Raw genomic sequence first — 72,089 nt, 5'->3', positions numbered from 1 at the left:
TGAACTACCATAACCATAAGATGAACACGAAGTACTCAACCAGGTTAGGCTTGGTGGGAGTGGGACAAGAGTAGTGGGCCGTAGACTTGGTGGTCCAATCAGCTGAAAGTCCATCCATCAGATATCAAAGGTAAAGGTGGGATTAAATCGTGAGAAATTAATACTGTATTTGGTTTGAAGGTAAAAAGTAGGGAAAGGAAGAAAAATGTAATCTTTATAAAAGTTGTACAGGTTTTTTTACATTTTCCTTCCTTTCCTTACCTTTTTTCCTTCAAATCAAACATAATATGGGGACAATGTGCTCGGGTTTCTCCGTTCATTTGCAACAAAGACCAAAAACCCCTTAAGCTTTTTCTCCTCGCTAAAATACCCATATAAATTTTCTTTGTTTCTTTTCCTCACCCATTTTCTCTAAACCCTAACTGACCCAAAAATACCTCTTTCATTGTTGCGCCTCTATTGCTTCTCTCTTGGACCATCTGCCAACAGATCATAGAATGGAATACGGAATACCCAATTCAATTGTGTTTGGGAGGGATTCAGCATTGATTGAGCTGCACTGTTGGCTGAGCCATTTTGAAGAAGCTACTAAAACTAATTCGCAACTCCAAAAGCCAAACATAGTTTCATGGCTTTCTCTGTGGGTCTTAATTTGCAAATTGCAACTCCAAAAGCCACTGCATGAAAACCTCCCAAATGGCACTAAATAGTATACCTTTTTTATGTTGATAAGCAAGTGTTTTAACCAAAATTATCATATCCATTGTCTACGAAATTTATCCAATTAAACATAAAATCTAACAAAATTACAAGAAAAACTAAGACACATTTATTAACCATATAATTTCTTTGAGTCTTGGGTTCAAAACAAGAATTGGTCCCTAAGGCTGTGTATGGAAACGATGCAAATGAGTGTCAATGAAAATATGTAGTGTAAAACTGTTCATATAAATTGTAAAATTGGGTTACTTTTGCATTATCAAATTTACCTTCTTACTAAATAGACTTTTAGTTGTAGTGGATGCAAACATAAATTCCAATAAAGCATATGCTTTTTTTTTATCAAAAACCCACTTGAATGCAAATTTACTTCTTTTTTATTGATGTACTTTTACATCTTATTATCAATATAAATATGCACTGGTCTGTCATTTGTTTAAGCATAAATGTAATGTTGCCAAATACAAACAAAAGTGAACCAAAATGCAAATTTACCCTGAACCGGGGTTTACATTCCATTTGCATAATTTCCAAACGCAGCCTAAGAAATTATGAATTGGGACATAAATCACAAACCCATGAGGTAGACCCGACACACTGAACATATGGTAGATCCATCTAGCATATCAGGACTCCACTCCAAATGGAATCCAAATCTGGTGTAAACACAAGTGTGCGAACATGGATGGAACCCTTTTTTTTTTCCTGAGCCGTGTTATGTTTGTTGTGAAAATTTACTTTAGTGCCCTCACTTTCATGTGTGGCTTGACCGCATGTGTTTATTATTTTAACAAGTAAATGATTTTTTTTCCACTTTTGAGAAATGGACATCGAGCCTTACTCTTTCTTTTTTTTTTTTAATTTAGAATAGAATCCTGATTTTGAAAAAGGCTGTTACAAAATGGCACTCTTATTTGAAGAATGGCAAGAATCACCAGAAATAATTCTTTGGAGTGATACCAAATAGAGAGTTCATATCAGCATACAAGGCTCAACAGGGCTATCAATGGGCTAGGTCTACTTAATACAACTGAAGCAATTGAACCGATTTTTCCAAACCAATTTAGACCCGAACCAATTATATAGTTGATAATATGGAAATTTCTTTTTTTTCGTAATTTTGTTATATTTATATCTAAAAGAGTAAATCTCATAAAACATACACAATTATATTATCAAAACAAAGTTCTAAATTGTTATTATTATTAATAATTATAAGTGCCCAAGTATAATCGGGTAATTGTCTCTGGTTACTAATTTGTTCGATTCTGGGTCCCTCGAATGTTGTCCGAATCAGTAATTGGAACGGGACTGGGACACTCTGTACCGACCCATTGACAGCCATCTCAACATCTTAATTGAACTCAACACTCGAAAAGTCAAAACAGTGTAATTTGGAATTTGCCTGGACCACACTATGATAGAGGCTCTCTGAATTCTGAAATCCTACGCTTGTTCACGAGTCAATAGAAACCAAATACTACACATTTTTTTGGTCATCGGTCGTGGACCCGGCCGTAAATCGTAAGCCTGTGAACGCCAGCTTGCATCAAAAGAGTTGAACAATCTTATTCTGCTAATTTTGGAATCAGGGTAGAAACAAAATCTGAAACGGAAACACCTTCTATATGATCTTTTATCTAACTAGCTGGAGCTTTTAGCTATGGTTATCTCACTCCCTATTAATTGTGTCTGTAAGAGAGAGAGAGTCGAGGGAGTAATAATTGGTGGAAAAACCTAGACTGTCGAGAATGAAGAATCAACATCAAATAAAAAGCCGAAAAACACCAAATTTGAAGTTGTGACTTGTGAAACGGTGAGGGGTGGAGTCAAATTTTCTGATCCAAAACTCTGAGCCTTTGACCTATTCTAGGACAGACACGAGACATGCACCCACTCATGACTCAGCGTTGAAAACAGTGTTACTACTTGCATTTTGGTCCTTATTGGGTTCGATCCGGTTGGATTGCCGACGGATTTGTCTCTTCTCTTGTCCATTCTAGTGACAACCTTGAACCATGCGGCAGTTCCGTTCTAAAATGCTGGAGAGCCGGAGTCCGGATAGGCCATTGTTAGTAAAGTAAACATTTGTTGTTTGTTTCAAAATTTTTTCTTGCAAAGTAAAACTACATTTTCGATTATCTGAGATGCGTTTAATGTGATTCTGCTAGCAGAGACCAGCCTTGAACCATGCGGCAATTCCGAGCTTTACGTCTGTTGAATCCCTTCATGGATATCCACGAATCTCACCTGGTTTACTTCAAACGGAACAACACCACCAAATACAAGCCTCCCTAGAAATCAACAATCCCAAAACTTCCCTCCAAGACCCTGAAACCCAAATATTGGAAAGATCTAACAACTCTTAATGAGGGATAAGTAGCAAAGGAAAAGTTGCTATCTTTTCTTATTTTAAACGGTCGAAGAATGTGTTGCATGGAAGTTCCCTCCTGTCAATTAGAAAGTGGAGATTTTGAAAGAGAAAACAAGGATTTTGAGGGAGGAAACATGAAAGATAGAAAATTGACGAGTCTCATTTCATTTCATTTGGATATAAGAAGAAAGGAAGCATTTGAGGCAAAAGGAAAGGGAAGTGTCATCAAGTATTTTATTGGGTCTCGGTTTCTAATTATTTTGTGTTTGTGTTTGCCTTTTGCGCTTGTTTGTTTAGGTCCTTTGAACGCCTCATTCATTTTTGGTAGACGGGGTGGATGAGTTGATCAGTGCAAGGAATGGTCAATTCACCCATGTTCGTGTAACGGTCGGTATTAGTGAGTCCCAAGAAAAAGAACTATTGTAGAGCGGTTTAGTTGCTGGGGAAGTATTACCCTCCGCCCACTTGGGTAATAACTTCTCGTCCACGGGGAAAATTGCACATGATGAGACAACATTGCCCCTTTAATAATGAAACTTTTGTGAATAGAACAATCAATGTTTAACTTTACCTGAGAAACAAAATAACACTATAAAGTTCATTTACTCAAGTCAATGACTTCCCAAAATATGAATTAGGCCAAAATAAAAGAAAAGGAAATTGATGGAGAGTTCTTAAGGCTCAATGTATTTGTAGTCTTAATTTTATTTATAGTGTAAATATATAAAGGGCAGCCCATTGCAAGAGACTCCCACCAATTTGGGATCTAGGAAGGTATAGATGTACCTAGCCTTATCCCTGCACATATTGGAGTGAAAATGGATTGGATCAATTTGAATTCGATCCTAATTTGCCAGATTCAAATACCCCCTTTTGGATTTTCGGATTGGATAAGATCAAATTGGGATGACCCCCATCAAATTCGATATATATTGTTTTGGAGCAGCTACAGTAGTCCGAACCAATGAAGAAGGAAGAAGAAGATGAGGAAGAAGACAAGAGAAAGAGAGAACAGGAGGGTTTAGTCGAACTGATTAGTCTTCCATTCAGTCGACCCCCTTGTGTTTATTAGGTTCTAATTACACTTACAAAGACTAAACTGCCCTCACTTAAGTGTGGGGCAGAATACTCTAATAAAACAGCCACATAAGCAAAGTACTTAACTGACATAAGATTACTAAATTACCCTTATTCGGCTCACTCTAACACTCCCCCTCAAGCTGGAGAATATATGTCATATAATCCCAGCTTGTTACATAGATGATTCACTTTCCCTGAGTTTAGAGCTTTTGTAAACAAATCTGCCCATTGATCATTCGAGCCCACATGTTCTGTGTTTATCTCTCCAGCAAGGACCTTCTCCCTCACAAAGTGGCAATTAACCTCTACGTGCTTTGTTCTCTCATGAAATACAGGATTGGATGAGATATGGAGTGCAGCTTGGTTGTCACAATACAGTCTCATAGGTTTATCTATGTGAAACCCAATTTCTTGTAGAAGATTCCTCAACCACACTAACTCACAGGTAGTATGTGCCATGGCCCTATACTCAGCTTCAGCACTACTTCTGGCCACAACCGTCTGCTTTTTACTCTTCCACGTCACAAGATTTCCTCCAAGAAATGTGCAATAGCCCGTAGTAGATCTTCTATCATTCACTGAGCCTGCCCAGTCTGCATCTGTATACCCCACTACTTCAAGTTTTCCTCCTGGTTTATACAATAGTCCACGGCCTGGAGCTCCTTTCAGATACCTCACAATTCTAAGAATTGCATCCCAGTGAGGTATACGAGGATCCTGCATGAATTGGCTCACCACACTGACTGCAAAGGATATGTCGGGTCTCGTGATATTAGATAGTTCAGCTTCCCCACTAGTCGTCTATACCTTCCAGGATCTTCAAATATTTCTCCTGTATCACTGCTCAACTTAACATTTGGTTCCATAGGGGTCTCAGCCGGTTTTGCACCTAACAGTCCTGTTTCTTCCAATAGATCAAGAACATATTTTCTTTGGCACAGATTTACACCTTGTTTTGACCTGGCAACCTCTATTCCCAAGAAATATTTCAATGTTCCAAGATCTTTTGTTTGGAAATGGTTTTGCAAAAATACCTTTAATTTGCCAATCCCCAATTTATCACTACCAATAATGACAATATCATCCACATAGACCACTAATAGAATCTTCCCAGCTTCTGAGTCATAGCTGAACACTGAGTGATCTACCTGGCACTGCTTCATTCCAAAACTCTTCACCACTTCACTGAACTTCCCAAACCAAGCACGCGGCGATTGTTTCAACCCATAAATTGCCTTTTTCAATCTGCATACCTTACCATCCTCCCCCTGAGCAACAAACCCAGGTGGTTGCTCCATATATACCTCCTCCACAAGATCACCATGGAGAAAGGCATTCTTGATATCAAGCTGAAACAGAGGCCAATCATACATAACTGCCAGGGAAATTAGTACACGAACAGAACCAATCTTAGCCACCGGAGAGAATGTCTCCATGTAGTCTACTCCATACAACTGGGAGTAACCTTTAGCAACAAGTATGGCCTTCAGACGCTCTACACTACCATCTGGCAAGTATTTCACAGTATACACCCATTTACATCCCACAGCATGCTTACCAGGTGGGAGAGTAGTAAGTTCCCACGTTTGAGTATGTTGAAGAGCAGAAAGTTCCTCCTCCATTGCCTGCCGCCAATCAGGTGAACTGAGAGCTTCTTGGACATTGTTAGGTATGGAAATAGAGGATAAAAAGGAAACAAACTGGCGATGTGATGTAGAAAGACGAAATAATGAAACGAAATTGGAAATGGGATGGAGGGTAGAACTGCGTTTACCTTTCCGTAAGGCAATGGGTAGATCAAGGTTTGAGGGTTCAACAATAGGAGCCATGAGAGGATCCGCAGATGAGGTAGAAGCTGAAGGAGGGGCCGGTGCCGTTCGACGTGTATACACTTGCCGGATTGGTGGACGTTCGGTGGTGATCTGCATGGGATGAGGTGATGAGTCTACTCCAACAACAACATCTGGAACTGGATCACTGACAGGGAGAGGAAGAGGAAGTGCGGGTGGAGACGAGGGTGCTTCAGGACTTGAGAAGAAGGGGACTGACTCAAAAAATGTGACATCAGGACAGACATAGCACTTCCGGGTAATGGGATTATAACACTTGTACCCTTTCTGAGTCCGTGAGTAGCCAAGGAAGACACATTTAATTGAGCGTGCATCTAGCTTGTCTATTCCAGGGCTCAGATTGTGGACAAAGCACACACAACCAAAGACACGAGGAATTAATGGGAATGGAGATAAAGTGGGAAACAAGATAGAGAAGGGGGACCGACCATGAAGAATGAAGGAGGGCATCCGATTAATGAGAAAACATGCAGTGAGTACAGCATCACTCCAAAAACGTTTAGGAACATTCATGTGGTGAAGAATAGACCGAGCAGTTTCAAGAAGCTGACGGTTCTTCCGTTCAGCTACCCCATTTTGTTGAGGGGTGTATGCACATGATGTCTGATGAATAATGCCATGTTGTTCTAAATACTGTTGAAATGAAGTAAGAAAGTATTCACGACCATTATCTGAACGGAGAATTTTGATTGGAACACCAAATTGTGTGTGTATTTCAGCATGGAATTTTTGAAAAATAGAAAACAATTCACTTCTTTCTTTCATTAAGTAAATCCATGTCATTCTTGAACAATCATCAATAAAGGAGACAAAATACTTGTACCCATTATAAGACTCTATTTTGATTGGACCCCAAACATCTGAATGAACCAAAGAAAAAGGACTCAACATACGACTCTCAACTCTTGGACTGAAGGACACACGACGATGTTTCCCAAACTGACATGACTCACATTACAAAACTGACAAATGACTCAATGACGGGACCAAAATCTTGAGAGCCTTGAGAGATGGATGTCCCAGTCGGCAATGCCACTGTAGAGGAGTAAGCGAAGTCTGAAGAGCAATTGAAGATCCACCACCGTCAAGATAGTACAGTCCACCAGCTTCATGCCCCCCACCAATCTTCTTCCCCGTCTTGAGATCCTGAAAAACACAGGTGGAAGGAAAGAAGGTAACAGAACAGTTAAGAGCTTTGGTTATTTTACTAACAGACATAAGATTGAATGGAAACTTAGGGACATATAAAACAGATGATAAGGGCACAGGAGCCATGTCAATATTACCAACACCACATATGGGAGATGAGGACCCATTGGCAAGTGTAACAGTTTGTGATGTGGAGGTTTCAGAGAGAGAAGAGAACACACCTGGAGTCCCGGTCATATGATCTGAGGCTCCAGAGTCAATAATCCAGGGAGAGGTTTTAGATGACATGCAAGCAATACCTGATTGGGCAAGTGTGGCAGTGGTATGCTGTGAAGTAGTTCGAAGGAACCGTTCATACTCATCACGTGGTACGCTCACCATTTCCCTCCCAGAGGTAGATGTAGATGTGGGATGAGTTCGGTCTGCCGGTTTACTGTCACTGATATCAACCTCACCCGCTACAGCATGATTAGCCCATTTAGAGGGAGGGCCATGTAGATCATAACAGAAATTCACTGTGTCCCTCTCTACCACAATGAGTGGTAGAGAGGGACACAGTGGAAAAAAAAAAAAAAGTCACGACCACCCCGACTAATCATGGAACTGCCACGGCCTCCTCGGGGAGCAAGACCTCCCCCTCTTGTACTATATCCAACCCCTCGAGCTGTCACAAGTGCTGATCTATCAGACTGTGTGGAGTTCTTTGTCTGTCCCAAAGAGATTCTACGAAGCCTTGAGAATACTTCCTCAAGAGTAGGAAGAGTAGAGCCCCCCAATATTTGGGCTCTAACTGGTTCATATTCCGACTTCAGCCCCACCAAAAATCTTGTAACATCTAGTTGCTCCCTTTGCTGTTGCTGAACTTTAATATATGGAGTAAGGGGGTGATAGACATTGAGTTCATTCCTTATATTCTTCATGTTGGCATAGTACTCTTCTAGTGTTTTGGTTCCTTGTTGTAAATCAAAATACTCCTGATAAAGCTGATACACTCTTGTTGTGTTATCTTGTCCAGAATATAGCTTCTTAGCATGCTCCCATATATCCTTAGCCGTATCAAGAAACATGAAGTTGGCACTAATTTTAGGTTCCATACTATTCCACAGCCAAGTCATGATTTGAGCATCTTCTTGCTCCCAATCATCAAACCCTGGAGAGTCCTCCGATGGCTTTTCATCTCTTACATGCTTTACTTTCTTCTTTGCCTTGAGAAACACTTCCACTGATTTGGCCCATAGAACATAGTTCTCCCCATTCAGCTTAATTGATGTCATTTGTACCCCTAGGTAGTCGGAGGAAATTACCACATTAGGTTTCTGATCATTGTAGCCATCTCCTATTGCTGCCATTGTACTCTTTCACAGTTGCCTCTAACCTTACTTCTCAGCTACAAGCTGATTGATGTTGTTCACAGTTTGATACTTCAGCACCTATTGCAGCCCCTAAACACAACAGTGGGAGCACACACTTGTTCTTCTTTACACTACTGCTGACTTCACACACCTACGACCCACATAAGCATCACAAGCACCACAACACAACAGTAGGCCCTCTTACAACCACTCAATAAAAAAAAATTGCGCATCACAAACACCACAACACAGTCAAACTGCTACACCCAGTTCAGATTTGTTTAACACACTTAAGAGGGCATTACACGACCACAAGGAGCTTGGCAAGGTCACTGCATTCCACCTTACACCACTCGGCCACCTACAGCAGCCCTAACACCACTCAACAACTCACAGCAGCCCTACACCATTCGGCTACTGCACACACAGCCCTTTTTAGGGCAACAATGAACCTAGTTCTCTAGGTTCTAATCAGTACTAACTGATTCTTGAAGGGTTCCTACCCAGAAATACCAGCAACACAAGAGGACTAAATAACCAACCTTCCTTTGAGAGTATCAGCCAACCATTCACTGCTGAAATCACCTTCCTTGATGAAGAAAACTGTGCGCAGCAGAGAGCAACGAACTGTGATGTCTCAGACCTAGGGCGAACCAGCTCTCTCCATTAACCAACTAGAAACGAAGAGGAGGGTGTCACGAACACAGCTGAGATGCTTTGCAAGCGGAAGCAGGTCAGAAACCTTGCTCTGATACCATGTTTTGGAGCAGCTACAGTAGTCCGAACCAGTGAAGAAGGAAGAAGAAGATGAGGAAGAAGACAAGAGAAAGAGAGAACAAGAGGGTTTAGTCGAACTGATTAGTCTTCCATTCAGTCGACCCCCTTGTGTTTATTAGGTTCTAATTACACTTACAAAGACTAAACTGCCCTCACTTAAGTGTGGGGCAGAATACTCTAATAAAACAGCCACATAAGCAAAGTACTTAACTGACATAAGATTACTAAATTACCCTTATTCGGCTCACTCTAACATATATATAGACTATTATTGTTGTGTGTGTAACCTAGTGGTTTGAGAGGCATTATTGTAATGTGTCTTTAGTTATCAAGGGGCTTGAATGTAATTTTTTGTAGTCCAATATAAATACTAATGAAAGGGGGATATACCACAATTTTTCTTGGCTCAAAAACCTTTCTCTTTGAACCTTCTTCTCTTCTCTCTTCTTCTCCTCTCTCATTCCTCCTTATGAAGGTAAGAAGGAGCCCTGGTGCTGTTAAGATTTTTTGAGCTGGTGACTCCTATGTTAGTTGAACCGTATGATATTTTTGAACATACCAAAGGTGGTCTCACTTGATTTGGTGATGTTTTGAACTTCCCGTAACTTATTTTCTTCCACGTCTGTTGTCCAAGCCTCTATTTGTGTTTTTATCTGCTACTACAGATTGGTGGTGGTTGTTGGAAGCCACAGTTGGTGTTTGTGTGGTGCGTATGTTGTTGGGAAGACTCAATGGTAAATACAGAGGAGCACAAAAGTAGTGACAGTTCTAAAGAAATGCCCAGAAACTTGTTCAAACTCGATGACAACCCTAATCTTCAACTTACCTCAGTGAAACTTGATGGAAGCAATTTTTTAGAATGGTCTCAATTCACAAAAAACATATATTGGTATTCGTGGGAAGATGGGTCACGGGTAATCTAACTGGAGATGAGAAGAAGCCTTCTCCCAAAGATTCCAAGTTCCATAGATGGAAGCAAGAGTAGGGGTGCAAGTCGGGCGGGTTGGTCCAAGTTTATGGTCAACCCAGGCCCGGCCATAAAATTTGGGCTTAAGGTCCAAGCCCGAGGTCAAGCCCGATTTTCCCAACCCAAGCCCAGCCCGCCCTGCAATTTGATGCATTCGGGTTGGGCTCGGGCCTAGACTGGGCTCGGGTTGGTCAATGAACCCACTCTAAAATTATACATATATAAATGTATTTATGCATATATATATACATATATTTATGTATGTATGTAAATATGTATGCAAAATATTTATACAAATGTTATATATACAAATATATACGTATATATATATATATATATATATATGTAAATATGTATGCAACATTTACATATATACACATGTATAAATGTATATAATTGGGCCGGGCTTGAGCCGGGTTCGGACTACCCAAGGGGAGCCCGGCCCAAAAAATAGAAAAGCCTGACTTCTTGGGCTAGAGACCAGTCCGAGGACCGAAAATCCAAGCCCAGCCCGTGTAAAATTCCGGGTTGGGCCGGTTTGGGCTTGGGCTGGGCCCGCCCAAGTTGCACCCCTAAGTAAGAGGACCTTACCATCAAGACTTGGTTGGTTGGATCTATGCAGCCTCACATTGCTAGGAACTACATGTTCCTTTAAACATCAAATGAATATGGGATAGAGTGTCTACTACTTACTCCCATGTTCACAATTCTGCTAGAGCATATCAACTTCGTCGAGAGGGGGAGAAATCAATGGCATTATATTCTCCACTCTCTAGTCACTATGGGAGGAAATTGATCATCTTGAGAAACTTGAGTGGAGAGATTCCTTTCGTGGAGAACAGTACATGAAACACAATGAGAAGCTCAGGGTCTTTGAATTTTTTACTAGGTTGAATCCTGAATATGATTTTACACAACATATTCTTAGTAATAATGTTGTCACTTTTTAACTGCTTCCTCTTCAGTTCAAGATGAAGTGTAAGTCCAAGTTTAGTAGTAGTTCCAAGGGGGCTCAGATAACTGAAGGTGATGATGTTGTGTGTGATTATTGCAAGAGACCTTAACATACAAAGGATAGGTGTTGGAAATTATACCCAGAATTGAAACCAAAAAAATTTAAGGCAAGAAAGGCAGTGCTCATGTTGCTACTAGCTTAGACAGTTCCACTACAACTCAACCAGTGGATCCTAGCCATGGGGAATCCTTAACTGCTATCGGGGCTGAAATAGTTAAGCTCAGTTGTCTTCTTACTAGGTTGGAAAGCAACAATAAAACCAGTACCTCTGATCCCATTAGTCCTTCCACAGCTTTTGCCAAGTTAGGTAATTCCTCCTTTCCCTCAGCCATTGCACCCACTTCTTTGCTTATTGATCACGGTACCTCTAACCTTATGACATGTATATCTACTTGTTTTCATTCTTATCATTTGTCCTCTAAAAGGGAGAAAATCACTCTAGCAGATGGGTCCCATACCCCTATCTCTGGTGTAAAGGATGTTAAGCTGAGTGATGATCTCTCATTTAGTTTTGTTCTTCATGTTCCTCAACTTTCTACGAATTTGTTATCCGTTATCTCTCTTATAAAGTCCTTAAATTGTTGTCTAACTTTTTTCTCTGATTGTTGTGCCTTCTAGGACCTAAAAGCTAGGAAGAAGATTGGAGATGGGAGTGAAGCAAATGGAGTCTACCTTCTAGATCCTACTATAGCTCAATTTTTTGCCTGTTCTACTCAGCAAAATAGTTGTAATGAGTGTAAGGGTCAAATCTTTTTGTGACATTGTCATTGGGTCACATGTCTTTTAATTCTTTAAAATTGCTATTTCCAAGTTGTTCCAGTCAGTGTCTGTCTGATCTCCAATGTGAAATATGTCAACTTTTAATGCATTGTAGAACAACTTATTACCCAAGCAATACGAGTTTTTTGTCATTCCATATTGTGCATACTGATGTGTGGGGTCCATATTCTCTTGCGAGTATGGGAGACTACAGATATGTTAATTGTTATATTATTTTTTTGATGAATGTACAAATATTTTATATTATTTGTTGATGACTTTTCCAGATTTACTGGGTTGTGTCTTCTCAAGAGTAGAGATGAAGTGCCACAAGTTATTAAAAATTTTTATAGCACGGTGGAAACTCAGTTTGAAAGACAAATTCAAAACAATACAACTACAACAGACACAACAACCATAAAACACACAAAAAAAACTAACACCACTACCAAATAGACAAACATAGAAACTCTTGACAGTAAATCTGATTGAAGATTACAGCAAAAGAGAAGAGGAGAGAAGAGAAGAGAAGAAAGAAGAAAGAAGGATTGAGGCAATGGAACAGTGCTGGCGGCACCAGCTTCATTATAATATATAGGGAAAAAAATAAGAAGGGAAATGACCCTTGTGCCCCTACTAAGTGATGGTACAATAATAGATTAAAATAAAAAAAGCTTTAATCAGCCAAACAGATCCTAACAAACATAAAATCAATTATTTCAACACTCCCCCTCAAGTTGGAGCATAGATGTCAATCATGCCCAACTTGTCACACAAATCATTATGCCGCACATAATGAAGACCATTGGTGAAGATGTCTGCAAGTTGTTCTTCTGAACTGACATATGGGGTGCACACTTCTCCATTTACAGGTTTCTCTCTAATAAAATGCTTGTCCACTTCAATGTGTTTCGTCCTATCATGGAGGACTGGATTAGCTGCAATGTTGATAGTAGCCTTATTGTCATAATAGAGTGACATAGGGTTGCTAACTGTAAAACCCAGTTCTCCTAACAGATTTCTTATCCACATGATTTCAACAACTCCATGAGACATAGCTCTATATTCTACTTCAACACTAGACCTAGCCACCACACTTTGCTTCTTACTTCTCCACGTGACTAGGTTTCCCCCTACAAAGGCACAATATCCACTAATAGACTTTTGGTCATCAACTGCCCTTGCCCAATCAGCATCAGTATATACCTCCACCTTTAAATGTCCATGTTTTTGGAACAACAAATCAGCTCTAAGAAACTTCTTGAGGTATTTGAGGATCCTTTCTGCAACTTCAAGGTGAGTTGTCCTAGGATTGTGCATGATCTGACAAAGGACACCCACTGCATAAGCAATATCAGGCCTAGTCATAGACAAATACAAGAGTCTCCCTATAAGTCTCTGAAACTTCTTCACATCTTTCAAGAACTCTGCCTGACTGTCTCCCAGATGATGGTTAGGTTCGATTGGTGAGTCAATTGGTCTCATCCCTAGTTTGCCTATATCTTCTAGTAAATCTAGTATATATTTCCGTTGGGAAATAAAGATGCCCTTGTGAGAGTGGGAAACTTCAATTCCAAGGAAATAACGTAAGGGGCCTAGATCTTTCACCTCAAATTTAGTGGTTAAGAACTTTTTTAGTCTCTGTATTTCAGCCTCCCAATCTCCTGTGATCACTATGTCATCCACATACACAAATATAACTGCAATTTTCCCTTCACCCTTCTTCACAAATAGTGTGTGATCTGACTGGCATTATTTGAACCCCATCTGTTGAACTGCTAAGTGGAACTTACTAAACCAGGCCCGAGGAGATTGTTTTAGCCCACATAAAGATTTTTTTAACTTGCACACTTTCTGTTCACTGCTTTTAGCACAAAAACCTGGAGGTTGGGTCATGTACACTTCCTCTTCTAAGTCACCATTCAATAAAGCATTTTTTATGTCCAATTGGTGAACTTCCCAATCAAGATTTTCCGTCAGTGATTCATCTTAGCTACTGGGGGCAAAAGTCTCTACATAGTCCACTCCATATACTTGTGTAAAACCTTTTGCCACCAGTCTGGCCTTGTACCTTTCAACAGTTCCATCAGCCTTGTGTTTCACTATGAACACCCACTTGCACCCCACTAGTTCCTTCCCTTCAGGAAGATCCACCAACTTCCAAGTGTCATTTTTGTGTAATGCATCAATCTCTTCATTCATTGCATTTGTCCATTCAGGTTTGGATAAAGCTTCTGCCACATTCTTATGAACAGGGATACTGTCAACAGAAGAGATGAATGCACGATATGAAGATGAAATATGACCATAGGACACAAAGTGAGAAATAGAATGGTTAGTAGTACAAGATCTAACAACCTTTCTTTCTCTGAGCAATAGGAACATCAAAATCATTAATGATAGGGGAATCAACATTGAGAGGAGAAGGCATATCAATAGAAGCAAGTGTACCTAACTGATGGGAAGGATCAACCTCCGGTGAAGCCGATGATGTTGGTTGCGTAGTATCAGGTTCCACGGCTCTTGAACTCTACTAGCTTTTGTGGCAGTGAAGAAAGACACAAAATGGAGGAGGGTCAGGTAGATGAGGTAGTTGAGTCTGAGTCTGTTTCTCCTCAACCTTACTCTCCCCCTGAGGAGAAACCGAGAAGAAAAGTTGATTCTCAAAGGACACGTCTATTGAGACATAGTACTTACGAAAGACGGGATCATAGCAACAATACCCCTTTTGAGATAGAAGGTAACTAAGGAAGACACGAGGAATAGCACGAGGATCAAGTCTACCCCGAGTAGGTGACAAGTTATGAACAAAGAAACAACACCCAAAAACACACATTGGAATGGGGAACAATGAAGCTGTAGGAAACAAAAGCTGATGCGGGCCTTATACTCTAGTAACCGAGAGGGCATACGGTTGATGATGTACGTAGCACACAGAACAACATCCATCCAAAAACATTTTGGAACATTCATATGGATTAACAAGCCACGAGCTACTTCAAGAAGATGACGGTTTTTTCTTTCAACAACACTGTTTTGTTGAGGTGTCCTAGCACAAGAGCTTCGTTGAAGTGATCCACTCGAAGCAAAGAATTCCATGAGATCACTATGGAAGTATTCCTTTGCATTGTCCGACTGGAAAGTATGGATTTCAGTTTGGAACTGAGTAAACACCATGCATTGAAAGTCTTTCACAATTTTAGGCACTTCCTCTCTAGATCGCATAGGTTAAACCCAAGTGTATCTAGAGTAATCATCGATCAAGGTAATGAAGTACTTATATCCAGCCTCAGTGGTAGAGTAACAGGGCCCTAAACATCAGAATAAACAATATGAAATGGAAATTCAGATATTTTATTTCTCAAAGGAAAAATGCTTCTACAATGTTTACTCAATTGACATGTCTGACACTGCAACTAACTCACTGACAAATACTCAAACAACTTTGGAAACATAACTTTTAACAACTCAAAAGAAAGATGACCAAGATGACTATGCCATAAATAGGCTTGACTCTCATTGGACGAACTCGAGGACTCTGTAGCCACAAGACCAGCTTCATTCTCCAACACGTAGAGGCCATCCACCATGCTTCCTATACCAATTGTCTTCCCCGAGGCCAAGTCCTAAAACACACATGAAGACAGATAGAAAGTAACTGAACAGTTCAAGGAGTGAGTAATACTACTAATGGAAAGTAGATTTATAGGTAATTTAAGAACATGTAGTACATTAGAAAGGGTAAGGCTGAGTGGGAGAGATATGGTTCATTGGCCGGCTATGGTGGAGAAAGAACCATCAGCTAGTCTCACCTTATCTCTCTCAAAGAGAAGATTGTATGCCTGCAACAAATTTGACTCACCGATCATGTGGTTTGAGGCTCCGGAGTCAAATATCCAAGGGGAATCAGAGGTATGAGATGACACATGGAAGGCAATGGCAGTGTTACCTGAAGCAAATGCAAAAGAGGTAGGAATAGGACCAATATCCATCTGGCGAAGAGTCCTACCATATAACTCCAAATGGTCACAGAAGGAGTTGATGATCTCTTCCTTAGGGTCAGAACTAGGATGCCTTTCCTGAGTTACCATGGGACCAGTCTCTTGAGATGCCATATTAGTTGAGTTATACATTTTCTGATTCTGTTGACTTGGTTTCTTGCCCTGATCAATTGTTGACTTCTTACCCAAATCCTATGCCCATTTAGGTTTTCCATGGTGATCCCAGCAGGTATCTCTGGTGTGTTTTGCCTTCTGGCAATGAGTGCACCAAAGCTTACTCTTATCATCTGTCCTCTTCTGAGAGTCACCCTTCTTAGAACCACCTCTGACATTAGTATCTGAACTTCCCCAAACAGCTAGAGCAACTAGCTCCCCCTCTGTAGAATTCATTACATTTCTTCTACTTTCTTATGATTGAACCAAGGCATAAACCTCCTAAACTGATGGCAAGTCTTTACTTCCCAACTGCACCCTAATGGACTCATATGAAGGATTCAGCCCCAAGAGGAAGGAAAATACCCGTTGCTGAGATACAAGTGATTTGTATGCCTTTGCATCCTCATCACACTTCCAATTAACATTCTGATAGTGATCAAGTTCTTTCCATATCGATGTCAGATCTGAATAGTACACCGAGAAACTCCTTTCCCCCTGCTTGCAAGTGGACGATTCAGCTTGCAATTGGTATATCTTGGCATAGTGTATCTGCTCTGAATAGGTGGACTTTGCTTGTTCCCATATTTCACAAGTAGTTTCAGCCCACATAAAAGTTTTTCTCACCTGTGGCAGCATGGAAACCAAGAGCCATGGCATCACCATACTATTTTCTTGGTTCCATCTATCATATTCAGCACTTCCGCTCTTCGGTTCCTTCATTTTCCCACCTTCATTTTCCCATTAATGTATCCTATTTTTCCCCTAGCAGTGATGTAGAGTTTTATTCCCCTAGACCATTCAAGGTAATTCATACTATCAAAGGGAATAACAGCCATGGGGAAACTCATATCCATTCCCTCACCCCATTTTGATTTCCAGAAATCCCTGAAATAGCAGAATTCTCAGAAAACATGGTCAACACAGTTTTTTTATCAAAAGACTTCAACTTAGGATCCCTCCTTATATCAGAACAAAAAGCTCCACACACAACAAGTGATTAGTCCACCCACACTGCAGTTTTTGGACTTAATCTGAGCACAAGACCAGCACCAATTTCCAGAAAAAACAAGATGACAGATCTGATTTTCAGACCTGTACAGAGTAGCAGTCCCGGTCTACTAGTTTTCTCAGAAGGTCTACAAGTAATAATCACAAGGGGAGATCCTTACACACAAAGCATCAAACCAACAAGTAGAGAAAACAAGTCATACATGACCTACAGCAACGTTTCACAGGTACAGCATCACACAATCCAAAACAGAGGAAAAACCTCACAAGGGTGTGCCGACATTCAGTGGTTCAGGTCCATTCATTTTCCTCTTGGTACACGACCAAGGGAAGAGAAGAATAGAAAAAAAGATGGGGCGGTACCAGTTGCAGGTCTGATTTGATCAACCCAGATGTATTCCTCTGTTCTGCCCAGATTCAGCAGCTTGGAGAAGACATTTGATCGCCCAAATTCAATGGCCACACTCTGATACCATCTTGACAGTAAATCTGATTGAAGATTACAGCAAAAGAGAAGAGAAGAGAAGGAAGAAAGAAGGATTGAGGCAATGGAACAGTGCTGGCGGCGCCAGCTTCAATATAATATATAGGGCCAAAAAATAAGAAGGGATATGACCCTTGTGCCCCTACTAAGTGATGGTACAATAATAGATTAAAATAAAAAAGGTTTTAATCAGCCAAACAGACCCTAACAAACATAAAATCAATTATTTCAACAGAAACAACCTAAATAAAACCTAAGAAGACCAGAGACTCAATCTTTCTAGGGAGGGTGCAGACATCTACCATCCAGTGCCTTTACTTGATCCATCTACAGTAAGCCTAGCAACCACCCAGGAAGGTGCAGCCAAATCAGAATAAAAATATTAACACCTCTTTTGGCTAACTCATGAACTACCCAGGGTTCTGCCCCATCCAAATACCCCTCCTTCCCCCTTTCTTTCGCTTACGTCTACAGTCTACCAGCAAAAGATACCACAGAGGCACAGACCTAACAGCAGCCACCAGATTGTCTTAGAATGGATCTTGTACCACAATGACCAGGATCATGAATGATAACATGAAAGGGAAAAAACATCTACATTGAACCTTTCTTTCTTAGTCGTGATGGCATGAATAGCTTGTGTTTAGATTAGATTAGTTGGATTTTGACTTGGTGACATACCTCAGAATTGGAATTGTCAATCATGTGTATCTCCGGATTCTGTAGTAGTGGATTTTATCCACAACTTCAGGAGGTTAGCAAAATGGGGATTTTTAGCCTTCCTATTGGAAGTTCTTAACGAAATGAGAAGTAGAGGGGGATAGTAACTTGAAATTTCTGGAACTGAAACCAAGGAAGCAATGGAATTTCAATTCAATTTTGCTCCCATGATCCAAAAGCAGCTTTACTATTTCTACTGACGACAAAGTTCTTATTTCAGCCAACTGTCAGTATGCCACTCATAACAGGGGTTCTTTGGAGAACACGTGCAAAGATCATAACAAAGGTTCTTTTGGCAGTGTGAATTTCATTGGAGCCTCATGAAGCAAATATTTGTCTTTACTTTTATGTGCATAACTAACAATAAATACCACCACAATTGTTTTCTGGGGTCATGGAGAAAATAACAACTAGGCAACAGTGGTGAACAGATGTTCCATTGAAAGACGAACCAGTAAAACAGAGGGAGTCACTTCATGATTACCAGAACCACTCGTGTCTTGCACCCACCACCTTTGCATTGGTCGATACCAGAGGCATGGTCCCATAGAGGGAAATAAAATCATTGAGGCATTTGTTCCTCCTATTGCTATGTCCCTTCAGACTGCTGATGCCTGATGATCCGATTTCATATATCTTCCCTGTGAGTGTAAAGACCATGTTCATTAGAAAAACAAGTTTAACTGTAGGTTCTTATCATGGAACTAAAATAATCAAGTCCTCCTGAAGTAAGAGAATATAAGTCAATTGACCCAATCAGCTACAAGGTTTATCATATAATAACCCAATAAAAAAAGAGCAAAAGTTTAAGAGCAAATTTGAAAAACAAAAACTGAAACTTGGAAAACTAGTACAAGATCCAAAGTTTCTTCAAACCAATAATAAACAGACCTTGCCATTTTGTTTACATTTGATTAGGAACTTTTAAATCATTTCACAAATTTTCAGAAATATCTAGAATCATTGGTGATGGTCTGCCAAATAAACGCTTTGAAAGTGCTAGATCATGATATTTGAAAGAAGATTACTTTCTTTTTGGTCAAATATAATAACTCTCATTGTTTAAATGATCCCAACGAAGGATTTTAGTTTATGTAGATTACCAATATATATTCCAATAGAACTATCCAAAAGACGCAACAAAACTAAAATAAAATACTTCAAAAACTAAGATATTGAATATCTTATGCGATTCTGCCTGCCCATGTTAAATACTGCCAACTAATGCCATCACAAAGGGGAGGGTAGTGCAAAAGATGATTGGGCTTGATGAAATGTACAGTGATTTTATTTTGTAGAACATTCACCATGTATGGAAAAAATATAGACAACCCTGTCAGATATAGAAAGGATGAATTTGGTCATGTCTCCTTAGGCACTAAAATAGTAGAAATTACCTCTAACCCATATTGGAGGAGCACCAGTGGCATTGGAAACAAGTAGAGACATTGCAATGTCTTCACAGTTTCTGTAAGGAAATTGAAGAGAAGAAAACACGGATTTAGAGACAATCTGTCAAAGTCACAAAAATGAACACTAAGACATGTGGATGTGCCAACATATAATACCTCCTCAGAAAAGTTTAACATACCTTTCTCTGGTTACATAATCGTGTATGGATAAGGGCATCTTGAAGGTGTACAAATCCAAGTACTTCCTGTGAAAAAATGCTGCTTTTGAGAGGACCATGCTGTAAGTACCCATCCACCAAACGGACCACCAACCTCCATATTTGTAATATGCAACATCATCCTTCTGTATTGGATGAAGAAACTATTCAGACAACATATGCATGTATTTATTTTGAAGCAACAATGTACAACCTTTGAGTTGCATGTAGACCCAAGTTGACATACAGACAAACTAGAATGCCTGATACAAGAAAATCCTAGTAAATTAAAAGCAAATATTAGAGGGTAAAGAAAATTACTCACCCCTACATCCAGCCAATGCATGCGGGGAACAAATCCCACCATGGTGGATGGAGCACTTTGCCATACAGTGAACGCAAAATTCAGGGTATAACATGGAACAATCACATCATCATCAACAGAAAAGATTGCATCTGTCCTGAGGTCCTCAATTGGCTTAAATCTATTATTCAGATTATCCTCCTCATTTAGATCAAACCTGAAGTTAGGCTTGTGTGCAGTTTGTGATTTTGAAAATACAATATCCCTAAGATAAGCTATCAAGCTGTTTGATGGTGGATCACTCTCACTCCACACAACATGTATTGCATCAGCTCCACTACAAGATGCATAGTGGGCCACAGCTTGCCTAAGAAGAGAGTTACGCTTCCATGTGTTAATCAGCACTGTATACCCACCCCTGCTAGAGACACAAAATCACAAATTCTATCAAAACAGTGGATGAGCATGTATAAAACAATAATTAATAAAGGAAATCAATAAACAAGGACAAGCAGATGAAATTGGTCCATAGCAGCAAGTCTAACAAAATGTATTATGTGGAAAAACAAACCATGAATTATGCAATAGATAAATAAAAGATAAGATGCATTCTCTCTCTAAGCTGGAAGAACCGAAAACATAGTAACTTTTACATGAACAATTTGCACAAGTTCAGTTACAATTGGTTTGAATAACGCAATCCTAACTGGATGAAAGTTCAGTTACAAATGGGCATAGGGTTAATGGTTGGGAGCTGCTTAGATTAGGTAGGCAATTCAACTATATTTGCATATGCAATGTCTCAGGAAGGGATCCTCCTTGTTTTGTGTGGCCCATTTTTCTCTTTCCAACCAAAAAGAAAAAGAAAATGGATTTAACCAGTCTTACAAAAAGAGTACTTGTCCATTCTTATCCACGGCTTTGTCACCTTTTGACATTTTTTTTTTGATGAATGAAAGTAGTTTTATTAAATCATATATCAATAGTACAATCAGCCTAGGAGGAGGCACGAGATGTTACCCCCCCCCCCTAGGACTGAACCATATACACCAAAACTGCCCAGGCCTGAGATACAATTACAAAGTAGGCCAAAATATATCTCCCCTTGACACCCCTTGCCTGGCCAAAGAATCAGCCATTGCATTTGCTGATCTTCTGAACCACTGAAACCTGACAGTCATATTCCTTGTCATCCATTTAACTTTCTTTAACAGATCCCTGTAACCCCAACAGGCTGTTTCTGGACTGATCAGCCAGCCTACTACTACCTTGGAATCCCCTTCTACTAGCAGATTGGTCACTCCAATTTGACTAGCCATCCGTATACCTTGTACCGCTGCTAGTAGCTCTGCCCTTACTGAATCGCCTTCACCCACTGGTCCTGAAAATAGAGACAACATATTGTTGTCTTTGTCTCTCAGAATCCCACCTATTCCCGATTGATTACCTTGGCAGCTACCATCAAAATTCAATTTTACCACACCATCCGAGGGAGGGGGGGAATCCATTCAGCTTGTGATTTGATCTTGGTGAAGACTGTAGCAGCCACTGCAGCCCAATTTCTCCTTAAGTCATCAAAGGAGTAACCTGCCAACAAGTGTGAAGATTTTAACCATGAGATAGTCCTTGTCAATATGCATTCCTTGATTTCAGCAAGACTTCTTCCCTGTTCTTGAAATATTCTTGCATTTCTCTCCTCCCATACAGTTCACAACGTAGCGGCTCTGATACATTTCCACATTAGTTTCCCTCTTTTTGTCAATCTCCCTAAGGCAGCCGGAGTGAACAACAGCTTTACTTCAGAGGGCAAATTCCACCTGCACCCAAATAAAGAAGCAACCCAGTTCCAAATATTGGTAGCGAAAGAGCATGATATCACCAAATGGTTACAGTCCTCACCCCTCACTTTACACAAAGAGCACCAATTAGGGGACAAGCACATAAAAGGTTTCTTCTTTTGCAAGTTTTCCACGGTATTGATCTTACCATAATAGGCTTCCCAACAGAACACAGCTATTTTGGGGGAATTGTTCTTGACCATACCTCTTTAACGGGAAAGACCTGAGAGGAGGGGTTGGAGCAAAGGGCTTTCAAGAAAGAAGCACAAGTGACCTTTTGACATTTTGTATACAATATTTTTTGCTTATCATGGAAAAAGATAGAATCTTGCTTCTCTTCTTTAACAAAAACTTGGGGTTCTACCACTCCTAGAATAAGGCAAGAATGGAGTATTACCAAATTAAAATGAGGTCATACCATTACGGTACAACATATGCTTGAGATAAACTTCTTCTATTAGGTCAAAGATGTTTTAAATAACAGGCACCTTAGAAATTCAGAAGGATTCAACTTCCTATGAGAAGGGGGGAGGAGAGGGAAATTTATGGTCACTAGAGGAAGAGGTAGTAATATAGGATGGGATAGGGTTCCTACTAATTAAGGTTTTGGTGGTGGGCTTTGTGGGGTGAATGAGGGGCTGTGATTGATTAGAGATGAAGGATATGAATGGAAAACCAAGGAGAATACTTGCTGTCCACCGAAGAGCGTACAAGAACTTAGGAAAAGATAGGAGAACTCTTGCTGTTAGGGTGAACAGAAAAGAGATTGATCACTTAGATAACTCACATGTCCCTTTACAGACTCCAATTAATTAGGACTAGGAAACTGACCAGAAACAACTTCTAATTTCTTTAAAACTAAGACGAACCCATGAGTAATCCATTAGGACACTTAAATAAGGGCTCCAACTCATAAACAACCTTAATAGCACTTTTCTAATCCTACTAAAACTAACTTAACTTAATGTGCAAAAGTTACCATAAATAGTAATCTCAAAGCAATAATGAAAATGAAAAAATAGAACCTATTCTGAAGATATCCACAACTAGAAAATGAATTAAAAAGCTGAAACAATACCACTCTCCTATAACCCAAAAAATTCTGAAATTGGTATAGGATTTGAAAAATTGACTAACTCTCCATTGATTCTTTTGTTGCTTCCACTTCTGAATCAGGTAGACAGCATCAAGAGCGAAAATCTTCTCTTGTAACCTGGGATTGTTGGGTAAATCCATGGGGGTTCCTAGAAATAGGTTGTGCTGGGGCCATGGTGGTGCTTGCAGTTCATAAGTACAGGCCATAACTCGTTCTTTTGTTATGGGTTTGGCAGGTTCAGGGTTTTTTATTGCAATTGTGGCATTTTTATTGGATCTTAGATGCCTTGTATATTTGAGGCCAATTTTTGGGGGGTCAGGTGGTTTGGAGGTTTTTCTTTTTTTTTTTTGCTCTATTATCTAGTGTGTATGCTTCTTGTATACATCTTTCCTTTTTCCGTTCTAGTATTTTTTTCAGTTTCTAACATCATTGGCTAAACTAATCACCCAGAAATAGAAAGTATTTCTCCAGTTTTGACTCAATAGAAAGACCAAAAGAATTTCTAATCTCTAGCAATAAGTAACTCAAACAAACATGTGAAACCACCTCCAAATAAGAAATAAAAACTACATCTACTTCACTTTTTAGGTCTCAGGAGGAAGGGTGGGTGCATGTTCTCTATTCAAATAAAGTAGGAAACATCCCCACCCCAAAAAAGGGAAGGTTAGGGATTCCTTTGAAGAGCCTCCTACAAACTCTCTTTTAATCCGAAAGTAAGAAGGAAAACAAAATCCACTTCACCTATGATGGAAATAAAAATTGATTGACACTAAAAGATGGACACAAAATAGAATATTTGAAAAATATAAGTTTTCTAAACAACTTATATCTAACAAAAAAAAAAAGAATATTAGAATTCTCTTTGCTCCAAACCATAACAATCTTAAACCCCATCCAGATTGAATGATAAGTCTTGTTTGTATATAGATCATTATGCTTTCTAATGAGAACAAAATAAAGGCATTTAGGCATGTTTTAAAATAGAAAAATTGAGACCATCAGTAAAGAAATGGAGTTCAAAAAATGTTCAACATTGGATCCATTTGCCTGGTCCACGAATCCAGTTATACTGTTTTTGTCCTATAGATGCACATCTGCATGTACACACATATTCGGGTAAACTTCCGTATTTGCATACAGTGCTAATTCCTTCCAAACAATAAATATCAGCAAAGAACACTGAAGTTCACTGTGGTAAAGGGAGACAGAGAGCATTTCAGGGGGTTAAGAGAAATGCATCTATGTGTACCTCTTGGAGGTTAGACTGAGCAGTGAAGATTGTTCATATTCCAATATTATCTATCAAGACTTGTAATTATTAGGCCTCAATACATAGTAGAGAAATTTTATCTTAAGATAGTATGGGATGCATGGAGTTCCATCCTAGTGGATAACCAAATAATCTGTCCCTTCCTTTTGCAAACTTAACCATTATCCTATTCAATTTATCCTCCTGTATTTATTTTTTCAAGATTTCTAACAAGGAAAAGGGAGAAGCATGGAGAACAAATATTCAAAAGACTATGACTCAAAAGCCTACAGCTCCCTACTTTGTGAAAGAGTATATATATATATATATATATTGAAATTCCATAATTCCATATAGAAGCCTCTTATGAAAGCCAAACTATGAGGATGACTCCATTCTTCTCATGTATGAAGTAATTCATTCCAATGAGTTGTTTCCATTGGTTTTAGTTGTGTTCTCCACTATTTTTAAGACAAATAAAAACTCAATATGTTCTATTGAAACCCTCCATGGCATGCATTACCTCTCATCACTTGAAGAATCCGGATTTAGTTTAAATAAATGTTCCGTGACAGTTTAAAATGGAAATAGATCAGAAACCTATCTTACATGATACATCATAAGATTTAGCTACTCTTTTTTGATAGGTGACTTGTAAATTTTATAAATTTGTAGAAAAAAGGAAGAATGGATATGTACAACATTTGTAGTGGCAAAGCACCCCACATAAGACTTAACTTTTTAATAGTCAACCTAGTAAAGGTAGATAAGTATTTTAACATTGTTGTTTGCTTTATTGATTAAAGAAAACATTGTTATTTGCTTTAGGTGGAACCAGAAATCGCTTCAAATTCTAACAAGAAGGCAACACTTTGCAATTGTAACAAAGCATGAATTTCCTGCTGCTTCAGAAGAAATGCTGAATGAGAGAGAATTTTGCCTTGTCTGAGATACAAGAAGTAGCTCCTCCTTGAGCATGTTATGGAATTGTCACTGTCCATCTAAATTGTTGCTAGGAGCCACAGTCTATGCACTCTCAAAATACCAACAAAAAATGCCGAACAGGAAAAATGGCACCATCAACAGCCCAATAATAAAGATCTACCTTAAAATCTGAACAACAAACAACCAAGGCTACAGACATGCCACTCTGCACGCCTGCCCATCAGCTAATAGTAAAAAACGGACCATCACAGAAAAAAAAAATTGAACTTTTCAACAGAGCTTTCTATTAGCACAAGCACATAAATCAAGATTCACAATTTAATAATAGGGATAAGTACGCTGCACTCCGCCTTAATAATAAGCTAAAGCAAGGGAACCAAAACGTCCTCCATCGGAAAAATCAAGCCGACAAAAGAAACCAATTCAAAGCGTAAGCACGACAAAAGAAAAAGGAAACGAAACCAATCCACCAAAGGGGAAAAAGAATAATGGTCGGATGGGAGAAAAAGATGGAGCTTACCGAGAAGGAGAAGAAACGGACGAAGGGTAGTGAGGGTTCCATCCCATGAGAGAACCGATTCTAGAGCTGATAAAAATAACGGCGAAGAAAATGCACAAGGCGAGAAGGAGCTTAACCTTGGCGGCTCCGAGCAACTGCCGGATTCGACGGAGCAGAAGCGGCGAGCGGCTACTGTAGACCCCTCGGGTGGCCGCCTTCTCCTTGGCAGGCGAATATAGGCCGCTATCCCCGGCGGAGATGTTGTCTCTTGCACCGATGATAGCCGCCATGACTCACCTTCATCAAACAGAGGAAATGATCTCAGGGACGTAATTATCAGTCACATTCACCATTTGATCTAATCAATACTCTAAATTACGCCAAAATATGAATCCCTCCTCGAGTGTCGACCACAAAAAAGAAAACAAAAGTATTCTTCAAGCACCAGTTGCAGCACAGAAAGGTGGTGGTAGAACTTAGAAGCAGCGGTTGGTGACTTCGATTGGTGTTATGTTCAACTGTTCATCAGCTCAACTGCTCAAGCGCGGGGTTTGTAAGACATAATCACTGGTAATGCCATCAACATTCTCATAATTACACTTTTGTACTCGGCTACATATTTATCATTCTCTTCCATCATTAATTACCCAGATTCCCGGAAAACATAATTAGGCTTGTATTTTAATATGCTTCACAATCGGTGCTTTTATTTTAGTCTTTTTTGGTAATAAAAATTAAAAAGGCTTCGACGAAATAAGGGAAAACCGATAACCCAACGTAACAAATTGTCTAAAACTCCGTAAATTTTCAAAAATGTCTAAAATTCAACATGTCACTAACCTTAACGGTGTTAATATATTATTATTTTAGTCTTCATAGAAAAATATAATATATATATATATATATATATATTTAAACATAAAAATTTATAGAAAAACACAGAAATTGCAAATAAATAACAAAAAATACAGAAAAAATTATAGATCGTAGAAAATAGAAAATATAAAAAAAAAACATTGAAAATTATAACAAAACACTAAAAATGCAAAAAAAAAATTGAAAACCTAAAAAGACCCTTTTTCCTCTAACTCGTCATTCAAGGGTAATTTGATCATGAAAATTGTTATTTATGCTGATGTGGACACCTCTATTAAGAGGCATTAACAGTAGACCTGCTCATGGGCCGGGTAGCCCGACGGGCAGGCCCGGCCCTGCCTTGCCCATGAACGGGCTTGAGCATGTATTTTAGCCCATGGGCTTGACCTCGGGCCTAAAAGCCCAAGCCTGACTATTTTATGGGCTGGGTTCAAGATTTGTTAAAAAGGCCCACCCTAGCCCGACTTTTGTATAAGTTAAATCCTAACCCTAAATATTAATCCCTCTCTTCTCAACCCCTCTCTTATCACTCATCTCTTTTTCTTAGCTGAACAAACTCCCTTCTCAGTCACAGTCTCACATAACCAAACATTCTCAGGAAGACAAAATCGGCACAACCAATGAACTCCAGCAGTGACTAGTGAGTCCTCTCTCTCTCTCTCTCTCTCTCTCTCTCTCTCTTCATTGTTCAGTTGTTCCTCTTCTCATTTCTCCTTCTAACTCTCAGAATCTTAGCTCAATTCATTTTTTAGACATGAACTCAAGCACCGGCAACGAGTCCTTTCTCTTTACCCTTTTGCTCTATTTCTCTCTTATTGTTTGGTCGGCGACAAACACAAACATAGGCACCGACGGCAAACACAAACACAAGCACCAATCTATCTTTTTGTTAGGTCAGGCTTCAGCCTTTTTATTAGGGCCGGGCTCGGACCTAACAAAATCTTGTTTATGAAGAGTAAAAGCCCAGTCCGAGCCTGGCCCAACCCGACCCATGAACAAGTCTAATTAACAGTGCACTAGCGGAAAGCGAGTTTTGAAAAATAAAAACTTATTGAGATGGTGAGTTTTAGACATTTTGAAAAATTGTTGTGAATTTAAAAGAAATGATGAAAACTCATGGTGAGTTTTAGACAATTTCCCAAAAGTTAAATATAAAGTACCTTAACAAAAACTTATCTTATGGTATGAGGAATTAATTAAAGTATTCTTAAGTTTCTTTTTTTTATTTGTTTGAAATGGACAAAATCCTCTATTACCATTAATACATTATTACAATCCGTTCGTATGTATATATATTAGTTTCAAAGTTATGCTTTTGTAGTCGATTTTGCCCTTCATTATTCTTTAAATTTTCAAAATAAAATCCAATGACATTCTTGATATAGGTGCATATGGCAGGGTCCCGGATGGTGTCACATGGCATCAGCCGGATGAGATCCTGACCGTTCACCTCTAACTACCTTCAACCACTCCATGGCAAGGTCAAGTATAAAAGGGGGTGCCGAGCTTTAAGGTAAGGGATCTTGCTCACTCTTGCTCTCTAGCTTTCCTTCTCTCGAGTGACCTCGTCTAAGCCCTCATCTCAAGCCTGGTCAACCCCTCTCAAGCACTTGATTAATTTGATTGTTAGAATCTCCACCCTTGGGATAATACCCGGGGCCTTTGACATATGCTCTCTCCTTGCTCTTAGGTTAGAGATATCGGCATTAGCCAAAAGTGAAGTTACCTTGTTGCCCTTGACCCCTCCTAGGCAGCAACAATTCTCATAGATGAAATTGGAATTAAAAGTCCCTTACCATCACATGGTGTCTGAAATTTGCATTCCCCCTTTCTTAAAACTGAACAATTTCACGTTCAAAGATTCACATATCTCCTAAGGCCTCAAACTTACAAAGAAGCACAGGCAAGCAAATCAATAGCAGAATTCAGTTGCAGAAATCAAGGAACTCAAAAGATGTTTCTAACAGAAAAAGTCGCATTGCCCACCACATCGATCTATCAAGCCACCGAAGATGATGGTTAAGGGCTTGAATCCTCTCATCACTTTCGAGCACAAGAGGTAATCGAACTTTAACTTGTCTCGTTTTGGGTTTCAAATTCTACTTTCTAAGGCTCAGTTTAGAAAGAGTATAAGTACAAATGCATACAAAATAATATAAAAGACAAGGTTTTACTCCCTACACATTTGTATTTGTATTCCTTCCGAACTGAACCTAAATGGTTATCCAGAGTTTCTAAAGAGGCAACTTCTCTGTCTATTTCGCCACTATAATTAGGATGATCATTTTTTTATTCTCTTTGGACCCAGGTGGAGAATTGGAGATGGATAAACTGGATTAGTGATTTCAATTTTGGACCACACTCTGCCAAGAGAATCTTATTAGATTGGATTCTATTTGGACCTGGTCTGAGCCAAGGTTCAAAGTATCGATACATATCGGCCGATACGTATCACGCCGATGGCTTTCCGATACGCTTCTCCAGGGATTGTATCGGGTCAGACCATGGTTCAGAGAGTAGCCAGGGCTTAAACCAACCCTCTGAACCAGTTTTGAAAAAATAAATAAAACATAAAAAAAAACTGGTACAGACCAATACGTCGGGCTATGTCGATACTTTGAACCTTGATCTAAGCACCCACATCACATCTATGCGTTGCCTTCTTAGAAATCTCGTCAATTTACTAACAATAGGTGTAATGTCTTCTTAGAAATTCACAAGAGATGGCCAGAAAACCAAAGTTCATGAGAATTTTCATTAGTTGGATTTTATTCTAAAATTTGATGAATAATGAAAGGTAAATTTGACTTTTTTTCATTTTTCATTAATATGTAAAAGTATTTTAACTAATTATTCAAACAATAGGATAAGTTTTTTTTTGTCCATTTGCTAAACCATATAATTCTTTTAAGTATTTAACCCAAAATAAAAATAAAAAAAAAAGGAAAAAGACAGGGCATCAAACAAGCGACTTTATCAAGCAAACAGATAACGACCAAACTAACTACAACCTATGGGCATAAACATATCTGCTATCCCCAAAACCAAAACAAAATCCAAAGATAGAAACTCAACCAACCAAGGTGGAGGCTGCAACTAAACTGAGTTCCAGGCTCTTTAGATGAGCAACACCCTTAGCTGCAAGTTCATGAGTAACCTTGTTGTCTCTGTAGATGAAACTAACCTTAAAATTTAAATCAGACATCTTGAAAAGCCAAACAATAGTAGCAACATCATAAGATTTGTTTTAGAGAGCTTTAACAGCAGTTTGGGAATCATTTTCTAAAATCAAGTTTGAAAACCCAACTTCCATGGCTAGGAAACAAGCTTCTCTTATATCAAAAATTTTAGAATATTCTATAGATTGAGCATGGCAAGGACCATTCTTGGAGAGCAAAAATCTTTCATTAGAATCTCTAAACACTACTGCAAAACCTCCCATACCTGGCTTCAAAGAACTACCATCCACATTTGCTTTGACAATGCACCACACCAAAGAACATCCCTCCCAACTAAAAGACTTTAGAAACCCTGTAAGCGTTTCTTTGGGGTTTGAATAGACCAAAAACTCACCCTTCAGATATTTCCCCTCAAGATCCTACCTCATAAGCTGTTCCTATTTGTACAGAATCTCAAGGCAGGTTCTGCTAGGAGGGCTTTGTTGAAAGCTTAGGAGTCTCTAAATCCTAGCCCTCTATTGATTTATCCTTATAGGGGTTTTCCATCCAATCCAATGAATTTTGTTACTTTGATCATCCTCTCCCCAAAGGAAACTCCTCTAAATTCTAGCTAACTGACTATAAGGGCAATAAGAAACATGACATTGTATGCATAGGAATGGCTGTTAAAATTACCTTTACCATCACCTCTCTACCAGGCTACCAGCTACTAAAAAGAGATGAGTGATACTAGGGCAATTATTATTCATTTTGATACCAGAAATCCCACCATCGACTTGAAGCTTTCGAAAAACAACAAAAAGCACCTTAGAGCATTAGAGGAATAGATAGAGTGACAAAAGATCACATTGCCTAAGATTTCTTAAGGGATAGAATTTTTTACTAGGCTTCCATGAACCAATAGTTGATAAGAGACTGTAGTCAAACTCTGCATAATCCAACTCATAATTGTGTCCCCAAAACACTTCTTAAAAAACCCCACTCAACTCTATCATGAGCTTTATTCACATCTAACTTAACCAACACAAGCCCCTTCTTCTCTTTGGTATTTTTCATGAAAAAATAGAACATTATCAAAAAATCATTTGACTTGATAAAAAAAGCACTCTGATTGGTGCTAATTATGCTCTCAAGAAGAGGCCAACCTCCCTCTGTAACCTAACGTTGTCATCATCCTAACCTACTTTATCAATCATCTAAAGTACACCTCCAACATCTTGAAGATTTGAAGTCTTATAATTTTGAAGCGGTTAACCAATAACTCACATATCTGCTTTTGTCCATTCACCCACCTATTATTTTAATCTTTTTGAGAGAATTCTATTCCTTGCCCTTCTTTTCATGGTTTCCACACGGAAGAACCTAGCATTGTTTTTATCCCCTAATTTTAGCTAATTCTATCTCGACTTTTGAGCCCAAAGAATTCCCTCTCTTTTATATTCCTCATCTTTTTTTTTTCTCCGATTCATGAATTTTACTTTGACTATAGAAACTGCCATTCTATGATTTTTCCACGTTTAACTCTAATTGAGTAGATTTAGTTCAACCTTGCACTTTGCCAAACTTGTGCATTCCATTTCAGTAACTTATACCTCACCTCTTTGCACTTCCTTATTACCTCATGTTGATTGATTCCGGTCTTTTCTTCACTCCACATTAAGGGTGTGTAGTTGGATCATAGCTGAAGGAGTGAGGTTGCCTTTGATAGGAAAGAGGTAATAGGGCAAAAGGCTTATAGATAGAAGTGTTAATGTTAGAGGAAAGTAAGTTTTTAAAGTGTATGCGGGGGTGAAGTATTCACATATGATTATTAATACGTTATGGTGTATGTTGGGAAAGTACACCTATAAATCTATAATGGCTTAGATTGGTTGATGACTTTAATGATGATTAATGCAATATCAATTGTTTTAATTACCACTTATTTATTAACATATTAAAATACAAAATTCTCCCTTTGAAATCTATAGATGAGGGGCAATTTATGTCGAATAAAAATTCTAAAAAAAGAGACTCTATTGGCACTTTTATAAGTAATATAGATATAGATTGATATATCAACTCAGGGGTGAGGAGTAGCCCAATCGCTGCACTGGATGACTTGTCCCAGCGGTGGTGTGGTGTCAAATCTTGCTATTATCATCCCCCTAAGAAAAAAATTGTGTGATTACTTGAAGTTGTTGATGTGATATTGTGGTAGTGTTCACTTAAAAGAGTAACACGACCCCTATGGGGTAATAATATCGGAATATGGTTAGAACCAATCTAGGATAAATGCCTAACTTGGGCTTCTTGGTGGAGACCATGTCAACTTCTATTGGCCAAAACCAAAACCATATCAGTTCTCTCAGACCCATCCCTATTGTTTAACCGGATGAACTTCGGACCTTAGATGACGGTGATACAGTCATGGCCACACTGGACAATGATACGATTGAGGCACAGAACCAAATGGAGAAACTTTGGATGTCAAAAGTCCAGGACAGGAAAGCAGCGGTTCAGACTGTTCAGACTCTTTAGAGGTATTGCAAGTTAATTTGTTAAGTCATGGAGGTTCCTTTTTTTCCTCTTTTTCAAACTCAAATGTACTTTCGGTTTGTGCTTCTATGAAAAAATAATATGGACTCTGGAGGATGAAAAATATTCTCAAAAACCATGTGACAAAAGTAAAAAAAAAAATTGAATATTGTCATGATTTTGGGAATAGATTACAAAAAGAAAATAGATCAACTATGAAAAGATGGTAGCAAAGTTGATGATGAATAATAATATTTTTAAAAGATTAAAAAAATTTCCAGAGCTAGATGTTGGAAATTTTTTTCTGAATTAATTAGTTACAGTAGAGAAACTGAAGCCTGATCTGAGACTGAATTTCTTAGGTTTTCTTTGTTTTACCATTAGAATTGATGTTTCTTTAAGATGCAATAAGTGGGTTGTGGGGCATGTAACCAGTATCCACAGCAGCCATTTTAGTATAGTTGAATTGTTGAGATCATCATAAGATTGAGAATACCCATAGGCCATAGCCATATGATTAACCAATTGGTGGGCTGAAGAGATAGGCCTCCATCCAAGATTCCACCCAATACAGGCCCATTTGTTATTTATTAGTTGTTGTTAGGAGTAGGCAAAACAAAGATCGTAGCTTGGGCGTTTGGGTGATGGAAAGCGGTGGTGGTGGCAACGGGAAGGTCAGCACGGAGGAGGTGATCGCGAAGCTCAAGGATGATGGAGATTTTGACAAGCTCCGCCTCAAGATCATCCGTAAACTCAAGGAAAAGGTGTGCCTTTCTTTTTATTTTATTTTATTATCATTATCTTTGTTCTCTAAGAATTTCCTCCTGTGATTCGACAACGGCGTCCTATCTGTTTCCCGTATCAAATTTCCCAATTTAATCCTTCATTATATGCCGACCATGTTATAGCAAAAAAAAAAGACCTTTATCAATCACAAAAATCGAGATTTGAGAAGTTCAGAGCTATGCATAGGAAACGCCAACTCTCATGAGAGATCAGGAGCCTCCCTTTTATATTGTTAGATATCCCTTTATCAGGGAGTAGCTCTCCTTTCTCAAGTTATGCTTTGGCTAATGAGAGAGAGAAAGAGAAGGCAACGGAAACAACCAGAGATTAACCACTGAAAGTAAGAAACTATAGATTTAGAGATCGAGAGTGGTAGGGTGCATAACCTCCCTCTGGTAAAAGGTATACTTTATTTAACTATTTTTAAAATTATAATAGGTCCCTAGGCCACCTACAAACATTTCTTACTTTTGAAAATTTTAACGAAGTTTCTGTAAGATTGGAAATGATATTAGATGCTTATGCTTAGAGCATCCTTGCTTAGTTTGGCACAAGAGGGTATGCAAGAGAATACTTACATTATTAATATAGGGTTATTGCATGAATATGTGAAAAAAAATAAAAGAATGTAACAAATGAAGTTGATCTAATATAGTGTCCTTTGCTTCAAGGGTAGGGAGAGCATTAAATTGAACTTTTATTGATTATGGTAAAAGAATGTTATGTACAACGAAGAGTTCCCATTTTGTTAGGCCAACTTTGTCTACCAAACCTCATCTTTCATGTTTGCTCATATTTCTTTTATTCATTGGTAACTCCCCAAAACACTTTGTCTTCCTTTCCGGGATGTCTTGGTCACTTCATTCAAACATTAGCCAGCTATTTTCTCTCCAAGAGAGACATTCCTTAATTGGCCTCACTATGGTGAGAGCCATTCATTGGACTTTTTCATGTGAAGAGCTCAGAAGAGTCGCTATGAATGATCTTTTGAGGAGGCTGACAGGTGGTGGCAGGATTTTCTTCAGGGAAACAACAAAGTGTGGTTGAATGGAGGACTTCATAGGGAAGGTAAATTAAAGATGAACTTTGATGGCTGTAGCCTTGGCAAATGAGAGATGTCAATCACAATATCCTTCTCAGATTCTCAGGGCCATTGGGCTTTGGTAACTTTTTGCAAGCAGAAATTCTAGCTTTAATTAAAGGTTTACAGCTTGCCCCAATTGCTTGATGGAGACTTAGGGGGCCATTTGGCAAGTTTTTTGGGAAAATCTTCTGGTAGCTCTGACAGTCAAAAGACACATTGAGCTTTTGCATGAAGATCTGAGCAGCCCGAAGCTAGTTTGGCTACCTCACGTTTTTCTGTGTGCCTTTCCACGCGAGAATAAAGTGAGAAAGACGCGAAAAGCTCCATTTGGAGCTTTCCAAAATCAGCCCAAAATGAGCTTCTCACGTCTTTTTGGCACACCGACTTTTGGCAGCTAGATCTATTACGAATCAATGGAAAAAGACCGTGGTGCGGTCTGCCCAGCTTGTAAACCACCGAAAGACCGCGCGGAAAGACACACCAAACGGGACCTTAATTATTGAAGGGAAGTAGGGGACTGTCAAAGGGTCATTAATTGGCATTGGCTACATTCTGGAATGGAGGTGCAATTGATATTCAGGTTCTTGGTCTGAATGCCTCATTCAGGTGCATACCTAGAAGAGATAATAGTCTAGTCAACATCTTGCCAGAACAGGTATTAACGGGGTTTGAGGAATGCCTAGGGTAACTGAAATTCAACTTCTGTTTATCTTTATTAGGCATTCTGGAGATGCTTTGCTTGAATCCCCATTATATGTGGATAACTAATTATGTAAGTGAATAAATTGATAGCACAGTAGAATAGTTCAAAGTTCAAACTAACATGCTTCATACTTAGGCCTGGTAGGGGAGGGAGACTTTCAGATCAGAGGTTTTGGCAATGGTGGAAGGAGTGCAAAGGGCAAGGACTTGAACATTAGGAAGTTGGTAGTTGAAGGGGACTCACAATTGGTGTTGTAAATTGGCTTCAAAGTGAGGAAATGAAGATGTGGATCTACAATAATGTGAAGAAAAAATTCAGGTGGTTAACAAGGGGCATGGAAGTATCATTCAGATTGTGCAAGCGTAATGCTAATTCTTTTTCAGATACATTAGCCAAGCAAGGGGTGGGACAGCAAGTTCTTTTCTGGGCACAAGTGTAAGAGAGGGGTGCTGTTAGGGGAGAGATAAGAGTTTTTCTCTCACTGTCTTTACTTTGCATTTTTACTCTTTGTACCATACCATATTCTTAATGGTAATGAAAGTTTACACTTTACAGTTCTTGATAGAAAAAAAAAAGTTCAAAATAACATAGACAAAACACAAGAAACATAACCAAAGTATCATACAGATCCTGTGAGACATAGACACATATATGTGCATGCATGCATGCATGCCATCTAGTTAGAGTTAATTTTTCATTACTGAACAAGGAATTCTGCTGCAGGAAGACTTGCGTAACTGTATTATCTCAATGGTGAAGCAGTCAGCTGCACTTAATCATGCAAGAGCAGAGAATTTGAAACCTAGACAACTCTGTGATGCCGTTCATGAAGAAATTAGGTAAGCTGTGGATGTTCTAGAGTCTGTTCTGTTGTTTGAATTGTTTACTCTCTTTTCTTATGGCTCATAGCATATGTTTTGATGTTTTCCATTTTCTGAGTAGTTTGGGGGAAAGATTCTGGTAAAATTCTCTGTGCAATAGATGAAACAATCACTTCTTGTTTAATTGGTTTTGCACCATTGGCAGTGGATTGTTATATAACTAAACAACCAGACTTGGCATCCCCAGGGACCAGGTAATGGGCCAGATTTCTGATGGGCTGTGGGAAGTGATCAAATCTAATGATGGCATGAAAAGTGAAATCACCGATACAGTACAATCTGTGTATAATAAGCTAGTGAACCTAAAAGGCAAGGAACTAGTTGAACTATCCTCCCCAAGCTCAACTTACAAGAAAGTTGCTGATAATGGTACTCTTGCAATCCCTACCTGCAAAAGGGATGATACATCTGGTAGCGAAACCAAAGAACCACCAGGTTTCTTTCTCTGCAATCATTGTCAAGGACATGAAGAAGAGCAAACTGAAGTGCCTAATCATCCAGAGGACGCATCAAATCTGAAAGATAGTGAGCCAAGTGTCCCACCTGGCTTTGCTGCATTTGTTGATCGTAAGCAGCTATGTGATGGCAATGATGAAGATCCTGATGTGCCTCCTGGTTTTGGTTGATGAGCTACTGTGCATTCCCCTTTGTTGGCATCGTTCCATTACCATCAAATTTGGAGAACAATTCAAACATGGATTCAAGCCGCAACACTATCTTGTTCTAAGAAAGGTGGTGTATCCATCAGAATGGTAGTTTGTGGTCGCTGGAAGATCACATAATAAACACTTCATTGGTATTGAAGCAAACCACAAGACTTCAGAGTACGGCCAAAACTTAAAGCGGGGGGGGGGGGGGGGGGGCATGTGTCGTTTTATCCTTTTGAGATTAAGTCTCAGTTTGGATAGAGTATATGTAGAGTGCAATACCTTATATTTTGTATGTATTTACCTCTACATATTTGTATTTGTACTCTTTCTAAACTGAGCTAGGGTGACAACCGCTGGGATCATGGCACTAGAATTTCTCCATCTCATTCTTCTTTGGAGTTATTTGATAGAAGCTGCTCCATGGTTTTATAAGCCTCTCTCTGTTGAAGTTTTACTGTGCTTCGTTTTTAGTGATCCAGTATGTTGATTTTATATCTAGTGGTATGGTTTTATATTTCGTCTGTATTCATGTGTATTGTGTAATTCAAATAAAGTTAACCACTTTTGATGTGTTCATATTTCATAATTGAGAACATGGAGATGTACTTCTAGTTAGATATACGTTAAGCAAAAAAAAAGAGCATCAATGGATGTATATTGTGTTTGAAATATTTTGTTAACGGGAAGACAAGTTCAATTTTTTATATTAAAAAACCGTCTATCAAGAAATATTGTGTAATGGTTTACACAATGCTTGGTACCTCTACCATTGACGTTTCAGGCTCAGCTGATGGTGTTCAAACGACAACGACACACCTGGTCCTGACATTCAGGCATGATATTATCAAGTCTGCTGTTGTGTGTCCATTTCAAGTTTAGTAGACTCTATCAAACATAGGTTGTGTTTGGTACCATTGCAACATTCTAAGTTGATCAGTACAAATTTTTTAAGAAATTTGAACGTATTATGCCCTGTTTTTTGGGAAATTTTCACTTTAATACCCTGAATTTTGGGGGCAGTGTCAAATTAGTACCCAAACTTTTAAACGTGTCACTTCAATACCTAAACTTTCAAAAAGTGTCAAATTAGTCATTACCGTTAATCAGCAGTCAGTTATCTGTTGAAAATGTCAAAACTACTCTTCAAAAAAAGACATTGTTCATTGTTTTCTACCTCAAGACTGAACCAGTTGAGGTGTTTGAGATTCTAGACTAATAAAGTCATTGTATTCTACCTTTAGATCTAAAACACATTCTTGTCTAATTATTTCTTTTGCTTTCATTTATTGTTTCATATTTCATGTTTTTCTCTCTTTTTCTTTGAAGATAATCAGTTCAGTCTCAAGGTAGAAGAGAATGAGCAGTGTCTTCTTTTGAATGATGGTACGTTCAACAGCCTCTGCTGGGCTCTCCCTGCCTGACACATTAATCTATAATAAACTTCAAGTAACAGCATCAGTGAATCAGCGAGATAAAGGCGTCATGCATACTACCTCGCTATCAGAGTGGTGACCCAATGAGCCCAGTTCTTATCGGGTATCTCGTGCGTGTTCATTGCTCATCAGTCGTCAGCTCAAAAAATAGAAAAAGGTTGAAGGAAAGGAGTTCAGCAACTCTTGTTTCCCTTTGTTCAATGAAATCCCCAGTTTAGTCACCAAAATAAAAATCTGGAGCAGGTGAAAATGAGTCAATGAAGTGAGTAAAAAAAGGTCATGCTCATAGAATTAGAGCATGTTGACATACTAGATAGATGAGACATACACACCATAAAGCTAACGGGATGAATTGGATCCGTAATCCTACACAACTTTCTAAAAGGATGAGATGATGTTCATATGGAATTTGAACCTCTTTAGGCTTTAGCTCGGAATGGGAATACATTTGAGATCAATACATCATCACGAACAAATTTAGTATCTTCACGGGCTCCTCCATATCCATAAAAGAGCCCCAACGATGATGCCATGATAATAATTGATGGTTGGTGAACACAAGTACACAACAATTGTGCTCATCAGATCAGTGCGTTCTATACCGATGTCTGTTAAACGAAGCATATACAGAAAAGGCCCGCTCAAGAGCAACGGAAGGCTTTCCATGGATTTTCCATCTCCTATCAAAATCCAGTTAGGAGCCGAAGAGCAACTTTGGATGCATATTGAGAAGAAACCACCTTAGATAATTAACAAACAAATTCGTGAAAGTGATTTCCACACTAAACAAGGATATAAGAGAAACAAGAAAAAAAATCAGGAATTTGTCGTCTAACGACTTTTTTTCACTACTGTATAGTGTAACAACTTAGAAGCATACAATTCACAACGTCTACAGCCATATGGAAAAGGCTTATGCTGTTTTTCCCCCACCATTTTCTTCTGTTGGTGTTACTGGAGTGTTGCTTTCACTCTTCTTGGAAGAGCCAGATTGCCCTGTTAAGCTCCTGCCCATGAACTTTCCTGCCTTGCTCAAGCCACTGCCAACGGCACCTAGACCGCTTCCCACAAACCCAACTCCAGTATTGATACCACTCCCAACAAGCCCAGCTCCCGCACCAAGTCCACTTCCCACCAGACCAACTCCTGTTCCGATACCAGTTCCCACTAGTCCAACCCCCGATCCAACCAATGAAGCTGCTCCATCTAGTGCATCCATTGTGCTTGAAATTAGCCCTGCTTCTTTCAGTTTTTTCCGCTCTTCTAAGATCCTCTTTTCTTCTTCCAGGGCTGCCAACTGTTCTTCCTTGTTGAACTGATGGTACAAGACCTGCATGCCCATCCAAATTCAAACCTTGGATAAGATGCACCTATATAAAAGCCAAAATGTAAAAACAGCAAGTGTATTATGAACAATGACAAATCTAAATACGATGCAATATTTTTATGATAGCCAAAATGGAAAAAAGGCATCCTTGTCTCTGTCAATTCCTCGTTGAAGTAACCTTAATGTCAGCTGCATTATCGCATGGGCTCAACTTTTCTACAATGTAAACATGATATTTGTCTGAATACCTCTTTCCATCAATGTTTCACATGATCCAGAACGACTGGATTTCTTTTCTTTTCTTTTCTTTTTTTTCTTTCTTTTTTTTTTTTTGGGGGGGGGGGGGGGAGGGACACTAGGGTCTACCAGCATCTGATATCGGTGCCAGAGGTAACAATAGAAACCAATAAAAGTCACAGCATAATCTCAAAAACGGTTAAGCATGGTGGTAATAGGCATGCTTCTTTCTAGAATTCCATCATTTTGAGAAACTTTAGATTGATGTTTGGTGTCTATTGGGAGGCTGCCCCCATTTGAGCCAGTATGTATGTAGAGTTGGGTAGTTACAGAAACACCTAACCTTTTCAAAGCTTTCTCCAGTCTGTTGCACAAAAGGATTTGGCAGAGATGGAAACAAATGAGTTCCGGTAAGAGCGTAACACTTGCAAAATTACTGTTCATTTTTCCATGATCCTGTTTTTTGCAATCCTTTAATAATTGAGGGAGGAATTCACGAAGAAGGGTTACTCCATCTTTAGTTCTAGAGGATGGCCTTTAGGCATATTAAAATATAGATTAATAAAATATGGAATGTTTCTAGATACATAGTTTTGATTTTTGAGACATTGTTGCAGTGTCAATGAGATTGTTGACTCGTTGATGCACAATAATATAGCATAGAAGGAGAAATTGGTTTATGAGTAGCATAAGAAACACTCTTCCCTAGGTATTGTATTTCTCTCTTTATGTAAAAAATTATATGCACTACTCATCAGAAAAAAGAATAAAAAATATGGATAGAAAGTTAATCAAGTATTAAAAATTTTCATTCAGTTTTTACCCATATGCATCTAGATTCCTTTGGCAGTTCCACTCCCAAACAACAACAATAACAACAACAACAACAATAATAGGAATAAGAATAAGAATAAGAATAAGAGTAAGAAGAACTGTCCTTCACCTTTTTATCAGTTAAAATCAGAACTTTATTAGTGATCAAAAGAATAGTCATTTAAAATAGTAGTAGCCCTTAGGTAGGCTTACCCATCACCCATCCCTTCCCCTTTCACCTTAATTGCATATTTACAAGAGTGCCCAATATAAGTTGATTAGGGGCAGCCAAGGTTACCTAAAAATTGTAATTTTTCCTCTCTTGATTAATAAATTTTCTGTAGCGGACCAAAAAGGAAAAAAAAAAAAAGAGTGCCCAATATAAGTGGTCCCTGAACCAACCAATTTGCTTGCCTCTGAAGCAATCTGAAAGTAGCATCTAATTCTGTTGCTAGGAATCTGAAAACCTTCATTTTTTTTTGAGAAAAGTTAACAATTTTATTGAAGAAAGGAGAGGTACACAAGAGTGTGTACAAAAACAAAAGAGGGGCGAGACCCCTGAGAATCACACAGGAGGGCAGGAATCACAGTACAGAGTCTTTAGAATAACTCCTAATTTTGCTAAACCATCTGCCATTACATTTAGTTCCCTTGGGGTCCAGGTTAGAGAAACATTAAAAGGAGCCAGGAGGTCCCTTGCCTCTGATAGGATGTGACTAAGTCTCCAAGGTCCAGTTTCCTGTTGTTCCAACCATCTTATAGTATTGGCTGAGTCACCTTCAATTGAGAAGCTTTGGATACCCAGTTTGCTGACTAGGCGAATCCCTGTTAGAGCTGCTAACACTTCTGCCTTTGTTGAGTCAGCTATCACAATCGGACCACTATAAACCCAGCATGTGTGGCCATTCTCATCTCTTAGAATTCCTCCAATGCCGGCAGCTCCGGGGTTACCATAAGCACTTCCATCAAAGCTGAGAGTCCAGATTCCTTCCCTTCTAACTAAAGGAGCTTTGATAAAGAGTGGGGTAGGAGGGGAAGAAACCAGAAAGTTATATATGTTTCTGCTGAGATCATTGATACTAACTCCTGTAAACTCCTCTTAGCTAGAGGCCCACAAGTTGCAGTAGTGGTTGATGTGGCTGATCAGTTAACCTTTAGATTTGGACCTATTTTCAAACAGCCGATTGTTTCTTTCCTCCCAAATTCCCCAAAGAACAGTGTGCAGTATTATCAACCAATAGGTCTTACCTTTTTTGCTCAGACCTATTCCTTGCCACTGAGAAATCAGATCCTACAGATGCTTAGGAACCACCCAACTGAAGCCGACTAACTGAAGAAAGAATTTCCAGATGCAGCTAGCTACCTGGCAGTGTATGAAGAGGTGGTTTGTTGTCTCTCCTTCACATAAGCAAAGTGTACAGGCGTGAGGGGAGATATAAAGTCTTCCAAGATTTTTCTTCTGCAGTAACTCACAAGTGTACACTAGCTGCAGATAAGCCTCCCAAACAAAGAAACTCACTCTTGATGGTATAACCTTGCACCAGATCTTGTGAGGGAAATCACTGCCTCGAGTATCTGCAACCAGAGCTTCGAAGAAAGATTTGGATGAAAACTCACCTCCAGGGTGGGGTTTCCAAACTCGGGAATCTTGGGAATTTGGGGAGATGTAAGCTTCACTAAGAGAAAGAAGAAGTTCAATTAGCTCGCTGATCTCCAGATCCCTTAAGGGTCTTCTGAAGTTCAGGTTTAGGTTTCTTCCATTGCTGGATATGGGAAGGCACTGGGAGATGGTTGCACCCTTATGTATAGTAAGGTTGCAGAGCCTGGGATACAGATCTGCTAATGTTGAGTTGCTCCACCACAAATCCGTCCAGAATTTTATTCTATTACCGTTACCTACCTTGTATCTAATGAAAGAAAAAAGGAGGTTGTAAATAGCAGAAATACCTTTCCAGGGATTAGAGAGAGCTGATCGGTTTAATCGGAGATTGCAGTCCCAACCATTTGCATTTAACCCATACTTGCTGGTGATGATAGTTGCCCAGAGATAATTTGATTCTGTGGGGAATCTCCACAGCCATTTTCCAAGAAGGGCAATGTTTTTCTCTTTTAAATGCCCAATTCCTAATCCTCCAGCCTCTTTTGGTTTACAGACCTGATTCCAATTAACTAGATGCCCTTTCTTGACACCTCCACCTTCCCAAAGGAAATCTTTGGATTTTCTCGATCTGTGATCTGATTCTTGCAGGGATCTGAAATACTGATAGGAAATAGACAGGCATGTTCGCAAGGGAGGCCTTAATAAGAGTGATTCTACCCCCTTTTGATAGGTAGCAGCTTTTCCAAGTAGCTAACTTCTTTTCACACTTTTCCACCACAGGTTCCCAAAAGCTTGAATTTTTTGGGTTACCTCCTAGTGGCATGCCCAAATAAGAAAAGGGGAGGTTTTCCACTCGACAATTCAGAGTTTCCTTGAAGCTTTCCATCAGGGACCCTTCAATTTGGTTTATTGCTGCTAGGCTGCTCTTAGAGTAATTTACCTTCAGCCTTGATACTAGTTCAAAACACTGGAGCACTCTTTTCACATTTGAAATGTTCTCCAAATTGGCTTCTAGGAATAAGATGACATCATCAGCAAAGAGGAGGTGGGAAACATTTATGGCATCTCTTTCGACCTCAAAACCTTTGATCAAATTGAGGTTTTTATCTTTCTCCATAAGCTGGCTGAAAACATCCATTACCATTGTAAAGAGGAACGGGGAGAGGGGGCATCCCTGCTGTAGACCCCTGCTGGCCTTAAAATAACCTTTAGGCTCTCCATTGATCATGATCAAGAACCAGGTAGAACTAATACAGCCTTTCATCCACTGCAGCCATTTTGAATCAAAACCCCTCAAGTTTAGAATCTGGAGTAGGCAATCCCAATCAACCTTATCATAAGCTTTTTCAAGGTCTAGTTTCACTAGAGGGCCCTTCCTTCCACTCTTCCTTCTCTCTTCTACAACTTCATTTGCAATTAGGATGCTATCTACAATCTGTCTTCCTTTCACAAAAGCAAACTGGGTTTGAGAAACCAACTCTTTTAGGACTTCTCTGAGTCGTTTTGCCAACACCTTTGCCATTATTTTGTACACACTCCCTACTAGACTTATTGGCCTGTAGTCTTTTACTTTCAAGATACCAATTTTCTATGGAATGAGGCATATGAAAGTGGAGTTAATTCCTTTATTAACCACCCCCATAGAGTGGAGTTCTTTAAAGACCTCCAAAAGGTCCTCTTTTACTACTCCCCAAGAGATCTGGAAGAAGAAGATCGGGAACCCATCAGGCCCAAGTGCTCTATCTCCATCCATATCAAAGACTGCTTCTCTAATTCCTTGCTCTTCAAATTCCCTTTCAAGCCAAATTCTCTTGTCTTCTGCTAGAGTCAGCCCTTCCCAGTTTCTTAAGTTAAAGCACCTAGCCCTTTTCTTGGAGTAAAGAGATTTGAAGTGGTTTAGAAAAGTCTCAGTGATCTCCTCTACATCTTCCACTTCCCTCTGGTCCATCTTAATTTGTGAGATGAGATTCTTTCTACGCCTACCCGATGCATAGCTGTGGAAGAATTTTGTGTTGTTGTCTCCTTCCTTTAACCATCTAACCCTTGACCTTTGCCTCCAAAAAATTTCTTCTTTTCAGATTACCTTTTCCCACGAACTCCTTAGGGCATCTCTCCTGCTTCTTCCTTCTCCATCCAGATCTCTTGATTGCTCTTTTTTGTCGAACTCTTCCAGCTCCATGAGGATGGCATTTTTTCTTCCGTGAATGATTTGAACTCTTCTCTCACCCAGTACTTCAGTTTTCTTTTCAAGAATTTCAGCTTTTGCAGCAATCTGTACCCTGCCCAGCCTTCGGCTTTACATTCCTTCCACCATGAAGCTACATTTTTCAGGAAATCCTTGTGATGAGTCCACATCTTCTCCAATCTGAATGGGTGTTTTCCTTTCAAAGCCGGATCTGTTCTCAAGACTAGAGGCCAGTGGTCTGAAGTACAACGAGGTCTGATTTATTGGAGGAGATTTGGAAAATACTTTGCCCAGTCCGAGGAAAACAGAAACCTATCTAGTCTGCAGCTTATTGGATTCTCTTGAAGGTTTGACAAGTGAACTGTCTGTTGTGGAGAGGAAGGTCACAGAGGTTGTTCCTCAATATAAAACTGGAGAATCCTCTCATGCTTCTAGTTGTAGTTCTTCTGTTGGAGTTTTCTTGAGGGAACCTTGTTACGTTGAAATCACTTCCTAGAACCCAAGGGATTCCGTCAAACTCGTGGAGAGCATCCAATTCCTCCCAAAAACTTTGCCTGTCTAAAGGTGCATTAGGCCCGTAAACTCCTGTCAGAGTCCAACTGAATCTGTAGTCTCTTGTGATGATTGAGAGAGAGAGAGAGAGAAAGGGAGGTATGGATGATAGAAAGAAAAGCCAAAAAACTCAGTACTGGCAGCCGCCAGTCTTCTATTTATATTAATCTTTATAAAAAAAGGCAAAATTACAAGTATGCCCCTGGCGGCATATCCTAGGATAAGAACAATAAGAAAAGAAAGAAAGAAAAGACTAGTAGTTAAACTGTCCCACTAACAACAGTTACAAGGAACACTCAAGCCTTACAACACTCCCCCTCAAGTTGGGCTGAAGATGTCTATCATGCCCATCTTGTCACTAAGCTCATTGTGCCACGAACACAGAAGTCCTTTTGTGAGGACATCAGCAAGTTGTTCCTTGGAGTTGACATAAGGGATACAAATTTCCCTTTTTTCCAGTTTCTCTCTTATGAAGTGCTTATCCACCTCAATATGCTTAGTCCTCTCATGTAAGACCGGGTTGCTGGCAATGTTTATTACAGCCTTGTTGTCACAGTAAAGAGACATAGGATTATGAATAACAACTCCAAGCTCACCTAGGAGGTTCTTTAGCCGAAGGACTTCAGCCACCCCATGTGCCATAGCTCTATACTCAGCTTCTGCACTTGATCTTGCTACCACACTTTGCTTCTTGCTCTTCCAGGTCACCAGATTTCCTCCCACAAATGTGCAATACCCACTAGTGGACTTTCTATCATCCACGACTCCTGCCCAATCAGCATCTATAAAAACTTCCACCTTTAGGTAATTGTGTTTACTGAAGAGTAGGCATGTTCCTGGATGTTTCTTCAGATATCTAAGGACTCTCTCTGCTTCCTCCATGTGTGGCTTCTTAGGAGAGTGCATAAACTGGCTCAGAACTCCAACTGAATAGGCAATATCTGGACGGGTCATGGATAGATAAATCAGCTTTCCCATTAACCTTTGGAACTGCTTTACATCTTTCAGAGGTTCACCAATACAGTCACCTAGCTTGTGGTCCGCATCCATAGGAGTGTCTGACGGCCTTGCACCTAACTTACCTATACCCCGTAATAGATCAAGGGTATATTTCCTTTGAGAGACAAAGATACCCCTTTTTGAACGGGCAACTTCGATCCCAAGGAAATACTTTAGGAGTCCTAGATCTTTTACTTCAAATTTGGATGTAAGGAATTGTTTCAATTTCTGTATCTCTGAACTCCAACTCCCTGTAATGATGATATCGTCTACATACACTATCAATACGGCAACCTGCTCCTGACATCTCTTCGCAAAAAGTGTATGATCAGACTGGCACTGTTGGAACCCCATCTCTTGAATTGCCATGTGAAACTTACTGAACCAGGCTCTAGGAGACTGTTTTAAGCCGTAGAGAGACTTCTGTAAATTGCACACCTTGTTTTCACTTCCCTTGGCGGAGAATACAGGAGGTTGAACCATGTATACCTCTTCTTCCTAGTCACCATTCAGGAAGGCATTCTTTATGTCCAATTGATGCAATTCCCAGTCAAAGTTAGCAGCTAAGGATAGGAGAACCCTGATCGAGTTCATCTTAGCCACCGGGGCAAAAGTCTCATCGTAGTCAACTCCATATACCTGTGTGTACCCTTTGGCTACTAGACTTGCTTTGTACCTTTCAACTGTTCCATCTACCTTGTGCTTAACTGTGAACACCCATTTGCACCCCACAGGTTCTTTCCCCTCTGGAGGATCCACAAATTCCCAAGTCTGATTTTTGTGGAGGGCATCAATCTCCTCCTTCATGGCATCTATCCACTCAGGGTATTTAAGGCTTCTGTAACATTCTTGGGAACAGGGATGCAGTCAACTGCCGATAAGAAGGCTCGGTACGAGGGAGAGATGTGGCCATAGGAAACAAAGTGGGTAATGGGGTGTTTGGTAGTGCACGACCTGACTCCCTTTCGTTGAGCAATAAGGATGTCTAGGTCGTCCACAGTGGGAGAAGGGTTAGGGGTTGGACTTACCTCCTGGGATTTTGATGATGTCAGTTGCTCAGTGTTTGGCTGCTCCACATTTCTATCACACTGCCGATCTCTCCGACGAGTACGCTGGAAGACACAGAAGGGAGTGAGGTCCGGAATAGAAGGAAGGGACACCTGAACCTGCTTCTCTTCCACACTACGGCTCTCCCCCTGAGGAGGAGGGAAGAACGGCTCAGACTCAAAGAAGGACACATCCATAGACACAAAATATTTACAACTGACTGGATCAAAACACTGATACCCCTTTTGAGAGGATGGGTACCCCAGGAAGACACAAGGAATGGACCGAGGGTCTAACTTACCTCTGGATGGAAACAAATCATGGACAAAGGCCCGACACCCAAAGACTCTCATGGGGATGGAAAATAAAGGTGACTGAGGGTACAATAACTGATGAAGGGCCATGTAATTTAATACTCTGGAGGGCATACGGTTGATGACATACGCAGCTGTAAGTATAGCATCCACCCAAAACCTTTTTGGGGCATTCATGTGGAACATCATCCCGCGGGCTATCTCAATGAGGTGTTTGTTTTTTCTTTCAGCAACCCCATTTTGCTGTGGTGTTCTGGCACATGAGCTTCTATGAATAGACCCATGGGAGGCGAAGAACTCATTTAGCTCCCCATGGAAGTATTCCTTCGCATTATCGGATTGGAAGATCTGTATTTCAACATGGAACTGTGTAAACACCATCCTCTAGAAGTCTTGCACAATCTTTGGAACCTCGTCTCTGCTACGCATAGGGATTACCCATGTATAGCGAGAGTAATCATCAATCAATGTAATAAAATACCGATATCCACCCTCAGAGGTTACATTTGTAGGCCCCCATACATCAGAATACACAATATGAAAAGGAACATTTGATCTTTTATTGTTGGAATGTGTTATAATTCAGGTCTGCCTTAGAGTTCGGCCTGACTGAGTTCAGTTATGTAGAAGAAGAAAAGGTGATAGAGAGAGAGAGAGAAAAGAGAATTCTGGTTCGAACTGACAGAGTCAACTTGACTTCTCCCAGTCGGCCAATAAGTATTTATATTATTATTAAAACATGACTGAAAAGACCTATGTGCCCTTACTTAAGAGCACATGTTCCAACACAACACTACAAATCATCAACATCAATCAATGTATAAAGACATAAATACCCCTACGCTAACACTCCCCCTCAAGCTGGTGAGTATATATCATATACTCCCAGCTTGTTACATATGTAGTCCACTCTTCCCCGACTCAAGCCTTTTGTAAATAAGTCAGCCCACTGATTTCCTGTATTAACATGTGTAGTATCTAGCTCTCCATTTAGCACATTCTCCCTCACAAAGTGACAGTCAACCTCAATGTGCTTGGTTCTTTCATGAAACACTGGATTAGAGGAGATATGAACTGCAACCTAGTTATCACAATAGAGCTTCATTGGAGTGTTAATGTTGTACCCTACTACAGGCTATTGCACGTTTCTGGGAAGTAACCTAGTGACATGGAAAAGTAAGAAGCAGACGGTTGTGGCAAGAAGCAGTGCAGACATAGAATCGGCCCAATCAGCATCAGAATACCCTTTTATTTCAAGTTTTCCCCCACTCTTGTATATCAGACCGGGACTTGGAGCCCCTTTTAGATACTTCACAATTCTCAGAACCGCATTCCAATGAGGAATCAGAGGTTTTTGCATAAACTGGCTTACCACACTAACTGCAAATGAGATGTCTGGTCTGGTAATGGTTAGGTAGTTCAGTTTGCCCACAAGTCGTCGGTATCTGCCAGGGTCTTCAAACACTTCACCCATATCACTACTTAGCTTGGTATTTGTGTCCATGGGTGTTTCAGCTGGTTTGGCACCCAACAAGCCTGTTTCTTCCAGCAAATCAAGCACATACTTCCTCTAGCACAGGTTAATCCCATCCTTGGACCTCGCTACCTCTATCCCCAAGAAGTATTTCAGTTTACCCAGATCCTTTGTCTGAAAGTGATCCTGCAGATAAGTCTTCAACCTGTCAATACCAATGTTATCATTCCCAATAATTACAATATCATCTATATACACCACCAATAGTATTTTTCCTCCCAGAGAGTCATGACTAAATACAGAATGGTCAACTTTCCACTGTTTCATACCAAACTTCCTTACCACCTCACTGAACCTACCAAACCATGCTCGAGGAAACTGTTTAAGCCCATATATAGCCTTCCTTAGTCTGCACACCTTACCAGCCTCCCCCTAAGCAACAAACCCTGGAGGTTGCTCCATGTAGACCTCATCGAGTAAGTCACCATGCAAAAAGGCATTCTTGATATCAAGCTGATATAGTGGCCACTCATACATGGCTGCAAGAGAGATCACAACACGAACGGACCCTATCTTAGCAACCGGTGAGGTCTCTGTGTAGTCAATGCCATAGGTTTGGGAGTACCCTTTTGCAATTATTCACGCTTTCAGGCGTTCAACACTACTATCAGGCAGATACTTAACCGTATAAACCCATTTACAACCAACAACTTGCTTCCCAGGAGGAAGAGCAGTGAGGTCCCAAGTATGATTATGATGAAGGGCTGAGAGTTCTTCTTCCATGGCATGGCACCACCCTGGAGAGGCAAGGGCTTCCTGGACATCTTTAGGAACAATAAATGATGATAACAAGGTAACAAGCTGGCGATGGGAAGCGAAAAGGTGAGTAAGAGAAACATAATTAGAAATGGGATGAAGGGTGCAAGTATGTTTACCTTTCTGCAAAGCAATGGGTAGATCAATCTCAGATGCTAAGTGTGGGTCAGGTGCCGGATCCATCGACTAAGATGTAGCCAGAGGAGTAGTAGCTGGTGCACGTGGGCGATGTGTATACACATGACGGATAGGTGGGCGTTCAACAGGTGGTGGCACCGGAGGCAAGGATTTGGACACGACTGAAACAAAGGGAGGAGGATCGACAACGGGAAGTGGAAGAGGAGGTGATGAGGAGGAAGAAACATCACAAGACCCAAAAAAAACAGAGTAGACTCAAAGAAACTGGCATCAGCACACACAAAGGACCGTCGAGAACCAGGATGGTGACACCTATACCCTTTCTAGGTCCGAGAATAGCCAAGGAAGATGCACTTGAGAGAACGGGCATCAAACTTGTCTGGGCAACAACAAACCAACCCCTAAAGAAAAAGATCAGGCCCACAACTTGGTAACCAGCAACTTGTGAAGGGTCTCGCCTCCATTACCTCTAATGACCTGCAACTGCGGATCAGACCTGGCTTCTTGCCGTATAGCTTCAAACAAAGGGAAATTGGGCTGAGAGCAAGTCAGATGAGCTAACTCTTATACTCATGACAAGGCATCAGCTACTCTGTTTGCAGGCCCCGTCTTATATTCTATGAGGTAGTCAAAGCCCATCAGTTTACTAAGCCATTTTTGTTGCTCCGGGGTGTGCACTCTTTGCTCTACAAACTTCGTTGGTCTGTCCTAATAACAAAGTGGCGTCCCAATAGGTATGCACGCCACTTTTGCACTGCCATTACCACAGCCACCATTTCTTTGACATAAGTGGACTGGTTTTGGTGAGCTGCTGAGAGAGCCTTGCTGAAATAAGCAATGGGTTGCCCCTTCTACATCAAGACGGCCCCTACTCCTACACCTGACGCATCACATTCTATTTCAAAGGGCTGAGAGAAGTCTAGAAGAGTGAGGACTAGAGGGCTAGAAACTGTTGTCTTCAAATCTTCAAAAGCCCGTTGGGCTTTATCAGTCCAACTGAATGAATCCTTCTTTAATAGACGCGTTAGAGGGGCGGCCATAAGCCCATACCCCTTAATGAAGCGCCTATAATATCCGGTAAGCCCAAGAAAGCCCGGCAGAGCCTTTAAAGTAGTGGGCTTGGACCACTTTTGGATGGTGTCTACCTTTTCTGGGTTTGCCATGACCCGACCTACTGCAACCACATGGCCTAAGTATTGAAGTTGTCCTTGTCCAAAGGAACACTTTGTCATTTTGGCATGTAACTGGTGCCCCCTTAGAGTTGTGAGGGTGAGTTTCAGATGTTCCATATGTGTGTCCCAATCCCTATTGTACACCAGAATATCATCAAAAAACACCAGAATAAATCACCTTAGGAATGGCCTGAAGATGTCATTCATGAGGACCTAAAAGGTGGAGGGGGCGTTGGTGAGTCCAAAAGGCATAACCAAAAACTCATAATGGCCATCATGGGTCCTAAAGGTCGTCTTGTGGATGTCAACCTGGTGGACCCGAATCTGATGATACCCGGACCACATGTCTAATTTGGAGAACACTCGTACCTCTCCTAACTCATCCAGTAGTTCATCAATGAGGGGTATAGGAAACTTGTCCTTCACGGTAATCTGATTCAAGGCCCGGTAATCTACGTAAAAGTGCCAACTACCGTCCTTCACTAAGAGTACAGGAGATGAAAAAGGGCCGGTGCTGGTCTGTATATGCCCTTTTCCCAATAGTTCTCTCACCGCCTTCTCAATTTCTAGCTTCTGAAAGTAAGGGTATCTATATGGCCTCACATTGGCCGGTTTAGAACCGGGTAAGAGAGGTATCTGATGATCATGAGCCTGGGGTGGAGGCAATTGGTTTGGCTCCTTGAATACATCGCCAAACTGATTGAGTATCGATCATAAGGCCTCGTGTTGGGCTTCTGTGGGGTGAACACAGCCCTGGTTGTCTAGAATTGGGACTGTGGGCCGAATGCCTAAGTGCATAAATATGGGTTGGCCAGCATCCTTGGAGGCCCGTATCATGGAGGCTAAAATGTCACCTTGTGGACTAGAGGGCCGCACCACTTGTAAATGACAAGTCTGGCCATCCTGGTGAAAATCCATTGTCATTTTGGCCCAATCACATAGAGCAAGGCCCAGGCCACGCAACCAATGAATCCCCAAAATAATATCAGCCCCCGAGAAATCCAATGGGTGGAGATCCACCACAAAATTATGGCCCTGTATGAGGATTTTTCCTTCTTACATACACCATTACACGACATCCGACTCCCATTAACCACATGGATTGAAAAGAGAGGAGTGGGTTGTATGGTCATACCTAGCTGCTTAGCCAAACGGCAAGTGATGAAATTCAAGGTAGAGCCACTGTCAATCAAAATCATCACAGTCTGGCCCACCAATCTTCCTTCTACGCGCATGGACTGAAGAGAGTTGAGGCCCATGAGGGCGTGTAAGGAGATCTCAGCCCCGTCAAGTTCTGGTTTGTCTGGAATCAGTTCACAGTCATTTAAGTGCTCTAGGTCTGTCTCTTCCAGTTCTTCCTTTGTCTGTAGGAGAAACACCCGCTAGACCCAGCATTTATGGCCCGGTCCAAACTTATCATCACAGTTATAGCAAAGGCCTTTCTCGCGTCGGGCTTGCATCTTAGCCCATGAGAGACATTTGAAGGGCATAATGGGTCGGGGCAATATGGGCTTCTGGTGATCCCCAACCGGTTTCATGGGCTATTGATCGACCCATGGAGGAGTCCTCAAATTCAGGTAGGTCGGTTTGCTAGCTCTACGAAGGTTGTCGATTCTTTCTTCTTGCAAGCGAGCCAATCCCACGGCAGCCATGACAGTCGCCGGACAGAGAGCCCTCACCTCCAGACGGATATCCTCTTTGAGACCTCCCACAAAACATCCTACTAAAGCTTTCTCCGGCCAGCCGTGTACCCCGGTTGCCATCCGCTCGAACTCAAGCTGGTACTCTGCTACCGTTCCAGTCTGCTTCAACCAAGTGATAAGCTCGTCGTAGTCCACAAACGTCGTCGACCCAAAGCAAATGCACAAAGCTTCGGTGAACTCCGCCCACGTTACCAGGGAATGATTCTGGCGATACCATTGGAGCCATAGAATCGCGTCTCCTTCTAGATGAATGGAGGCGATGGAGACACGCTGGTGTGCAGAAGTTTTGTGGTATTCGAAATACCTTTCTGCTCAGAAGATCCAAGGAATGGGATCTCCACCAGAATAGTTGGGAAAGTTTATCTTAATGACTTTTCTGGTGGCGTAATACCCTGTTCTTTGGCTACTAGAAGCATAGGCTTCCGCTCCTGCTAGGTGACTGATCTCGCCAGGCTGTTGCTGAGAGGCGAAACTGGAGACGACCACTTTGAGTTCCTTGAGTTCGTTCAACACCTGGTGGAATCCAACCTCGAGCTGGTCAACCCTATCATCCACAGTAGTGGAACGTGTCTCTGGCATTGTGAAGCCTAGGATTTGGATAGCCTGGCTCTTATACCAATCTGATGAGTTACCGCTCACCTCAGAAGCCCCTTCGAAGGTGGCTTAACCTCCTGAAACAAAAGATGGGGGGGGGGGTGGGGAAGAGAGGGGAAAGGTGAGAAGAAAATGACTTAGAGAGAGATGAAAGGGATATTCATTCATGCCACTTATTACATTATCAGGGCCTTATATTGCTGGCCTACACGTATGCAGTCATGGAGAGAATATCTTCTGGTGGCAGTGTAACTAACTTTGGGAGGCTCTGCCGCGTGTCACGTTAGCCCCTCTGTCTTCTAGTGAAATGTTGTTCGGTGGTGGCCTGCTCCACTCCTACAGTTGGGTTCGAAGGGAGTGTTTGGGTCCCAACAATTTCCTTCCATCTAGCTTACAAAAGAGCCCCGAAAAGGTTTTTATTCCTGTAGAGTCTTCAGCTCCTATTTTGGGAAGGGGGAGGTGAGTTGACTCAGCGGGTTGGGGAGGAGACTCGGTCATCTTTGCCACTTCGACTAAGAGGTAGAACTAGACTCCGCGCTCTAACAGAGGAATGGAGCGGGGAATCGCATGAACTCCCCGGCTTCTAACCTCTATACGTGCAAAACTCAAGGCTGAAAGATCTTTAGTTTTCCTGTCGATTTCCTCTAAGCTGCCACACAAGCTTCCGATTAGGATGAAGTGCTCCTTAGTCCAGAGGTGGTAGGGCAGCCCGTGGATTTTTAGCCAGCCGTTAAAGACTAAGGAGTCTGGAGAGGCGTTGCTCATAGGAACCCACCATTCCAGAGCTATCGATTTTCCATACAACTGAAGATTATTTAGGCTAACCCACTTTAGTACTAGCTCCTCAGATAGAGCAAAGCCCACCGCTCTATCAGCATCGATGGGGTGGATATTTACTAGCTCATGAGAGTGAAGATTGGCTGAGAGACCTAGCGTCACTTCCCTCCAAGAAAGAGCTTCATGCTTGGTGCAAACGAAGGCTTGCTTCCACAAACCGAAGGGCTTATCTTGGTGAATTACTGAAATGAAAGCAAACCCTCCTGGCTTATCTTGGTGAATCTAAAAACCTTCATTAATAGAGTTCCACCTAGAATCATATTCCATTTAGACCAAAGAACTTCTGTTAGCCATCTATGAATTCCCAACATCATTGACAACCATTGATTTTTTTTTTTAAATATGATCCCACTAAACAGCTCCTCCTAACAACAACCTGTAGACCTAAATGCTACATTTCATAGAAATAGATGGAAAACTACCATGGATTAGCAAAATCTTAAACTTCTTCCAACATGTCAGCTGCATTAGATTCATCCTCTTTAAAAATCAAAGTTTGCATATTTTGTGGCATAAACAAAATTGAGAAGTATACGCAAAAAAGAAACCAATAAAATCAAAGAACAAAAAAAGACAAATATAAAGATTTTCAGCTCTAGACATTTAAATTTTGGCCAAGAGCAAGAAAATGAATAATTGTTAATTACAAGATGAAAGTAGATTTGATAACCAAACCAGAAATTCATACCTTAACTGTGAGAGATCCTCTGTCCTTCTTATCTATAATTTTCATCATATCAAGTGACGGTAGCAGTCTCAGATCAAGTTCTTTTGGAATATCAGGTTCCAAGCCATGCAAAGGTAATTTTACTATGCCCAATCTCTTGTCTTGTGTAACATCCTTATCAAAAACCTGTGGCACAATTTACATATATTGTTTTACTAATTCATCTCCAACTTTTCCATATCAACAGGGAAAATAGAGAAAAAAACTTCACTTGAAACTGTTAAAACAAGAAAATGGGTAAAACATATTGCCTTCTTGATTGGGCAGTGATTGATGAATGATGTAAACTAGAACACTGAATACTTGAAAATACAGACTTTTAGGGAGCATGTTTTCCAGTTGAGTCATTTAGTGAAATCTAAATGATGCAGAAAACTTCAACATGGCTTTTGATTCAGGCTGAAAAGGAGTCCCCAAATTCCTCTCATCCTAGATTAACGAGAAAAACTTCAACCTAAACCCTTCCATGTGTTCTAGATAAGTTCTCTTCAATGGGCAACTTTCAAATTAAAAACTAAATAAATTCCAACTATTAATGTAATATAATTCCAATAGATTGGATTAGGGATAATGTAGATTGCAGGGTTCGACATATGGCCAATCAGAAGGTTCTCCTATCTGATAAACAATCTAGATTGGCCACAATAGGCTCCGCATCTGTCTTGTTGGATCACTTAGGAATTTTCTTAAATGACATAGGAATCTTGTGTATGGTTTAGTTGGGAGCCCAAAGAGGAGGCCTACATCAAGCACTTGCCATGTGTCAAAAATAAGCCGTTCTTTTGGGGTAAATTTTATAGTAAAAGCAAGTAGACCTTAAGAACTTGGAGATAGAAGGGGAGTCAAAAAATAGTGACATCATGGACCAATTCAAGCAGTGATGCTCCTTGGATTCATAGACACCTCCTAGGGAAGACAGTAAGCCTAGGAAGGGAACTCAATGACTCGTTCACATGGATCAGGAGAACTGCAAATGGGATGGCTGATTCATTAGCCAAACAGGGAGTTCATAGGAAGCAGCTTTTCTGGGGCTCTGGGCTCTATTGTGACACTTTTGTGGTGCAATGTCCTCTTTCTACTTGCTGTAATTCTGTAACTGATTCTCTTAACTGAATAAAATTTTCCTTTTTTCTGATAAAAAAAATTAATGGCCAACATTTGTTGGTGGTTCCCCCAATACAAAGGTGGGGTACAGACTGATCTGCACAGAAGGTTAATAAGGTGAATCCAGAGAGTCCCCTCCATGATGTACAGTTCGGATCTGCCAGATCATCCCACCACATGGAAGAACTAAGTGAGATTGTAGGGAAGCTCCAACCACCAATACAAGGTGGGGTACAGGATGATATGCACAGAAGGTTGAATAGTGGTAAATCCAGAGAGTCCCCTCCTTGATGTCCAGTTTGAATCTGACACATCATTCCTCCACATGGAAGAACTAAGTGAGATTGTAAGGAAATCCAGAGAGTCCCCTCCACGATGTACAGTTAGGATCTGCCACATCATTCCTCCACATGGAAGAACTAAGTGAGATTGTAGGGAAGCTCCCTATGTTACCTGATTAGGATACATTTTATAGTGAGTTTTGTTTGGCGAACTTCCCTTAAAAAAAATACCCAATATTGGAATAGAGTTGACAAAACGCAGGATTAAAACCTGGCTGACCCAGAAGGTTCCCTATCTGATGAATAATTTGGATTAGCTGAAAGATTCCTTAACGAAGTATCCCTTTTTTCAACTTTCTGGCCTTTGGCTAATTTAGTAAGAAAGAAATTCAGTCTTTCAGAGAGAAGTTACTTCTCAGAAGGCCATGTTGGGAACAGTGATAGGAGAAGTTCACTCAAGGCTAACTATCAGAAAAGACCTCAGGGATGTCCCTCAGAACCTTTTTTTTTTTTTTGTGTCTCTGTATAGACAAAGTGTACTACAGTTTGCTGTCTTTTTTTGCAGTTAGCTATCCATTGGGCTAAAACTCTGGATTTTATTATGTTTTCCTTTGATGATATTTGGAGGAATTGAGGAGTTGTAGCAAGGAGCTCAGAAATAAAGGTAAAGCCAGCTATAGCTTGGGTACCTCCTGAAGAAGGTTTAATCAAGCTTAAGTTTGATGATAGCAACTGGGGGAATCCAGGACCCTCAGGAATTGGAGGTGTTTTAAGAAATGCTGATGGCAGTTGCCATATGGTTGCTTTATTTTCAGGTCCTATTGGTACGGGGGTCTCTATTCAAGCTGAGTTTCAAGCTGTTCTGCAGGGGACACAACTTTCTAGAGAGTTGAAAATTGATAGACTGCTAATTAAAGAGGACTCGAAGCTGATAATTGGGTGCCTAAGGATTCCGGACACTGTTGTTTGGGCCTACAAGGAAGCTATGAAAAGATTCAAATGGTTGACCTCTAATATGACAGTAAGAATTCAGTGGGAAAGGAGGTCAGATAATCGGATAGCTGACTGATTAGCTAAGCAAGGGGTGCATAGGGATCATCTTTTCTAGGCTCAATTTAATATGGTGCTATTTGTATAATATGCTTATGCTGATTTATTAATAATATCTTTTCTGTTACTTATCAAAAATGAACATAACTTTCTTTTCTAAGACATGATAATAAACAAACTCAGAAAGATATATGCTATGTTATAGAATCCATTCAAAAATTGTTCAGGATAAGGAAGCAGAAGATCCAAAAGCAGGAGTAAGGCAAGATTAAAACCTCAAGGACAAGTGCTTGTGTTTCCTTATCTTCAGCAATCAGCTCAAATGTTTCATTCCATACAGGATTCAGATTATTGTCGATAACCTTTGTTTTAACCTTGAATAAAGGTCGAATGTACAAAACCACATAAGGATCAGATTTACCAATCATTTCCATATTCTTTAATTCATTTGCTTTTACTACAGTCACTGTAAGCTTCCCCTGCGGTTTAAGTTCCAAATCACTGCATAATGAAAGGAGGAAAATTAGAAAAGAAAATTTACCCTTCATTATAATGAGGTAAATCAAAAGATTCAGGATGGATCAATTTCAATGCACAGTATCTGCACATGAACAAAGATTGCTCACAAATAGGAGAATAAACAATGACAATTTCATTTAAATAAAAAAAATGATGCTATCATAATAGTGAACGAAAAGTAGGAAAAAATTTGCCATTCTACTATAAAAATATAATACTATCTCACTATAATAGGGTCCTTATAATGCAGATACTAGTACCAGTATTACATGGAAATCCCATCTTTGGAGAAGACTTGCAAGTCATCATGTGCCCACAAGTTGTACATATGTCCAACTCTGTTACTGAAGGAATCAGACAAGTCTACTAAAACACTGACCATGTCAACTTGTCAAAATTACGAATCTTCACTTTAAAGTCTTTTATTTTAGGGTGTGACAATCCAATGTGCTTTTCTCAATTGTTTGCTGTTAATTGGATAGGTTAAATTATAAGAAGTTTTTTTTTTATATATCTCATCAATGTTGTGTGTGAATGTTATGGTAAAGAACTTGCCACAACCAACTCTCTGATTTTAATTAGCTTCTTGGTTTCAACAGAGGATCCATCTAAATTAAAGTCACAATCTATGACATCCATAAATTTTAGGAACAACCTGAGTGTTTAAGACAAAATGAAAGTATGAAAACCTTCTTCATTACCGTGCGGATGTTTCTCAACTGCACATAATCCTGAACATAGACCTTCAGACAGATAGCAGAGTTCTCTTGTATGGCAGTCAGTAGAGCTGATGAGGAGATAACCATGCTCACTGCATGTGATCCACAGTGATTACGCTGGTGGAGTCATCTTTCATGGCATAACTGACAAGAATTGAGGGAAAGATCCAATTCCCTTACCATTGCATAGGCTCTATGCTGACAACACTCAAAGTTGTGGGCTTGCAGCTGTCTTTATTGGGTTTTCAGTCACCGATTATTTTCAGCTCTCTCAGTTACCAAATTGTCAAGATAATGAACCAGAACCGTCCTTGGAGGCAACAAACCAGAAACCCGACTTACCACCATGCCTGTTGCCTGAGCTTCCCCCAAGACGAATGAACAAGAAAGTTGACTTGCCTCTTTCTCACTTTTAAGAATATGACATGATATTTTGTCTTACCTGTCATATGGTATTCCTACCCAAAAAATGGAAATTATAATATCTCATTACTAGTTAATTATCAATTATGACAATTAGTTTATTGGGCAGTTAAGAAATAGCATTCCAAAAAATGAGTGTGGCACAAATGCAAATGCTTGGATGGAGAGTGGTAAAACCAGAAACGACAGGTTTAGAAACAGTCATACGAAAGAACCTAAGAGTAGCTCCAATGGGTGATAAATGAAAGTAGATGGAAATGGTTTGGTCACATGTATAGAAGACCAGCTACAGAACCTACTAGAAAAAGTGATCCATTACAAATTGAAGGAAGTAGAAGAGCCAGGGGCAGGCCAAAAAGGACTTAGGTGGAAGTAATAAGAAATTATTTAAGCACTAAAATTTTAAGATGGATATGGCACTGAACAGAACAGAATGGCGAAACAGGATTCATGTAGCCAACCCCATATAGTTGGGACAAGGCATGATAATGTTGATGATTTTCTTAATATAGAAATTATGACATTTAGTTGCATACAGATTACAGAATGCTCTTAATGTCCCATGTAAATCTCATCTGTGAACTGGCCAAAGGGGCGGCCATGTGCCATGGATAATAAATAATTCCTAATTTATATGAGAAATCATAATATTTAATGTATACTAAAATCTTGTTTAAATAAGACATGTCTGCAAGTCCCACTTTCTTGGTTTGGATAGCAACCTTGGTTAAGTGCCTCACCAAAGACGAGATCACATCTGCACCCCACATGCACATCTGAGCATGCATTGGGAACATCTCCCGTACTTGTTATTGGGAGATGTTCCCAATACACGGTTGGGATGTGCTGTGGGGCACTCTGTGTGGGGTGCCAATGTCAACTAACCAAAGACAAGCTGAGCAAGAGAGGTATTCCTATCACCTCCCCTAACTGCCCCCTTCACAATGCTGATCTGGAAACTGCAGACCATCTTTTCTTACACTGCTCAGCTCATTTGGGACCATTTGCTTGGAAGGACACCTGAACTGGGTCTTCTCTACTACCATTCTTGGCTTCTTGAATAGCTGGTACATTGAGGGCCTATCCAGCAATGGTAAGCTAATGTGGTGTGTGCTTCCTGCAGTTGCTTTTTTGGACCATCTAGATGGAGAGGAACAGCAAAACTTTTGAAGGCAAAATTCCTCTCAAATTGATTAAATTATACACAATATGCCGGATAAAATCTTCTCTTAGGCAAAAGCTTCAAATCTTATAGTTGAGAGAGAATTGACTGTCATAAAGGGTATGTATGCTCTACGGAGAGAGAGAGGGACCAGACCCAAAAGAAAGTTGTTCTATAGTAGGTGGTATTTCAAGTTTTTATATTTTTTTATTTTCATTTCAACTCAATTAAACAAATGAATTCATTTCCATATTAAGAATGTATTTCCAATTACAGAAAGTTTGTTTACATTTGTCAACTTTAAATAAATGAAATCATTGCATCAGCCCTACTAAGAAACACTTTCTCTAATAACTTACTATCCAACATTTGCCTTTTATTTGTTTTTTTTTTATCAGAAAGAAAATTGGATCATATTAAACTGATAATCTGGATATTACAAAGACATGGTGTATCCACCCATAAGGATTCATTCCAATCCCATTTCAGGAATAAGATTTACAATAGTGCCCAAAACATCTGTTGCCTATATATCTCTTGCTTTGCAAGAGTGTCAACCATCCCATTTGCTGTCCTTCTGACCCACTTGAAGGTTATGTTCAGCTCCTGTGCAATGCTCTCTCATTCCCTAAATGCATGCCTTTTTATTTGTTTTCACTGAACAAAAAGACCAGGCAAGACCTGAAGGACTTGGTCAGCTACCAAAAGAACTGAGGATCCTAAACTAATTAATTGCTAGATTTCTTTCTCGATGAAATAAAAGATTGGAGTGATAATCTTCCACATAATCACCACATTATAAATTAAGAATGATTAATATTCCGATCATGTGACTACAATTTCTCAATACTATGAAAGTTATAAAACTTTGCAAGGAATGATGCATGTAAATCCCAATCAAGTTTGACAAAATAAAATGTATTAGTCATACTGTCATACCCCAACCACAAACTCTCACGAAAATAGAGAACAAGACAAGGGGGAAAAGAAACCACTAGAATTCATAATTACCTTGTATCTACAGGTATCCCACCAATTGGAACAACAATCCGATGGGGCCATTGAAGCATGTCATTGATAATCGAATTCACAGTATCCTACCAAATGACATATGAGCAAGCAGCATTCCATAAACACTATCATTATGGGTCTAAATAAAGAAATGAAATATATTTGGAAAGAGCAGAATACAGATTTTGGCATAACAGCACTTACATCTATCATATCAGAAAGTCCAGGTATTGCTGTTAAGCTTCCTCCAACAGCTTTCAATGTATAATCTATTCTAGGCTTTGGCTGGTTGGAAATATGCAATTATTAGTTTAGTAGTCATGTTCTCAAGATAGTGCAATTGTATAATAGTCAAAGAATAACTTAGTAGCTTCACGATTCAACTAAATAGCATCTTAGCTCCTGTATAAAATATACCATGTAATAGCTGCTCAGCCTTTTAAGAGGAGAATAGAAGTTTTAAAATACTTCAAAATCCTTAAAAACATTAGTTTAAAAGGTTGGTATTGTTGGATACCATAAATATACATGGTCCAAGAGGCCAACAAAAGAATCTTAAACAACATTCACTTCAAAAGTTTGATTTGAACTAAACAAATATCATACTCAGTTAATGCAGCTTGAGTAAAGACAAAATGTAGTCTTATTTTTATGTCTAGAATGCTGCTTATGTAGTGTGGTTCTTCATCCAGTGCTAAAACATTATGTCAGTTAAGCAGAGCGTTTGCAAGGCCAACCTGATTTTATAAACAATATCACCCGCCTCAAGGGGTTCAAGAAAGTTGGACCGCTATCTGATTTTGTAAATTGACTAATTAATAGTAACACGCATTTATTTGACAAAAAGACCCTTCATGCACTACAGGCAGCAGAATAGCATATGCTGACACTTTCTACCTGTATTATGCAATTCAAGTTGAAAATAATTTAAAGCTATGACATGCAAAGGAAGAACTATTCCAATGAGTTTGCAATACATAGAATTTCTTCACTGGGTATACCTCAGAAAGGAGAGCAACAACAACAGCAGAAATGCAAGGGATCTCTTCAGCAAGTTGGAAGATAACACGTGCAACAGTGAAAACCTGAAGGTCCTTCAACTGCAACCAACAGATGAAGCATAATATTTAAGAAAGCAGTATCTTAACATGCATCAACATGTCAATTGTAAAAGATGGGAAATATTAGGTTTCATTACTTATATACCCTGAGATTTGAGGAAACTACTGATATATACCTGTAGTTTCAAAACCTACTTACATATACCTTGTAAGATGGCCCCACATAACATAAATAGGCCATCCGTTAAGAAACATTTAGGTGCCCATTAAAGTTTTCTATAATCCCATTTTTACCCCTCTTCTCCCCTTCCTCTCCCGACAGAAGGAACCAGAGTAGCACATCTCCCCATTCTTCTAACTGAAGGAGAGCAAGCCGCTCCTCTCTCTCTCTCTCTCCCCTCCTCTTCTTCTTCGCTTTCACCCAGTGTTTCCTTTCTCCTTTGTCAAAGAGAGAGGTAAAATGGATGAGCTGAGAAAAAAATGGGAGGAGCAATAACTTTTGATTAATTTTTACAATGGGCACACCTAAACTAAGAGAGGATTTTGTAAAAAAATGAAAGGGGCACACCATTTCAGACAGTGCAAGGAGACCCAATTCCTTTCGAGGCAAGTATCTGTTCACTGACCTTAGCAGTGGCACCAATAACATAAGGGCTTGGGATTAAAGCCACCATTTCAGGGACGAGTTCTCTCTGTTCAGTGACCTTAGCAGCGGTGGCAGAGCAGGGAGGAAGGGAAGAAGAAAAGAGAGAATTGGAAAGAAGGATGGTGCTGTTCTCTGTTAGGGTTAATGTTTGAAAAGTCAATAAGGTATATATAAGTAGTTTCCTCAAACCTCAGGGTATATATAAGTAATTATCCCTTAACATTATCCAGTACATAAGCAGCCTCGTAACCACTACTAATGAAATTTTCATTCTGGGAAAAGCTTTAGATATTTCATCAAGTATGTAAATTATTCATAAATATTTCTTGACTAACCTGAATAGGAAGTGATGCAACAAGTGCTGCTTCAACAGCAAGTATGATGCTTGGATCACCACCCCATCGAAAGTCAATATCCATTGTGATCTGACCTTCCTTAAGGCTCTGAACACGAATGCCTGCATCAATTAAATCATTATGTAGTGCAAATATACATTAGAAGTGTTCAACATAAAAGAAAAATACTCAGAAGCAGCATATAACTTGCATATGATACATCAGGTGTATCATATCGTTCTGGCAAGTCACTAATATGCTTTTTTAAGGCTTTTCCGAAAAACCATGTTTTTAAATGTTAAATAACATTTAAACCAGCCCCCTATGAATATATGAAAGTAAAAAAATAAAAAATAGTCCAGACATCATAGCAAGCATGCCTATGTAAAATATTCTTCCTTCAATCTTATAAATGCAGATACTGTGGAGGGAAAGCTTTATAAACTCAGACCTTCAATCTTAGGTGCCACATTTCCAAGAGAGAGTTTGCTGAACTTCAGCGAAGTAATCCCTGGAGGTCGATATTCTTCCAATAGTGGTTCGACAGATTCTCTTATGACCATCGTTGCTGCCTGGCAACAAGCACAGGTTAACAATTTTAAGTAAAAAATTAAAATAGGAAACCAGTGGACAGACTCCAAACACAGAAGTGACAAGGCATTGGTAAAACATTCTTCCATGACATTTTCAAATTTCAGATACTGTGCATGTCTTAGAAAACAACAGACATCAAGAAAATATTAACAATGAAACTGACTGCAAACACAAAAATAACAAGGTATCAGTAAAATATTCTTCCTTGACATTTTTAAATTAGTTCCCGAATGCAAAAATTAATTCAATGGTCATCTCATAGAAAATGACAAACATCAAGAAAATATGAACAATGAAATTGAAAAAAAATTCTTGACAAGTTGGTACAATACAATCATATCGTGCAAGAAGCAAGCAAGAGTTAACAGTCACTGCCACTGCTACTTGGTTACCACATTCTGCCAATGGACTGTTGACAATTTGGCAAAAGAGGGGCATTAAGAAATGAGATAAACACTCCCCTCCATGACTTTATTGTCATCAAACTGTACTGTTATCTCACATAATTAATTAATACAATAAATTTCTTACTGATAAAAAAAATGAGATAAACAGTCTATCAAAAAGAAATGAGATGAACAGATTCCCACCCACCCCCCAATGAATTTAGAAAAGGCAGGCAAACAACGCTAGCCACCTTGCAGGAAAAATAGAAGTACTCTTTGTACTTTTCAAATTTCATATTAATAAAATTCAGAATCACTATTCATAAAAAATGTGCAATCAGTCAGTTCTATTTTTGTAAAAATAGAAATAGCAGTATTAGTTTTATCCAAAACAAATTATTGCCGTGGAGACAAAAAATAAATCCTATCAAAGAAGAAGAAAATGATCACCTTAACACTAATTTCGTGGGGAACCGGTACAAAGAAGAGTTAACAGTCAGTGCCACCTATGATAAACCAGTACTGGATCAAAGTCACACTGGTTCACCATGACACCTCTTCATCACAACTCACTCAATACCAGAAGTGGGGTTAACCCAGCCAATGGCTATCTCCACGCCACCAACTTGGATTAAAAGAAAAGGTGACCCCAATAGTGTGTGCAAAGTGCACTTCATGAGCCATTACCCATGTATACATGGATAAACATGTGCATGCATGCTCCTCGAACACCCAAGAAAGCAAAGGAATGAGGTAGGTTTGTGGGATCAAATATACCCAAGAAGGATCTTATAAATTTTTAATGTGCATAAAAAAATCTTTAACATCAAAGAAAGTGGAGTATTGTTCAAATATGACCAAATTGAAAACATATCCAACAAACAATCCGGTACAACAAGTAACTTGCATCCCTGAACTATCCCAAGCGTAGATACCCAACAAAACATAAGCAAAGCCAGCATCCAAATGAGTATTTGTGTAATTCCTGAATTTTAGGAGGGAAAGGACAATATATGCAATACAGTCCAAAAGAAAACATAACGTCAAAATAGAAGGTTAGAAGTCATATAACCATATATAATGGAATAATGGATATACAGAATAGCATGCAAATAAGCTTACATCAGCAATAAAAGGCCACATTTTGCTCAGTTGCTTATTCAACCATTTGACCTGAAAGAGACAGCATAAGAAAATATTACATACATAAAATGGAAAAAGGAAAAGAAATGAAGGGAAAAAACCTGATAACCATTAAGCTCAAAATTTGGCAAAGAATTAATACTTTCCTACATCACAGCACAACATAGTAAACCATATAGTTTACAAATTAATTGAATTTGTAACTAAAGGTTTAAACTTGGTCAACTACAAAAATGCAGAAAATCATGGCTCACTCAAAAGTAAAATATTGTTGGTTGTTCTCATCTTGTAAAAGTAAATTTGAAGTTCCTAGTCAATGTTTTTTACAATCCAAAAATAACTTTAAATTTTTCTGAAACTTGATTCAAATAAAAGAAAGTAATGCATCCTTATTGATTAAGCAACTGCCACCAAAACAACTAAGCCCTATTTACCACTTATTTGGCCATTGCATCAGCCAAACTATTTGCTAACTTTCCCCCCCATGAGAATGTAGTTCCCACTTCCCTAGCCAAGTGTCGTACCTTCCTCATGATTATGTCAGTATTGACACTGAAAGTGGGTATTTCCAACAAAGATGATGGAAAAGAAGATGCTTGTAAGTTCTAATCATGAATGTAACTGAGATTTTTAAGTTTTGGTTTCAAAATAGGTACTGATCTTGCCTCAAAGTAAATTTGCCTAGAATTTGGGAGTTCAATAGAAATGTATTAACCATCTCTTTTTCCTTTATGATCCCATGCATTTCCTTGCTTTCCCATTTGTTCTCTACCTTATTTCCAATAAGAAATAGTTATTGGCTGGTAATCATATATTCATATACAAGCCCTGCCAAGACCCTATTGATCTAGGTCTAAAATGACATGATAGAATGAACCTATGTTGGCACCAGTTATTTATCTCATCAAAGCAACTACAACAATCAAGTTCATAAATAGAATCTAGCCAAGGCTTAAAATTTCACTGTCACTGGAAATGCTGATCATCCAAATACAGGAAACATGTCATAAATGTAGTATGGAAATACTGTAAAAATTATAAACAAGGGAGAAACAATGTGAAATATGCGGAAATATACAATGATATTTTATAAGATGATAATAGAAGCATATGTACACCTTTTAGATTATTATCTTGTTCTACACCATCGAACAAAGCTAAGAAACTAATGTTAATAGACAAAAAAAAATGCACTACAAAGTTGTCCTGCAGAATTTAAGAACCATAATTACATAATATAGTGAGTTCGAGCAAAATTTGAATTCATAATAAGTGTAACTGATTCTAATACATCAACCAAATAATCCATTACACAAACAAAAACTAAGATTTAACTTCATGTCTAAAAAGAATTTCCAGCTGGCTCAAAGTGGTAATCATGTCCATCTCCATTAGGTGGGTAATAATACTACTACTCCACATATATACAATATTGTTGCCAACTTATGTTACAATACCATTTCATGAACTCCACATGGTCTTGGCAGTTTTCACTGGGAAATATGTCGGTTCCAACAATATTTCATGTCAGTAGCCATGGAAATGGAAACATGCCATGGAAATGTCAGGAACTACATTGACAATTTAAACCATGGATCTAGCTTGTAAAATAAAAGAATAACTTACTTGTTCATACACAGGGAAAGATATCCATTCAGGATAATTATCACCACAAATTTTCTTCAAGTCATCTCTGCCAAGGGATCCAAGAAGTTTTATATCGATTGCCTGCATATGATGAGAAATGTAAGCATAGTTATTATAAAACAGTAATCTAAAGGAGGGGATAATCTTCATCTGCATCATTAAAGAAAATAACCAAGAAAGGACCACCCAGGGTAAAACTAAAAGTTATAATATTCTCATTAATGGTCCAGCAGCTAGTAAATGTTGGAAACATGCATTAGAATGTAAAAGACTTCTATTGGAAGCTTCCATGACCACTAGTAGCTATTTGGGGTGTTAGAGAATAAGCAAGTTAAAATGCACTCCATGATAATTATTCACTCCAGAAGGTCTATATTATGATGGCTTACCGGGATTCTATCTTTGTGTTTAGAGGCATAGCTAACCAAATAAAATAATAAAACATTAGGCCTTCTAAAACTCAGTCTCATCCCAGTATGTAGGGAATTCATTAACCCTACATTCTCCAAACTCCTGCTTCAATAAGCTTAACTTTTGGGAGTTCGGAAAGACGGAAAGGATGTCAACACCATCTGGTATTTGTCTAAGGAGAATTCTGAAATCCCATATTGTTCATGGCTGGAGTAGCAAGAAGATTATGCTCTATGGAAGTACTTCAGTAGAGTTGAAGCTGTGTCCACCTAGGATTCAAGAGATTAGTAGCGGAAGGTAATTCTAGCTTGCTTTTTTGTTCCATTCAATGTTTTCAAAGACACTGGAAGCATGCACCTGGATGCACATAGTAGAGCATCATATGCTTCTATACTGGAGTCTGGAGGCATACACCTCTATTGTGCTTTATGTAGAAGCCGTATGCCTCATGCTCTTATCAATTAAGCTAGTTTTTTAGAATAAAAATATTATAAATAAAAGTTGGAGAACCATCTTATCGTGTTACCCATTATATACTTTGATTTGCAACTTTGCAAGTGAAATATTGATGGCTAATGATATCTATATAATTATGGATGATGATACTCCATGTGATGATACTTCAATTCTATATTCAAATGCAATGGTTTTATTATTAGAAATTGCAAATATGAAATTTTCTAATTTCTCATAGTGTTCCCCATTTTTGGATATTTGCTACATTTTTTATTTATCTTATCTTATTTTTAATTATTTATTAATTAAAAAAATCCATACTAGGCAGGATTATGCCTCTTGCTTCTGACTTCGCCTCATACCTTAGGAAAATAGAACACCTCCACATTTTAAAACTTTGGTTCACTCATGGGAGGGCTCCCCACAATGGAGATACACTTTCTTAAAGAGGTTTGGGCTTTTAGCATCCTATTGAACACCTAATCAATATGGATGCCAAGGTTCACCAATTATCTAGCATATTAAGTGTTTTGTATGGCAAGATCTTCGTTCCCTTGTAGATATGGTGTGTGGTGCTATGGGTTTGTTCCCATCTCCTTCCTATTTTGGTCTTTGGCTTATGTTTTTTGGTCACTCTCTCTGTTGATGCATACACACACGGACTAATGGCATGGCCATCCAAGCCATCTACCAGATAAGGGACCCTCCAGATTGACCATCTATTCTATTCCCCATTACATATCATCTAAGCTTTGCCCTATCTATATGGGGTCAGCTACATGAATCCTGTTTTGCCATTCGGTTCTGTCCAGTCTCCACTCTCCAGTGCCACAAAATGACAAATCAGGATCCATGACCATGAGAGTTCCGCCTAATATTTTTGAAAGACAAGCTCAAAAATCAGGATCCATGACCATGAGAGTTCTGTCCAGTCTCCACTCTCCTCTTTAGCTCCTCCTTTAACCAGGCTTGGAACCAGCAGTGTAAGACAAGTTCACACTAGAAGAGTTTTTTTGAAAGGTTATTCATCAATATTTTTTTTGAAAGGCTATTTTCATGCGAAAGATTGGCCACTGAAAGTATTTAACTTCCCCAAAAAGAGAGCTTTATTCTGACCGCAAGGCAAGGGTTTTGGGCTCAAATTTCCACGTGTTCGTGACATACCACAGTAGAGAGCTCCATATGAGCATCACTAAAAAGACTAATTCCGATGTTTCTTCAGTATATGGCTAACAATGGTAACATTGTAAGGCAATGAACAATGAATGAAAATACAATTATATGTTTGGTACATGAACTGAGAAAATATCGGATTGCGACAGCCGTCTTCTGGAAAACCATTAAACAAGCTCTTGTCTAACAGGCAAACATAACAGCATGGACTCAGCATTTTGAAACCCCCCCCCCCAAGCCCCCAACATGCTCAGTGGTAAACAAGCAAGGCTACCATATAGTCAATCTACATATGTTTTGCTCTAAAGCTAAGTGAAAGTGTGAAACTAACTCTGCATATTCAAGCAGAGCGAAAACAGCAAAAGATTCTGAAGCCAAAACGATCCAATTCTTCATTGCCGCGCTTCTCTCAGGCTTATAGGATCATTTCGAATGCAAGCGCTGTGTAAACGAGGTGGAAATTTGTCTAATTGTGCAAACAAATATAACTCAAAACTCCAACCCTGAAGTAAATACAAAGAATGGACCGGAAAAGGAAGAATTACAGAACCAAAGAAGCACCAAGAAAGAGAATCAGTAGCTTACCTTAGCGATACGTTTAGTGCTTCTGTACCTCATCATGTGTCGCCAACCAGCCATCATGGCGATCCCGACGATCGTCCCCATTAGAATTCCAGAAATCAAGCCCATCTTCTTCAATTTCCAAAACAAAAAAAGAATATCTAGAACTAGAAGGGAGAAAAATCGAATTCCAGTTCCAGAAGACTGAACAGAGTCACAGACAACAACCCCCTCAAAGATCAATGCACCATTCCTTCATAGAGTAAACCAACGGAAGGCGGAGAGCGCCATCTGGGAGTTGGAAAAGAAGAATCAGAAGTGAGAAGCAGGAGCAGGTAACGAAGAGAAAAAGTTTGGGATCAGAGAGAGAGAGAGAGGGAAAGAGGGAGAGAGAGAGAGAGAGAGAGAGAGAGAGATAAATGGAAAAGCAATCAATCAATTTTCGTGGCGCCCGTCATTTATTTTATTAATTTTGCACCAATTACAGTTAACACATTTCATCCTACTTCTTGCTTTGTATTCCCTCCACCAGCGCTGGAAAATTAAAGAATGTTATTATTATTTATTAATAATAATTTCCCCTTGCGTCCGTTTTAAACTGATTTTCACGTTAGTTGAATCCTGACCGTCTGATTCTCAGCTACGGTTGGAAAAGCAAAGAGACAGAACGTAAAACAGAAAAAGGGCTTTTCTTCTTTTCTTCTTTTCTTCTTTTCTTCTTTTCTTCTTCACTCGGTCGTCTCGTCTCTGTCTTTGTCTCTCTTGTGTGTTAATCACTTAATTGTCTGTTTTGACTTTTAACTAGCCCTGTTTATCAACAAAAAACGGCTACACAAAAAGATTCCAATCTAGCGGTGGTAAAAAGTAATTTGTGGCAAGGGAGGTACGGTACCGACTACGGACTACCGAAGTAGACTGTTGGTTAAAGGCAGATTTTTTTCTTCAGTATCTATTACCATAAATAATGCCTGATACTTGCCTTATCTTCACGTCAATACGAATATACGATCTACCAATTTATTATTTTCTTTCCACTTTCTACTTCCCTCACGTGACACTCAACTACCATTCTATCAATTAGTATCAAATGTTTCGTTTTGTTTGCCGACACAAAATAAGAAATAAAACTACATGAATAAAGCGGATAATGAATAATTGAATACAATATGGACTTTTTTTGTAATAAAAAAATTAAAAACGGATTGGGACATGAAGAGATTGGATCAGGGTACCTTCAGGGTAACCCCTTTTTTTAGGTATTGAATGGAATTATGGAAACTGAATATCAGCTGACCCAAAGAATGGGGCCCATGATTCAAGTGACAAGGAAAAATATCAAACTCCCACAGCCTGGAACCGAACCGAGAGTCCGAGATTGTCGAACGCCTTTGTTTGGAAAACTTTGGACAAAGACCTGAATGGCAATGAGGGGGTGTATTTTGGGCGAGGATCATATTCTTATCATTAGGCGCCAGAATTTTCGAATTTCTTTAATTAAAAGTGTTTTTGGGAGATTAGATGTGAGTTGGAGTTGGTTGGGGTTTTCACTAGGGACGTAATTTCACCTATCCGGTGGTTATCCGCCCCATGGGGCGTCATTTTTTTTATTTTTGCTCAAAGGGTCGATTTTGGAGTGGGGACAGGTTTTGGGATTATACAACTAGTATGGGCATGATAGGGTAAGGTATTAGGCTAAATTCAACCCTCTTTAACCCGCATATTGTTAGAAAACATATAAATTTTATATATTAATTGTTAAATTTAATAATATTTTAAATTTCATATGAATGATAATTGATAGTTTATGTATTTTTTATATGTCTTGATAAAATAATTAAAATTTCTATTATTTAATTCTGTTATTTTATTTATTTATTGCTTATATATGACAATAAATAATAGAAAATTAGATGTGGGTTCTAACCCAATCCACCCCTACCCTTGAATGCAGGGAGGATAGGATCAGGCGGTCAGGGAAGGTTTTGCATTTTCATATGCAAGGAGGGTTTGGATTCTCAAAATCCAACCACCACAGGTTTTGGGGTGAGTATGGGTTGGGAGGTTTATAGAGACATATAGGGTCTAGAATTTACAAAACCCTCCCCGAACCTGTCTTGTTATCATCCCTAGTTTTCACTCCTCATCCCTGTCGCATCTCCATCTCTGCCAAGGTATTCTCAATCTCCAACCCAATTGGATTGGAGAGGCCGCCATCTAGCAAAGATGGGGAAATTCGTTGTCCCTACCCACGACAACTTCAAGACTTCATTGGGCTTGATGTCCCTTCCTCAAGAAGTGCATGGACCTTCAAAGTTAATATGGTGAAGGAAAAACCTCACAAATAAATAGTTTGGAAATCATGGTTTTTAAAAACCAACCAAGAAATGGAACCACTTTGACCACTGATACCTAGGTTAAATGGTCCAATCGACTAGTCTAAAACTGGGTCAAATGGTTTTGGGGTCAACAATCGGACCCAGAGCCATGACTAGTTCCCAAATCAACTGATATGACCATTTGATCTGGCCTGGTCTTCAAAACCATGTTGGAAGTTCAAACTCCTACCTCCTCAAGAATAAGAAACATGATTTTTATTCCAAGTAGGAATTTCCTCAAAAAACATAAATGTGGAGGAATAATACCAAACAGGGCCTTAGCAAACCATCCTCTCTCGATGGAATGCATCTACCCACATTGTCAGGAATAGGTGTGAGCACTATTCGGTCCAAACTGGAAAATTGAACAAAAAATGTTGGTTTTGGGTTGTTTGATTTGGTATTTTCGGTTTTTTGGTTAAATCAGTTCGATTAA

General features: G+C 39.5%; 3 protein-coding genes across 6 annotated transcripts; 1 reads left to right on the top strand and 2 right to left on the bottom strand.

The window, feature by feature from the left end:
* Window positions 1-18,690: 18,690 nt before the first annotated feature.
* LOC148847893 (glycosylinositol phosphorylceramide mannosyl transferase 1-like) lies at window positions 18,691-26,484 on the bottom strand. 2 transcript variants are annotated; one of them, XM_088950990.1, is made up of 5 exons: window positions 25,974-26,484; window positions 20,347-20,746; window positions 20,004-20,167; window positions 19,810-19,880; window positions 18,691-19,053 (listed from the first exon to the last, which is right to left on the bottom strand). In XM_088950990.1, exons 1-5 carry the CDS (start codon window positions 26,240-26,242, stop codon window positions 18,893-18,895), a joined length of 1,065 nt encoding a protein of 354 aa, XP_088807116.1. In that variant the 5' UTR covers window positions 26,243-26,484; the 3' UTR covers window positions 18,691-18,892. The 2 variants fall into 2 exon arrangements, with proteins under 2 accessions (XP_088807116.1, XP_088807117.1); XM_088950991.1 differs by having other exon boundaries at window positions 20,347-20,743; window positions 25,974-26,242.
* A 5,593-nt stretch (window positions 26,485-32,077) lies between these two features.
* Window positions 32,078-37,204, top strand: LOC148847892 (uncharacterized). 3 transcript variants are annotated; one of them, XM_088948975.1, is made up of 4 exons: window positions 32,078-32,529; window positions 33,129-33,288; window positions 35,821-35,936; window positions 36,166-37,204. In XM_088948975.1, the coding sequence occupies exons 2-4, from the start codon at window positions 33,169-33,171 to the stop codon at window positions 36,602-36,604; spliced, it is 675 nt and encodes a 224-aa protein (XP_088805101.1). In that variant the 5' UTR covers window positions 32,078-32,529; window positions 33,129-33,168; the 3' UTR covers window positions 36,605-37,204. The 3 variants fall into 3 exon arrangements, with proteins under 3 accessions (XP_088805101.1, XP_088805100.1, XP_088805102.1); XM_088948974.1 differs by having other exon boundaries at window positions 32,296-32,529; window positions 33,119-33,288; XM_088948976.1 differs by having other exon boundaries at window positions 32,403-32,529; window positions 33,135-33,288.
* A 1,582-nt stretch (window positions 37,205-38,786) lies between these two features.
* LOC148847891 (calcium-dependent lipid-binding protein-like) lies at window positions 38,787-69,813 on the bottom strand. The gene is made up of 11 exons (XM_088948973.1): window positions 69,303-69,813; window positions 66,657-66,758; window positions 65,010-65,060; window positions 63,359-63,479; window positions 62,908-63,029; window positions 61,867-61,965; window positions 61,070-61,150; window positions 60,866-60,951; window positions 57,307-57,532; window positions 54,558-54,722; window positions 38,787-39,391 (listed from the first exon to the last, which is right to left on the bottom strand). The coding sequence occupies exons 1-11, from the start codon at window positions 69,405-69,407 to the stop codon at window positions 38,975-38,977; spliced, it is 1,575 nt and encodes a 524-aa protein (XP_088805099.1). The 5' UTR covers window positions 69,408-69,813; the 3' UTR covers window positions 38,787-38,974.
* Between the last annotated feature and the right edge of the window lie 2,276 nt (window positions 69,814-72,089).

Source organism: Nelumbo lutea, chromosome 6 (genome assembly GCF_056320005.1).
Source record: "Nelumbo lutea isolate HS-2025 chromosome 6, American lotus-T2T, whole genome shotgun sequence".
NCBI lineage: Eukaryota > Viridiplantae > Streptophyta > Magnoliopsida > Proteales > Nelumbonaceae > Nelumbo > Nelumbo lutea.
The sequence above is the reverse complement of the archived record's forward strand: the minus strand, read 5'-3'. Positions and strand labels throughout refer to the sequence as shown.

Bases quoted from the DNA above. Each gene is read 5' to 3' on its own strand.
- LOC148847893 (XM_088950990.1), bottom strand. From the start codon at position 26,242: ATGGCGGCTATCATCGGTGCAAGAGACAACATCTCCGCCGGGGATAGC. The intron at 20,168-20,346 runs GTGAGTAATTTT...CATCCAATACAG, and splicing joins TGCATTGGCTGGATGTAGGG to AAGGATGATGTTGCATATTA. The intron at 19,054-19,809 runs GTAATTTCTACT...TTACACTCACAG, and splicing joins TCCTCCAATATGGGTTAGAG to GGAAGATATATGAAATCGGA.
- LOC148847892 (XM_088948974.1), top strand. From the start codon at position 32,400: ATGACGGTGATACAGTCATGGCCACACTGGACAATGATACGATTGAGG. The intron at 33,289-35,820 runs GTGTGCCTTTCT...ATTCTGCTGCAG, and splicing joins TCCGTAAACTCAAGGAAAAG to GAAGACTTGCGTAACTGTAT. The intron at 35,937-36,165 runs GTAAGCTGTGGA...TGGCATCCCCAG, and splicing joins GCCGTTCATGAAGAAATTAG to GGACCAGGTAATGGGCCAGA.
- LOC148847891 (XM_088948973.1), bottom strand. From the start codon at position 69,407: ATGGGCTTGATTTCTGGAATTCTAATGGGGACGATCGTCGGGATCGCC. The intron at 63,480-65,009 runs GTAAGCTTATTT...GCTTGTTGCCAG, and splicing joins TGTGGCCTTTTATTGCTGAT to GCAGCAACGATGGTCATAAG. The intron at 54,723-57,306 runs GTTTTAATCTTG...ATTGTGCCACAG, and splicing joins CACAAGCACTTGTCCTTGAG to GTTTTTGATAAGGATGTTAC.